Source organism: Benincasa hispida, chromosome 11 (genome assembly GCF_027475165.1).
Source record: "Benincasa hispida cultivar pf3 chromosome 11, pf3_genome.v1.1, whole genome shotgun sequence".
NCBI classification, from domain to species: domain Eukaryota; kingdom Viridiplantae; phylum Streptophyta; class Magnoliopsida; order Cucurbitales; family Cucurbitaceae; genus Benincasa; species Benincasa hispida.
In genome coordinates this window covers 71,486,105-71,558,193 of record NC_143488.1, presented here as the reverse complement: position 1 = coordinate 71,558,193, position 72,089 = coordinate 71,486,105, and the positions used below count along the sequence as shown (strand labels likewise).

Below are 72,089 nucleotides of genomic sequence, written 5' to 3'. Positions count from 1 at the left end.
TTATTTATCTTTTTAGCATATGAAATACAACTTTTAGTTAGGAAAGAGAGGTTGAAGGATATGGCTTGACTCACGCTGCGGACGATAGCACTTAGACAAAGTAAACGATAGCTCAATCAAGTAGACGATAGGTAACAAACGACAGTGGCAAGCCAAGTTTTCCTTTATGATTTCTTGTATTTGAAATGTACATAGGTGAGGTATTTATACCATATGGAATCCCTAATTTGGGAATGCAAAAATAACTCAACAAATACAAATGGTTAGAGATTTGTTTGTAACCAACCTATTCCTTTGGTAAGTCCTATTCTTTTGGTAGATAGGCAAGATTTTATGTGTTGGCATCCTTAATATCCTTAATATCCCCCCTCAAATGAGAGGGTAGTTCTACAACACCGAGTTTGGATCGAAGGTAGAAGAAATGTGAGTGTGTTAAGGGCTTGGTGAGGCAATTAGCGATTTGGTCGGAGGATGGGACATAACGAACATCAAGCTGACCACGGAGGACTTGATCACGAACAAAGTGAATCTCGATCTCAATGTGTTTGGTCCGTGCATGAAACACCGGATTGACGGCTAGAGCACCGGCGCTGAGGTTGTCACACCACAGGATTGAAGCCGACTTATGTTTGACACCAATCTCAGCCAGTAGTTGTTGCACCCAGATGATTTCTGCAGAGGCATGAGCGAGCGCTCTAGACTCTGTGCTGGACCGGGCGACAATGGATTATTTCTTGAAGGACCAGGAGACAAGATTACCTCCAAGGAAGATGCAATAAGAAACAACTAATTTTCGATCGTCTATGTTGGTTGCCCAATCGGCATCGGAGAAGGCCGAAACAGAGAGTCAGACCCATGTTGAATATAGAGGCCAAAGTGTCGAGTGCTACTGACATATCTTAGAACTCTCTTCACCGCTTGCCAGTAAACGTCTGTAGGTTGCTTTAAGTACTGGCTTAGATGATTAACTGCATATGTATGTTAGGTCTCGTGGTGGTTAAGTACTATAGGGCGTCAATTGTGCTCCGATAGATATAGGTATTGTCAAGAGGAGTGCCATCGGAGATAGAGAGTTACTTGTTTAGAACACTTGGAGAGGGTGCCAGTTTTAGATCTCTAAGGTCAAGGCAGTAAAGTAATGGAGTTGGCCAAGATCTTTTAAAGAAAACTTGGAGTCCAAGGCTGTTACAAGCTTGTTGATTGCCTGTTGAACAGTGCTGGTGATAATTACATCATCAACATATACTAGTAAGAGTATCAAGGCAGAAGTGCTCCGATATATGAAGAGAGATGTATCAGACTTAGCATTCTGAAAGCCCCAGCTATATAGTGTTGTTTTCAGTGTATTGTTCCAGGCTCTTGGCGCTTGTTTGAGGCCATATATGGCCTTGTGTAAGCGACATACATGATTTTGTAGTTGAGGATCAACAAATCCCTGCTGTTGGCACATGTAAACTTTTTCATCGAGGATGCCATTAAGGAAGGCGTTATTGAAATCTAACTGTCTCAGTTTCCACCCTTTGGATACCGCGAGGCTAATGACGATCCAGATGGTAGATGCCTTAACTACTGGACTAAACATCTCAAAGAAATCGATGCCCGAGTTTTGATGGAAGCCTTTTGCTACAAGGCGTGCCTTGTAGCGTAGAATGGAGCCATTAGAACTCTGTTTGAGTCTGAATACCCATTTATTGCCAACAATGTTCATTGTCGATGATAGAGGAACCAAAGTCTAGGTCTAATTGTTCACTAGTACTTGAAATTCATCACTCATTGTTTTGTTCCACTGCGTGGTTTTGAGCGCATCACTGACTCGAGTAGGTTCGGTTAGGGACCAGTCTTTTTGGGTTTGGGAGGACAGTATTTTGGGTTTGAAGATGCCTGCCTTTCCTCGGGTAATCATGGGATGAGTATACACGGGCATAGGGTGTAGGACAGTATCAGGTGAAGACTGGGCAGGACGATGAAAGTGAACTATCGGTGGGTTGGGCGGTAGGCGATGGTGAGTCAAGTGGTAAACAATCGGAGGGTACACGATCGGTGGGTAAGTGGGTGGTAGGTAAACGATCGTTGTGGTAAATTATCGGTAGGTGGACGATCGTTGGGTAAGCAGTCACTGGGTAAGCAACTGGTGGGTAGACGATCAGTGGGTTGGTCTCTAGACGATGAGGGTAAACGATCTTCGGGTACACAATTGGTGGGTAGACGATTAGAGAAAGAATGTGGGAAGGTTGGGCTATCTATAGAGGTATTAGTTGGTGATTGGGTGTGGGTTGTTCTGACAGTTGGTGAGAGTGAGATTGTGGACGTAGAGGGCATGGAGTCACTGTGTAGTGTGACCTGACTGAAAGGCAGCCAGGAAACTGGATGGACGACAACTGCTTGTTTGGCTTGTCTGCAAGCTGAATGAGACACTTGACAAGGAAAGTATGTTTCATCAAACACAACATGCCGAGAGATGAATAACCTGCCACTAGGGTTGAGGCATTTGTAGCCTTTGTGATTCACAGCCGGACCAAGATAGATGCACTTCTCTGTGTGATAGCTCAACTTATGTGAATTGTACGGTCTATAGCAGGGGAAACATGTACACCCAAATATTCGAAGCTCCTCAAACCTAAGTATCTTTTTTATCATCATTTCCATTGGAGACTTTCCATTTAGGATAGGGGTAGAAAGGCCATTAATCAGTAGAGTTGAGTATAAGAATGCATCCCACCAATGATGTAAGGGAAGATGTGTTTGTGCTTGTGCTAGTAGGGTTAGCTCCGTCTTCTATGTGTCTGTGCTTCCTCTCAGCCCTTCCATTTTGTGTCGGCGTATATAGATAGATGTATCTGGAAGCAATGCCAAGCTGATGACAGACTTTGTGTATCTTGACAAATTCTCCGCCATTATCTGACTGTAGGGACTTGATCAGTGTATTGAACTGAGTTTGTACCATGGTGAGAAAGTGTTGAAAAGCTGCCAGTGTGTCACTTTTTAACCTCAGATGATAGATCCATGTGTACCTATATTGATCATCAACAAAGATAGCATAATATTTGTACCCATCTCCCCTCTCACCAAAGCTTCCGAACTTGCCAAGAAGTGGCCTATTCCTACAGTTGACAAGAGAGGAGCTAGACCCGAGAAATCAGTGTGTATAAGTTCAAAGGTTGCAGATGCTCTTGAATTAGAGTTAGGGAAGGCTAAAGAATGCGATTTTCCATAGTTACAAGAATCACAAAAGTTAAGCTCTTCATTAGATAACATAGGGAGATTACAACTTTTGATAATAAACTCTAGTGTTTTTTACGAAGGATGGCCAAGCCGTCTATGCCATGTAATCTTAGACACCCTATGCTTCAAAGATATGCTAAGAGTAGACAGATCTTTATTTTTGTGCACTGGTTGCGATGGTACTCCGTTTCCTACTGACTTCGAGTTGATTTCTGCACCCTCTAACTGATACAATCCATCTTTAAGCATTCCTTTCATTACCGTTTGTCCCATACCCTTGTCCTTAACAAGACAGTAATCCGTGTGAAATTCAATAAACATGTTATTGTCTTTTGTTAGCTTAGATATACTAACCAAATGTTTTGCTATGGCAAGCACACATAACATATCATTTAGTTTCAAATTGCAGGCATCACTAGAAAAACATGCAGTTCCAACATGAGAAATTTCTAGAGTATTACCATTAGCTACAATGACTGCTTCAGTACTTGAGTATTCAGTCGGATTGCCAAGATTGTTGAAGTCTGAGGTAACATGATTGGAGGCACCACTGTCAGCATACCATTTGCATTAGTCATGTTTTCTTGTCTTGTCAAAAAGGGGTTACTCCCATAAGCAGTGGCTAGGGCTATTGGGTGAGGTTGTGTGTTTTTGGTCTGATTGTTGGGGAAGGGTTGTCCCTTGTTTTGAGGAGAATTGGGAATAAAATCGTTGTTATACCTGTTGAAGCAGTAGAATGCAAACTTGACACACAGGTTTGTTGTTGTTTCTTCCCCTACCTCGACCTCTGCCATGGCCACCACCACCTCGTTGTCCTCCCCCAGTAGACTGATTGCTGCTATTGGACTTGTTGTTTTGGTTGACATGTCTAGTGTTTGTCATATTCACTTATGCATTACTGACTTGGTTGAAGCCTACTGTCGTCTTTTGGTTTGATTGATGTTCCAATCTTCTTTCATACAGGAGAAGTTCTGACTGTATATTAAGCCACGATATGTCCGCTCTCCCTTGGATCGTGGCCACGATGGCATTGTATTCTTCATCAAGTCCTAGTAGTACCTATGAAACAAGAGCTCTTGGTTGCACAGGACTATCAACATGCTCGAGATTGTCAGCATTCATTTTCATAGTTCGAAGGTACTCCTCCATTTTCAAATTACTGTTTCTGGTTATTTGAAACACATGTCTCAGATAATCTTCTTCAGCCCTGGACTGAACACCAAAGAGTTGTTGAATGCTGGTCCATAGATCCTTTGCACATTCATATTCCAATTCTTGAATGGCAACCTTTGGTGTCATGGAGTTATACAGCCAGGCGAGGAGAAGTTAATCTACAGCCATCCACACTTCATATTGAGGATTTACCTCAAGTTCTATCGACGAGCTGGAAGCACCACTGCCGAAACTTCCTTTTGTGCTGCGTGGAGCAGCTTCTGCTCTAGTCGATCCAGTCGGTATACTCTCACCAACTGCAGGTTGCAGAAACATCGAGGGACAAACTTTTTGTCCGGTCAGGTGTCCTTCGAGTCGATAAATCCAAAGGATTGGAAGCGCTAAGTTTTTCCATAGGAGAAAATTACTGCGATCAAGTTTAATGGAGGTTATTTGATTGAGGAGTTGGTTCAAAGGTGGGCCGCTGAAGTTGGTTGTGCCGAGAGTGGCTCCCAGGTTTCCTTGATTGATGTTGGTCATTATGTGCTCTGATACCATATTAGAGAGTATGGGATTCCATCTCAAAACCAATTGGCGATGAGAGGAGTAACCCATTCTCAACATGCCTCTCAAGATGGTGCCTCTTTTGGATTTACCAATCTTAATCGGATCACAATTTCTTCTTATTGGACCGACATCACCTATTTGGGCTTTATGGGCTTTGATATCAAGTAAGGAAAGAGAGGTTGAAGGATATGGCTTGACTCACGCTGCGGACGATAGCACTTAGACAAGGTAAACGATAGCTCAATCAAGTAGACGATAGGTAGCAAACGACAATGGCAAGCCAAGTTTTCCTTTATGATTTCTTGTATTTCAAATGTATATAGGTGAGGTATTTATACAATATGGAATCCCTAATTTGGGAATGTAAAAATAACTCAACAAATACAAATGGTTAGAGATTTGTTTGTAACCAACCTATTCCTTTGGTAAGTCCTATTCTTTTGGTAGATAGGCAAGACTTTATGTGTTGGCATCCTTAATATCCTTAACACTTTTACCCTCAATATTAAATAATATATCCCCTTGTATTATCTACGTCTCTTTTGCTCTTCCCTTCCAATAACAACAAAACAAAAATTCAAAGTCATCTAAAAAACTAAAGATGCTTTAACATTTTGCTTACTTTATAAGCATGGTTGGAATGAACGAACGTATGAAATGAGTGGTCTTATAGTTAAAATAGAGTTGTATCGACAAAGATACGACAAAAATAAAACTACCGTTTGCACAAAAAAAAGTGTGTGATTGCTTACATCAGCATATGCGATCGCTCAGTTTTCGTTTTGCAATTTTGTTTTGGTCATATTGTTGTCGATACAACTCCCTTTTTACTCAATGACCATTGCTTTTCATATGTTTTTTTCGTGTTCTTTCCAACCATGCATGTAAATTGAATAAAAACTGAAATAATCATTGACTTTATTAGTCCAAAAGTAAATTTTATCTAAATTTAAATGTTATAATGTCATTTATATTCATTACTTTTTAGCATTTTGCTCAATATACAAATAATAAAAAAGAACACGAAGATTCATATAAAAACAAGTGGTCATTTAGCAAAAACGAAATTGTATCAGTGAAGATATAACCAAAACAAAATTGCAAAACGAAAATTGAGCGACCGTGTATGCTAATACAAGCGATCACTTATGCTGATTTAAGTGATCACATATGTTGATGTAAGCAATCGCCTACGCTGATGTCAGTGATCACATATGTTGATGTAAGTGATCGCCTATGCTGATGTCAATGATCGCATACTTTTTCTATGAAAACAATAACTTTGCTTTTATCGTACATTTGTCAATGCAACTCCATTTTAATTAAATGACCACTCGTTTTCATACAATTTTTCGCATTTTTTCCAATCATGCTTATGAAGTAAGCAAAATGTTAAAGCATATTTAGTTTTAAATGACTTTAAATTTTCATTTGTTGTCATTGGAAAGGAAAAGTAAAATAGACGTAAGTCATATAAGGAAAGAGGAAATTTAATATTAAGGGTATAAGTGGTATTTCACATGGCAAAGGATCAATAACAAATAAGTTTTTAGAAAGAGGTCACTCATTAAAAAAAATTAGTTTTTGGGTCACTATATACAATTTTCCTTAAAAAACTATATAGACAATGAGAGCTATATATATATTTCAATAAGGTTTAAATAGGAAGTTTTTCTCTTAAAAAAGTTAGTTTTTCTAGAGAAAAACTAATGCATCAAATTGATCTTTTCTCTGTAAAATTCTTCTCCATATCACAAAATTTTCTTTTTCTTTTTTGAAAGGAGGTTCCCACAAATCGATCATTGCCAAAAGAATAGCAGGGAAGACATTTTGATGCATCTCTCTAAGTGAGAGATTGGTTGTAGAGAAGAATGAAGACCTGTAGAAGATTTGAAGAAGTGTTCTTTGAAGCCATGTTTCTTCTTTCATCTCATTTCATGTTTAACTTACTACATATTGTTGTATGTTTCTTCTTTTTTATGTTGTAATTTTAAAACAAAATTAGAGCAAAGCAAATATTCGCTTCCACTATGAGATTCTATCCCTTCTCTCTAATCGAGAATTTTGGAAGTTTTGTTGTAACTTTGATCTTCTCTTTTCGTGGGGTTGTGCCCTCATGGATGAGTTAAACTACAAATGGGAAAAGTTATCCCTTACGATCAAAGAGGCAGAGGAATTTGATGTTGTGGATAGCGGAAGTTTTGTTCACGAAAAAGAATACATCATTGTGTGTGGTGATGAAGGTAATGTATATCAAAAGGGTAAATGTTGAAGCCTTCTAATTTGTATGGAATTTTCTTGGAGAGTTCAATTTGTTCACAGTACAGTTCAAAACCAACATGGAAAAGACAAGAATTTTGAATATGGGTCCCTGGTCTTTCAAGAAAGCTTTGATTGTGATGATTGCACCTCAGGAAAATGACCAAATTAGGGATTTGATTTTTCAGAAGGCTGATTTTTGGATCCAGATACAAAGTATCCCTTTTAATTGCATGTTAGTGGAGGACGAGGATGTCACAACCAAAAAAAAAAAAACAAACAAACAAACAAAAACCAAATGAAAATCTTCTATTGGAACGTCCGAGATGTGGGGAATCCAAGGACATCCAAAGACCTAAAAGACCTTATGTGTCCACACAATCCCTAACTGATTTTTCTAATGGAAACAAAGTGCAGTGTCAGTTTTATAGAAGATGTTAGGCAAAGGAAGATGTGAATAGCCGCTGCGAAAAGATCATGTCCCCAACTTTTATTTTATAGAACTAGAATTAATAGAGGATGGAAACTAATATACATTTACTCTAGTTAACCATGCTTTCATAAATCTGGAGAGGAAGAAGAATTAAGAATGACTTACTCTTGAAGAATGATTTCTTCACGTTTCCTCTCCAATGTACTACTCGAATGGTCTCCTTCTCCCTTGAACACTGAAACTCATGAACACAATAAGAATTACTCCAAAAATTGGACACTATCACGAAGAGATTAATTTGGTAAGGGAGAGTTTTGATTTGAGAGAAATTTTTCTGGACAGAAATCACACAATGAGATTCCAAGAACAAAATGGAGTAGATCAAAAAACAAGATTTCTCTTTAACTACTCTGTATATTTTATGTTGGTTATGAGAAGGTGGGTTGAGGGAATTAAAATAACTCCCTAATTTTAAATTTCAAAAACTCAAAAAATTCAGCATTTTAATATATATATATATATATATTAAACCATATGTTATATAACATAACCTATAGTTTATATTATATTACATATAATATAACCGACGGTTTATTAATCTCTCATATAACCTATAGAATTAATGTAAATCATATTCATATTAATTTTAACTTACAGTTTTTATATGAATCACATTCATATAATTAATACTTGAATCATATTCAAATATTTATGTTCTCTCAAATAAAACTTTATATTATAATATATCATATATATTATATTAATTATATCTCACATAATAAATTTTATAGTATAATGTATCATGCATATTATATTGATTATATCTTATATAATTAATTTCCTTCAGTTAATTTGAACAATTCAAATTAATCCAAAATTGATTCTCATTAATCCCAATTGAGCTAACGAATAGATCTTATGGACTTATAAATTGAAGCTTCAATGGTACTTGATTAATTAATTAAATTCTTTAATTAAGTTAATCAACTTCTATTAATTATTAGTCACTCCACTAAATACTGACAATTGTATTCTTCGCACTACAGATACATTTTTGTGTCCATTGGATATAACCAATCAACAGTGCGTTGATCCTTCACAAATTGCTCATACAAACAGTTGGGTCAAAATTACCATTTTGCCCCTGTAGTTACATCTAATTCCTTAAGTACCACCAATCCCTCTAATAAACAATTAGTTATAATCCAACTACAACCAAACCCCTCTTAGACCATGAGAGGGTGTATCGCCACATTGGTCAAGCCCCAAAATCAGCCCCTAAGGGAGCAGTTTCTCTACTTGCCCTAACAGTAGGGAATGAGTGAATTTCTTCTTGTGTAGCTGCATTTCCAACTCCCCAATCAGACGAATGCTCAAAATAGTAGATATATTGAAATGGCGAAACTGGCCACTCTCACCCATGTAAATCAAAGGACTGTCTTCATAGGCAAAAGTTCACAACTTACTCAGGATTCAGGTCAAGTCACCTATGGTCATCTTGGTGAAATGTGTTCGGATGGAGAATCAATGTCGTTAATTCGACTCCAATATCAAAACAAAATAAATTTATAAATACCGTACTACTCCTATTACTACAAAGACATAATAATAATGGTAAATCCGAGTCGAGCCACAGATAAGCGCGATTGGTTTCATTAAGTTAATTTTCTAATCAGAGCGATAAATGGAGGGTTTTTATGTGGAAGAGATAAATGCGTGAAATTGAAATAAAAGGGTAAATGTGATCTAGAATAAGAGTCTATCTATTTCTAGAGCAAGAGAGAGTTCCTATGCAATTTCTTTCATTAGGCATCAATTAATTACACTAAATCTGTCAACTTCTCAACCTATTAGAAATTCTAATAGCCTAATTAGTCAAATTTGGTGTTAAACCAAGTTAGACCTCTTTTAGTTTAAAATTTTTCCTTCTTAGTGACATACAAGTTAAAACTGAAAAGCATTAAGAAATGGTTTAATTGTTGAGACATACTACAAGCCAGAAAGCCATATCTTGTAGCATGATTTATTTGGAAAAGGGCATACATGCATTATGTCAGAAAAAGTTAGGCTTCACATATGTGATCCTAACATGCAACTAAATCAATCAATTTTTCACAGGCTATGACAATTTTGCAAACAATAATTTCAAAAATTAATTTGTCATAAGAATTCATTGAAACTCTATTAATATTAAAACAAATTCATCCAAAGAATTTACAAGATTATAGTTAAATTAATTAGAAAACCTTCAAGAAATTAACATAAGGCTCTTGCTCAAAGAAATTAGATAGAGATTACTTCTCAATTCCTAGATAAATCAAAATAAAAAACTAACCTATAGATATTGAAAATTGAAGGAAAAGGAAGAAGAATAAAGATTAACTTCAGCCTCCATCGATTTGGCCTCCAAAATTCGGCATGTTCTAACCTAGGGCCGAGGAGATATATTTATAGGATTCATCGCAGCGTTGCAATGCTTGGAATGGCATTGCAACGTTGGGTTACGCACGCGCTCAACTCTATGTCCATCATTCTTCGCAACGTTAGTGTTGCAATGTTGATGCTTCTACCTTCAAGTGTTGAAGTGAAGCGTTAGGATGCGTTAGGACTCTGGCGTTGATTTAGCTTGGAGCGTTGCGATGCTTGGAATAGCGTTGTGATGCTACCAGAAACTCGCTACTCGATGCTCGACCGCTTGTCACTCGGTAGCATTCTCTTGGTTACTTGATAGTCTTTACTCGATGGTACTTGATGGTGCTCGATGGTTGCCATTTTGGTCTTTTCAACTCTTTTGAAGCTCGGATGTACAAATTAACTCCAAATTGCTTCAAATTAACCTTGTTCTTCACCAAATGATTAATTCTACCTCTTGATTGCTCGATACCTACAAAATAGGAAAATAAACACGTAAAATCTAATAACAAGCCCGAATTAAGCAAGGAATATAAGCTCTTTTTGAGAGCTAACAAAATGCAAGTCTCTTCTAGCAACGATGTTATATAAAGAGAGACTATTCATTTCGTAGTCCGGTCTTATACAAACTCTTTGTATATAATGCCCCGCTCATATGTCTCCACATGAATAATCAAGATCAAATCATTTGTAGCAATTTATAACAATTATAACAACTACAAAGCGAGTCGTATTTGTAGTGTCGCCAAGATAAGCTAACCAACCTTATCCATCTACTACAAACCGTTCAAGTTATTACTTAAACATGATCTACTTGTATTTCTCCACATACATGTTTAAGTTACAACAAATAACCTTGGATTTTAGTTTATTGATTTTGGGTTAATGCAACTAAATGTCGAATAAAATACCTCTTATTTTACTAGATAAATAAATTACTTGTACAAATAAAATTAAAAACTACAAGGCCACGAAATTCAGGGCATCAACCCAACAATTAGGCGACATTTGAATGTTGAAAACTATTTGGACGTGGATAGTCAAGGTAAAAGTGCGGGTATTGCTTTATTATGAAGAAATGAGGTAGATGTGGTTGTACGACCCTACTCTTCCAACCATATTTATTGTAACATTACCTTTGAAGGGAGAATTTGGAGGTTTTCAGGATTGTAAGTGTTGGGGTTGATGCCCTAAAGTCTCGTGTCTTGTAGTTTGTAAACAGTTTGTACAAACGCTTGTGTTGTTAATATATGATATTTACTTCACATATTGTATTTTGCCCAGTTACTTGTTTTATTTGCTTTACCACAAACCAATAAATATAAAATCCCATGTTATGTGATTCAAGCATGTATGTGGTGACATACAAGTGGATCATGTCTTGAGTGATAACCAAAATGGTCTGTAGTATATGGATATATGAGGGAAACCTTATCCTCGTAACGCTACGGACGCGGCCTGCTTTGTGGAATGGTCATAAGTGTTATGACTTATCATAAATGGTCTGATCCTGATCATTCGTGTTGGAGACATGCGAACGGGGGCGTCCTATACAAAGAGTTTGTATAAGACCTGACCACGAAGTGTTAACGTCTCGTTATATAACACCGTTCATGACAGAGACTTCACTTCACTAGGATGACCATAAGTAACATGACCTCAATCCTGAGTGAGTTGGAAACTCCTGCCATTGAGGGCGGTCCTTTGATTTGTATGAGTGTGAGTGACCAGATCACCGATTCAAACCTACCATTTTTGGGATTCGTCTGATTTGGGAGCTGGGAACTCAGCTACACAAGATGGAATTCACTCCTTCCCCGAGGCAGAGGTAAGTAGATAGATAGCTCCCTTAAGGGCTGATTCGGGGTTTGAACGATGTGGCGCCACACACCTTCTCTTGGCCCGAAAGGTGTTCACATATAGTTGGACTATGTTGTATTGTTCATTAGAGGAATCGGTGGTACTTAAGGAGTGAGAAGTAACTACAGGGGCAAAACAGTAATTTCGTCCAACTATACTTACGAGCATTTGTGAAGGATCATCATACTCATGATTGGTTATATACGATGGACACAGAAATATATCTGTAGTAAGAAGAGTTCAGTTGTTGGTCTTTAGTGGAATGCTTGACAGTTAACGGATGGTGGATTTCGTGGCTAAAGAGTTTAGCCATTTATTCACGGACCATTAGAGCTTCGAGCCACAGGTCCATTAGGTCCCTTGGGTAGCTTGGATAAAGTCGAGAACTAGTGTTTGGGTTGATTTGAAATGTTCAAATTGACAAGAGAAAGTTCGATTATATATGATATAATTGGACTTGTCAATTATATATGATATAATTGGCTAAATGTATGAAATACATTATTTTGGAGGATAATAGATATAAATATAATTTATATCAAGTAGGGAAAAAAAATACTATAGTAGATGTGTGATATCAAATTATAGGATAAAAATATAATATGATTATATTTATTAATTAATTAATTGGTTAATTATATGATAATTAATCCAAAAATTCACGTTTTGACGTGGGTTTGTGGGGTAACGTCGGTTAGTGTAACTGATGAGTTAAAATGAAAATTGCTCTCAATTTTGAATCGTCTTCCAATCGCCCAAAATATTTTGCAAATGCGCGTTGGAAAAAACTAAACGATCGCTTACGTAAAACAAGAGCCTATACGATAGTCCTCTCCGCCTAAACGATCGTCTACCTCCTGCCTAAACGATCGCACACTGTCGCCTACACGATCGCATAGCTTCTCTAAACGATCGTATAGTGTGTCGATTTTACTAAACGATCGTGTACCTTTTCCTAAACAATCGTTCAGTAAATCATACACGATCGTGTAGCTTCTCCTAAACGATAAGCAGTCTACTATGCGATAGTGTCTTTTTTCCTCCCACTTGTTTATCGCCTACACGATTCATGTTTCCTCCTTCCTTTACCAAATTTACCAAAGACCACTCTTTGGGTTTTCACTCCGAGAATACCCAGGGCTCTTTAGTGGTGGTGACGTCTCAACGGCGTTCTTGTTCGTGCGTTGTTCGTGCTGCTGTTGTCGATGCTGCTGCTGTGTGTTGGTAGATTGCGTGGAGGTTTCCGCTGCGTCGGAGTTTTGAAGTGTGAAGAACGTCTTCAATTGGTATGGAACTCTTTCCCTTTTCATTTTGTTGTTCATAGCATGCCGTTAATTAAAATTTGTTTGCATAACTATGTGTTTTGAATGTATAATGTGTATTTTGGTTACGGTAAGATCAGAGCGATACGAACGTGCTCGTGGAACTCTTAGATATGAGTTTCTTCAGTAAGGATATCCAAAAAATCAAAACAAGAAGTACACTTATGAATTGTTGAGGAGACTATTTAATAATGATGAATTCCCTTGGTTGGTGGGGGGGCGATCTGAATGAATGTTTATGGGAGGAGGAAGGGGGGTTTGAAAACCCTTTCTCGAAATATAGAAATGTTCGAAGGGACGATTAATGATTTACAGCTTTGTGATTTGGGTTATTCTGGCAATAGATTTACGTGGATTGACAAGTGGAAGGGTGAGACTAGAATTTTTAAATGTCTTGGCCGTTTTTTTTAACAATGCTTCTTTTTGTGAAATGTTTAAATCATCTAAGCTTACAAACCTTCCATGGTCTTTGATCAAAAAGCAATTTATGCAGAGATTGTTGTTCCTGTGCCTACTCGGGCAACACACAAGAAATTTAGATTTCAAGAATTTTGGGCTAATGATAATGAATGTAGAGAGATTTTTGCTAATTATTGGGTTGGGTCTACTGGGACTCTCACTGATTTTTCAGAGACTATTGAAAATTGTGGAGCTCAACTAGGGAGATGGGGGAGAGTTAAAAAAACCTTATTTGTTGAAATAGCAACCAAAAGAGCTCACTTGATTCTTCATATAATCGTAGTGAGGGACCCGATTTTGTTGAAATTAATCACATTGAGAATAGTTTGGATAAAATCCCTGAGAAAGAAGAGTAGTCTTAGAAGCAATCATGAAAATTGGCTATGGTGGGGTGATAGAAACACGAAGTGGTTCCACAAGAAAGCTTCTTCTTCGTGGTTGAAGAATCATATTTCTGGCGTGAAGACGGAAGATGGTGAATGGGTTGACTCATATGTTGGGATGGAAAATGTTTTTGTATCCTACTTCAATGACATTTTTCGTTCATCCCAACCCAATGAGGATCATATCATAGATGTACTCAGTCAGGTTACGCGGAAGGTCACAAGAAAAATGGATGTACTTTTGTTAACCCCCTTTACTGAAGAGGAAGTGAAATGAGCACTGCTCTAAATGTTTCTAACAAAAGCTCTTGGTTCTGATAGGTTCTCAACCCTATTTTTTCAGAAGTTTTGGGACATCACTAAACACTCAACGATGGTGAAAAGAATCTAAAAAGTGCTTTTATTATCTTAAAATTTAGAACTACTATTGATATTTTTGTTTAGTTTGATGTGGATTATTTAGTAATTTCAGGAAACTAAGCATTAGGAGCAATTTGTGTGAAAATGGTAAAAAAAACCTGGGAAAAAACTCCCAATTTGACATTTATGAGTTAGCTATGGAATTAGGAAGAAACCAAGGATCAAAGGGCAAGAAAAGAGACAATTTTGGAAGACAATTCGGGGAAGCCAGCATTGGACGAGCGTTGTAACACTGCTCCCTAACATTTCAACCCGAGAGCACTTGGAAATAGGGCAGTGTTGCAATGCTACAACTTCTATGCACGGCTGGTATGATGCCAGTGTTGCAATGTTGAATTGCAGTGTTGCAATGCTGCGAAGGCATTATAAATACTTTGTTGCACTGCCAGGTCTGAAGAGGAAGAAATTTAGAGAGTTTTACACAAAAATTCAAGTCCGTACAATGGTAAATCAGGGCAATTTCGAACCGTTTCCACTGAAGACCCAAGATTTTGATTGAGTGTTAACCCGAGAGCATTTTTGGGTTGATTGTGATGAGAAGAATTGATTGAGAACGTGCATTTTGTAGAAGACCAATCCATAATTCGTGGCGAGAATTGAGAAGATTGTGATTGGGATTCAGTTCTATTGAGGGGAGATCGTTTTCTACGTTTATATTATTGTTTTTCCATGATGACTGATTATTTGTTGATTATTGTTGTTGAAATCATGCGTGGCTAAACTTTGGTTCTAGGGTGTTTGTGGATTTTAGGGATGTTACTTTGAGTAATTGAATTTACAATTGATTGATTTTGCATAGATTTCTAAATTGTTTGTCCTTAATGCTTTTAATTAACTTATCACTAATTGAATGAACTTAAGTTAATTAGATGTCTCGAGAGAGAATTTAATTCGTTTGACCCAATAATTTAGATTGTTATCCAAAATTGCATGAGAATGAATTTAGAATAATAAGGGGTGCGATTGAAGGATCTTAATGTTGTAGCTAATCAAGCAATAGAAGAGATTCAGGTCGATGGTTAGTTATTAAGAATGTTTGAGCTCGAGAAAGAATTTCCTGATTTTAAAACTTCTAGCCTCAATTTACTGATTTCAATCAATTGCATGTCATAACTCATTGTACTTCCTAAATGAAACCCTGGGTTAGTTTCGCTCTGAATTGTGTTTGTGTCTAATTGAATTTTTGTTCCTTGTAATCATTGATAAAAATCATCTTTTGGTTGCCTGGATAAAATTGACAAAGAACTATGATAGCTAAGCTTAGGAATAATTACTCATGCCGATCTCTGAGGACGGTACCGTATTTTGGGATTTATTACTTCGATACGTGCATTTGCGTCCACGCATCAAGTTTTTGGCGTTGTTGTCGAGGACTAACACAAAATTATTTTCCAAGATTAATATTGCTAAGAATTGAGTTTTATTTTGTAGTTGTTGAGAACTTGTTTGATGCCATGGGGGACCAAGAGGGAGCTAATAGAACCATTAGAGAGTATTTCTAATTAGTTGTCCCCACGTCCTAGACGGGCATTGCTAAGGCCTCAATTAATGCCAATAATTTTGAGCTAAAACCTGGTTTAATTAAGATGGCACAGGACCTTGCAGAGGAACTTCACATGAAGATTCGCATAAGCATATCCACTCTTTCCTGAAAATTAATGGGACGGTGAAAATAAGTGGAGTCTCTTTTGATGCTATTCGGCTGAGATTTGTCTCCTCTTTCTGTGCAAGACAAGGCGAAAGATTGGCTGGAGTCACTTACAACAGGGAGTATGACTACATGGGATGAGTTGGCCCAAGCCTTTCTGAACAAATTCTTCTCTCCTGCAAATACAAGTAGACTAAGGATAGAAATTGAGACGTTCAGGTAGAGAGAGGATGAGCAACTGTTTAAGGCATGGGGACGGTATAAGGAGTTGCTCTAAAAGTGCCCCCAACATGGATATCTTGACAGGTTGCAGATTCAGTTGTTCTACAATGGGTTGACCAGCACTACGAAATCCATCTTGAATAATGCTGCAGGTGGCTTAATTTTTGCAAAGACCCCAACCGATGCTTGGGCATTGCTAGAGGAGATGGCCACCACAAGTTATAACTAGCTATCAGAGCGAGGGACATCTAGAGTGGCAGGCTTTTATGAGCTCAATGAGATAGGGGCGTTAAAGGAACAATTGGCTGCTTTGACTAACGTAATTAGTCATTTGTTTGCAGGTACCCAACCATTGATTACATCGATAGCGGCGTACCATGAAACGCCATAATGGGAGATGCCAAATACTGAGCATGCAAATTTTGCACATCAGCACAACCAGTTTCGAGGATCACATCAGAACCTCCCCATTATCAATCAAGTTTGCGTAATTATGAAAGCTTCTCGTATGCTAACATAAAAAATGTTTTGCAGGGCCATCCAAGTTTTTCAACTTCCCCACCACCTCCTGAGCAGAAGCCCTCAATTGAGGAATTGATGAGGGAGTTTATCACAAAATCCAGAAGTTGGGCGAACTACTTCGAAAGTACCATGACCAATCATGGTAAGGCCATTCAGAATCTTGAGGCCCAGTTTAACGAGATGGCGGCTACAATGAATGCCATTCAATCAGGCAAGTTTGTCTGCTGTGTTGAGAAAAGCCATAAGGAGGAAGGCAAGGCAATGAATTTGAGAAGCAAGAGAATAATAGCTGGGACCGAATGGGTGGATGAGGACGCACAAAAGACCGATAAGCCCGTGACAAGGGACACTGACCAAGAATTTGAAGTGAATGCCGAGAGGGAGGCAACTGATGTACCCACGTCATCGAATTCAGGAAGTCTTTCTAACCCTTTACCTCCTGTTTGTAATAGCATCCCTTATCCTCAACGTTTTCAAAAGAAAAAGCTAAATTATCAATTTGCCAAATTTTTTGACATTTTTAAGAAGTTGCATATTAATATTCATTTTGTAGATGCGCTGGAACAAATGCCTAATTATGACAAGTTTATCAAGGATGTGTTTTTCAAAAAAGAAGAAATTTGAAAATTTTGATATAGTGAGTTTGACAGAGGAATGCAGTGCAATTTTGCAAAGGAAGCTGCCTCAAAAGATGAAGGATTCTGGGAGCTTCACAATCCCCTGCATCATTGGGAGCTTAACGGTAAGTAGAACTCTATGTGATTTAAAGGCCTCAATTAATCTGATGCCTTTATCTTTGTATAGGAAATTGGACATAGGAGAGGTATAGTCGACAACAATATCTTTGCAACTAGCAGATCATTCTCTTAATTACCCTTAAGGTGTAATGGAGGATGTATTAATTAAGGTCGATAAATTCATCTTTCCAGTAGTTCTAGATATGGAGGAAGATTCAGAGGTTCCCATCATCCTAGGCCGGCAATTCTTGGCTGCAAGTAGGACATTGATGTCCACGACGGTAAGCTTACACTTCGAGTGGAAAACAAGGAGGTAAAATTCAATATTTTCCGTTCTCTGAAGCATGTTAGATCGGATAGTACTTGTTATAGCATTAATATTATGGATAGACATATTGCTGAGTTTCAAGAACTGGCCTTAGCCACCGATTATTTGAGTCAAAGTTTGTTAAATTGTGAGATGGATATGATAGATGGGATAGATGAGGATATTATGTTTTACATTGAATGTTTGAATTATTTGCCTATGTGTTATGCTAAGCATGTACCTATACCTCCATTCTCTGTTAGTGAGTCTAATGTTAATATGCCACCCTTATTAGAATTGGAAGCCTTACCTGCACATTTGAGGTATACTTTTCTAGGAGAATTCTCTAAATACCCCATAGTTATTTCATCTGAATTAAACAGAGTAGAATAGGAGAAATTTTTTAGAGTCTTGCGAACCTATCAATTGGCTTTGGGGTGGTCAATTAGTGACTTGAAAGGAAACAGCCCCTCAATTATGATACATAAAATATTATGGAGGATTCCTTTAGTGTTGGGTTTTATGTCCTAAAACTCGTGGTTTGTAAACAATAAAACTTATTCTAAAAATTCAATAAGTTGTTATTGAATATATGTTTTGCTTATTAGAAATCTAGTAAACCTAAAAGACACATGACTATTACCTGAGTACTTGAATTTTATGTGTAGACATAAAAGTGGATCAGGTTCGAGTAAATAGTTAAAATGATCTATAGTATATGAATTAGGTTGGGTGCTTTATTTTGGTAACACTATTGGATGCGACCTACTCTGTAGTTGTTACAAAGAGTTATAAAGTGCTACAAACGTAGTGATCCTAATTTGTACATGTTATGACATGAGAAGTAGGGGCGTCCTATGCAAATGTGTTTGTACATGTTATGACATGAATCCCGAAGGAAACACAAAATCTAATGGGCATCTAACTAATCAGTAAGGACACTTGCAGAGTCTCAACATCATAACTATCACTATATGAATCTATGACATACATATATACCTCAACATCATGGCTTCACAACATACACATATACCTCAACATCATCAGATCAAATACAACCATATGGAATCACATACCATCTCATGCTAGCATTCAAGTGTCTATGTGCACAAATAAATCTTTCAGACCCTCAAGCAAAAACATACATTGGTTATACTAAACTATTAGTTCATCATGCTGTCATTCTACCATAACATCCATCCATCATGCTAGCATACATCCAGTGCCTGGCCCGTGGGCAGTTCTAGTAGTAAGATTACTTACCTCAAATTTGGTCCCAAATTAACCCAAGTAATTAACCTTCTTACAACTCTTGGAAGACTTTGAATCCACTCTATAACATACATTACAAATATTAATTTAGCACCCCTAGTCCAATAATAATAAATCCAAAGTTTTAAACTCATCTTTAGGGTCTAAATCTAATTAACCAAATTAAATCAAATGACCACAAATTTAACTTACCGAAGTCACGGCTTGGTTTGAGGCCAGTTCCAAAGTTCTATTTATTTGTCCAAATTGAACCTAAATCAAAACCAAAGTATAATAATTAAATTTTCAACGATTACCCTAAATAAAAAAGGGAACCAAACCAACTACTCACCCAAAACTTACCAAAATTGACGGAACTCATAATCTTGTCGGTAGCACCCAAAAGACTTTAAAATGCCTCCAAACTTTGTATGTAAAATTCAAAATCACATTAATCCAGTAATTAGGCCCATAATTGGTTGGTTATTCAAAACCTGAACCAAAAATCCTCAAATTCCCAACAAAACTCACCCAAACTAGTAGATCAAGCGAGTAGCGACGACATCTTGCTTGACGGTGGTGTCGGAGTGGAGTCGCACAACCTAGGCAGCAGCGACTCGCAACCAGAGGCGGCAAGTTACAGATTCGTGGGTCAGAGAGAGAGAGGCGGGCGTTTGAAGCTCGTCATCAAGCGACACATCGCTAGTGGGAGTCGGATCCAGCCGATTGAGAAAGGGGCGGTGCTGGGTCGCAAACGGCGAGAGGCGCTTCAGATCTGGATTTTTCGGCGGAGTCAACACGAAGGACGAGGGCAAGCGGTTGGATCTAGGACTGAGACAGCTAGGACGTGTATCTCAGGTCTATGACTCGGTGTCGACTTCAACGGCTAGGAGGAAGCGCCACCGCGACGAGTAGTGCGAAGGAGGGCAAGCGGCGCGAGAGGCTGGGTCGGCGGTGGACAGCGTGGAGAAGAAAAGTTGGGTGTGTCACTTTTGCGTGAGAAGAAGAAGGGGAAGGGAAAAAGAAAATAAAAATAATAAATAAAGAAATAAAATATTTTATTTTATTTTATTTTATTTTATTTTATTGCATTATATCTTATTTTACCTTATTTTATTCTCTTCCTTCCACTTTTAAATCCCTTGTTCCTTTAAAATTTTCAATTAAAAAAAGAATTTAACCAACCCCTCCCAAAATAAAATTAATTCCTAACATTAGTTTCAAATTAAATTTGTGTGATATAAAAAGTTCAATTTCCACAATTTCCCTCTGATTAAACAATTAAGACGAATCACCTATTTCTTTGGTATCAAATCACAATAATTACACTTAAATTTCCAAAATTCCAAAAATTCCCTTTAATACTAGAAAATACTGAAATTACATTAATAACAAAATTCGAGGTGTTACATCCTTCCCTTGAAGAACTTTCGTCCTCGAAAGTTCATTCCTGAAAATGTTATGGGTACTGCGCCCTCATCTCATCCTCTCATTCCCAAATAGCCTTCTCGAATTGGTGATTCTGCCACAAAACCTTCACGAGTGCTATTTCCCTATTGCGTGACTTCTTCACCTCTCTGGCAAAAAATCTGCCCAGGCCTCTCTTCATAACTCAAGTTTTCATTCAACTATAAAGGCTTAAAATCCACTCTATGGGAAAGATCTATCACATACTTTCTCAGCATCGAAATATGGAAGACAGCATGGACGGAAGACAAAGTTGGAGTTAATGCTAATCGATAAGCTATGGGGCCAATTTGCTCCAAGACCTCGAAAGGTTCAATGAATCTCGGACTCAACTTCCCTTTCCTGCCGAACTTTAGAATACTTTTTATAGGTGCCACCCTTAAGAAAACTTTATCACTAATCTCAAATTTCAGGTCCTTATGTCTCACATTGGCATAGCTTTTCTGTCTACTCTGAGCTGTTTGCATACGAGCTCTGATTTTCTGTATTGCCTCATTCGTGGTCTGCACTAGCTCAGGACCTAGCAACTTCCTCTCACCAACCTCACCCCGGCATACTGAAGACTTGCAACTCTTTCCATATAGGACCTCAAATGACAATGTGTCAGTGGCAGTCTGATAGCTATTATTACATGCGAATTCCATTAAATGCAGGTGAGAGTCCCAACTCCCTGAAAACTCTAGTGTACAAGCACACAACATATCTTCCAATATATGGTTCAGACGTTCTATTTGACCATCAGTCTATAGGTGAAAAATTGTACCAAAATCCAATCGAGTACCCAATGCTAACTGAAGACTCTTTAAAAAAAAAAAAAAAAAAAAAAAAAACTAGATGTAAAATGAGGGTCATCGTTTGACATAGCTGAAACTAGTACCAAAAGAGGTTTAACAACCCCTTCCATAAATAACTATGAAACTTAAGATGTTGAACATCAGCAACACTTCTACACGTCCGAGCTAAGAATTGTGAAAACGGTCATGAAGTTAAGAAAGTCTTATATACTAAAAACATATATCTAAGCCTACCATGTCACAGGGAAAACTTCATATGTGTAGTGAAGAAACTGGTCATACTATATAATGCGTCATCTGAAGATACATACCAGAAAAAAACTAGTCAACTGAAAACTGCTTCTACTCTAGAAGCGCCAACTGTGATGTCTTTTCTAAGGTCTACATGTCTGAGAATAACTCTGTCTAATTAAGTCTCACATTCATGAGAAACTCATCATGAGGTTCTATGCTGTCATGGGCTATAAAACTCGCTTGAGCCAATCCTCATATTATTCTTTAGGCTTGAAACAATCACATATCATTACTTAGACCCTGCTGCGAACGAGTCCATAATTCCCCCCCAAAAATGAGGTTTTGAAATCCCTAGATGCTAAAGCATAATTCGATTGATAACACATTTCATAACCTCGTAATAACCGTAATTGATCCTTAGAGTTAGCTTTTACGATGAAACCTCCTTGATTCATAAGTTCTAGCTTGAATTGCTTGTACTTCCTAGAGCTAGTTAACTCATTGCCCATGCAAGAGAAAATATACTATCTTGTAATGCTCCAAACCCACCTTTAGCAACTTCTTGTTATCAACTCAACTTTATTACCAAGTCTAGCTCTTATGCCAATGGTTATATTGGAAGATCCAACTTACTTACTTTTGTGCGTATACCACTTTTGTCTACCTCGAGCTAGATTATTTTCCTTTTTCAATCAACTTGATGGTCTTTCTAGTTCTTGTTTCCAACTAGCACACAAACTCAAAATCCCTTAAATCTTACTACTGCCCTCAATGATTTACCTCTTAACTAATGAAGCCTCAACATACCATGTCAATAGTTCTCGATCATCGACTGCCCCTAGTAACTCCATTTTAACTCATCCCTTCTCGACCTTCTATTTCGGCAACAGATTCTTGTGTTAAAACAAAGTTCCATACCAATCATCTACATAAGCTATCTTTCCACCTAACACATATTGTCTTAAAGTTCCACATGATAATGAGGTATTCTTCTTTTACACTAGAACAAATACCTTAAAACCTCTCGTATCAAGCCTTCAAACCATACTTAACTAATAGTTTCAAACACATTAAATTTCTTTCTCTTTCCAAAAGAGTAAACTTCCTTGGATACTTTTTCTCTCAATCACACTTATCTCTGATAAAGCCACTGAATTCAAGACACCTTCCCCTTCCCCCCCCCCCCCCCCCGCCTTTTTTTCTTTTTCTCTTTTTTTTTTTCCCCACTTTTCATGTGGAATATAGTCTCTTTACTAAATTATATTTTAAATAACTCCTCCATAAGTCTTTATCTCTCTCACTAAGAATTTCCATCTTGTAGAATTCTCCCTTGCCAATTTGCATACTTTTAAACTTCAGAAGACTTTTGTTTCTTCAAATTTGCGTAACTTGGATCTCCTCATCACAATAAGGTGCAGGGTTTAGTCTAGGTATACTAAAATAATCCTTCAACCTAAACAAATAACACCTTGCTTTAACCTCTTTAAGTCCAAGGTCATGTCCAATTATTTTAGCTTCCTTTAATGACATCTACTTCGCCAGATATTCCAAAAGAATCCTTCATATTATTACACATACTTTACCTAGTTCATCAAGTCGTAGTATTACCCAAATGATTATGATTTATGAATCCTTTCTAAAATTCTTCTCAAAATATTGGGTTTTTAATACCTCAAAATCTTCAATAAATTTATAGACTCTTTTTCTTTTCCTTCTTATTTATAAAACAACTTTTAACCTTATACTTGAGTACTGGCCTGTATATTTATACTACCATAGATTGCACTATCCAACACAAAAAACATAACACTAGTCCTTGATCAATTCTTGTCTCGATAATTTTATTCATTGGCTTAAACATGTAAATACCTTCATTCCTAAATTGTCATATCTCTACATAGTTTCATCAATCTTTAGCATCTCTGAACTGAGGCATATATTTGTTCGTTCCTAACATAATTTCCATGAGATAAACTAGTACCAAGTGACCTCATAATTTTCTCTATTTTACTTTTCTTCTTTTGTAGTGTCGTACCTAATAATCCTCTTATAATAACTTCTAACGAGTCACTGACCTAGCATTAGAACAAAACTGGTGCATTTAAGCTAAATAAATATTTTAATGCACAACTATCATAAAACTTGTAATTGATAAGACGTACCTGGTGATGACGAGGAATCCGTTCATAGGCCACAAGGACAATCTAGGCTTACATAGTAAGTCAGTCTACAAAACCCAAAACATGGGCTCTGATATCAACTGTAACGACCCGACTCCCTAGGACTTAAGTTAGGCAGTTACTAAAATACATGGAACTTAAAACGACATTCTTTTATGATGAAATAAATGCTTAGATAAAAGGAGTTCAAAAGTCTTTTATTAAATGTAAATATTAAAAACAATAATAGGGTGCCCATAAATCATAAAGGTTAATAAATAAGTATGAAAAAAAATTCTTAATAATAAGTTTCAAACATCAAAACTTAAAATTTAGCAAAATCATGAAGGAAATCTAAGTCTTATGAGCGAAAGCATAAAATCTGGTCCCAGTGGCTCGATCACGGATTTCGCTTGTCATTCGTCGGCGCGTCTCTACTCTTACCTGAAACAACAACATGAGAAAGAATGAGTATAAAATACTCAGTAAGTAACCCCACTACTGGGGTTTGGCTGGACATCTATGTCCTCTAGATACCTACCTCTGATGAAACATATAAATTGCTCTATTCCTCGTGGGACACATATACACATGAAACAAAAAGGAGACTGAGTTCTATCCTACTTTAGTTAAGTATGCCCACTACCTCTAGTGAATCCCGAAAGATACATAATCTGGTGAATCCCGAAGGAGACACAAACTGGTGAATCCCGAAAGAAATACAAACTGGTGAATCCCAAAGGAAACAAAAACTGGTGAATCCCGAAGGAAACACAAACTGGTGAATCCTGAAGGAAACACAAAATCTAATGGGCATCTAACTAATCAGTAAGGACACTTGCAGAGTCTCAACATCATAATTATCACTATATGAATCTATGACATACATATATACCTCAACATCATGGCTTCATAATATACACATATACCTCAACATCATCAGATCAAATACAACTATATGGAATCACATACCATCTTATGCTAGCATTCAAGTGTCTATGTTCACAAACAAATCTTTCAGACCCTCAAGCAAGAACATACATCGATTATACTAAACTATCAGTTCATCATACTGTCATTCTATCATAACATTCATCCATCATGCTAGCATACATCTAGTGTTGGCCCGTGGGCAGTTCCAGTAGTAAGATTACTTACCTCAAATTTGGTCCCAAATTAATCCAAGTAATTAACCTTCTTACAACTCTTGGAATACTTTGAATCCACCCTATAACATACATTAAAAATATTAATTTAGCACCCCTAGTCCAAAATAATAAATCCAAAGTTTTAAACTCATCTTTGGGGTCTAAATTCAATTAACCAAATTATTTGTCCAAACTGGCCCCAAATTTAACTTATCGAAATCGTGGCTTGGTTCAAGGTCAGTTCCAAAGTTCTATTTATTTGTCCAAACTGAACCTAAATCAAAACCAAAGTATAATAACTAAATTTTCAACGATTACCCTTAATAAAAAAGGGAACCAAACCAATTACTCGGCCAAAACTTACCAAAATTGACGGAACTCATAATCTTGTCGGTAGCACCCAAAAGACTTTAAAATCCCTCCAAACTTTGAATCTAAAATCCAAAATCACAATTAATCCAGTAATTAGGCCCATAATTGTTCGGTTATTTAAACCTTGAAAAAAAAATCCTCAAATTCCCAACAAAACTCACCCAAACTAGTAGATCCAACGAGTGGCGACGGCATCCTACTTGATGGTGGTGTCGGAGTGGAGTCGCACAACCTAGGCAGCAGCAACTTGCAACCAGAGGCGGCAAGCTATAGATTCGTGGTCAGAGAGAGAGAGAGGCGGGTGTTTGAAGCTCGCCGTCGAGCGGCGCGCCGCTTGTTGGAGTCGGATCCAGTCGACTGAGGGAGGGGTGGTGTCGGGTCACGAATGGCGAGGCAGCGCTTCAGTCTGGATTTTTTGGCGGAGTCGACACGGAGGATGAGGGCGAGCGGCTGGATTTGCAACTGAGACAACTAGGACTTGCATCTCAGATCTGTGACTTGGCGTCGACTTTCAGTGGCTGGGAGGAAGCGCCGGCGCGACGAGCAGTGCGAAGGAGGGCGAGTGGCTAGGTCGGCGGTGGACAGCGCGGAGAAGAAAAGTTGGGTGGGTCACCTTTGCGTGAGAAGAAGAAGGGGAAGGGAAAAAGAAAAGAAAAATAATAAATAAAGAAATAAAATAAAATTTTTTATTTTATTTTATTTTATTTTATTTCATTATATTTTATTTTACCTTATTTTATTCTCTTCCTTCCACTTTTAAATCCATTGTTCCTTTAAAATTTTCAATTAAAAAAAGAATTTAACCAACCCCCTCCCAGTTTCAAATTAAATTTGTGACATAAAAAGTTCAATTTCTACCATTTCCCTCTGATTAAACAATTAAGACGAATCACCTCTTTCTTTGCAATCAAATCACAATAATTATACTTAAATTTCCAAAATTCCAGAAATTTCCCTTTAATACTAGAAAATACTGAAATTACATTAATAACAAAATTCGAGGTGTTACAATATGAGATGTAATTATACGTTTAATTATAAGAATTAAACGAAATAGGAGAATTAATATTTAAATATGATTTGAATATATGAAGGTGGATTTGTGTAAAATTAATTTAATATATGATATTGAATTAATTAGAATTAATTAAATTATTTAATTAATTATTATTAATTTTATTAGAAAAAATAATTATTTAATTAATTTTGTAAAATTAATAAAGATTTCATTTTTGAAAAGAAAATTAATTTTGGAAATTAATTTTGAAAAAGAATAGAAAATGGAAAATCCTAAAAAGTGGTATTTTCATGGTTGTTCATGGTTCCACAATGAATTTGAGTCTATCTTCCAAACATGAGCTGCAATACATGCAGCAATGGTATTTTCATGATAGTCATGCAATAAATTAAGAAAATTGGGTTGAGAATCGGGAATGCCATTGATAGTTTTTTTTTACTGAAAAAGCTTGAGGTTGAAAAAGGTCTTCAACCATGGTGATGCAGTAACCTAATCTCCAAATTCCCTTAATCCAAGCTTATTTTAAGTCCCACAACTCAAAAGCTCCAAGTAAATAGTGGGAAAGATCTTGAGGTGGTCTACAGCAAGATTTGGAGAAGTTTGAAGCTGAGAATCTCAAGAAGTTCTATAAAGGTATGGCTTGAAACCCTTTTGTTATTGTATGAGCATGTTTTAGTTACTGCCAAAATTAATGAATTAGAGTGCTTATTGATCATTGTTGCTTCCACTGCTTGCTGATTTACTCCTACATTTAGTCCCTCGATTGAACCCCAAAGGAGGATGAATCCTGCAATGAGAGAAGTTGTAAGGTCTGAAAGTCATCCCAAAAATCCTTAACAATTCTAGTTCTTTTGCTTCTTCTAGGTTATGGATGTTGAGATGTATGCCCTAAAGCCTCGTAGTTTATGTTAGTTAAATCAATGGTTGATTAATTTTATATTACTTGTGCAATAATTCATTAACCTAAGATCCAAGGTTATCTGATGTAATTTAAACATGTATGCGGAGACATATAGGTGGATCATGTTTAAGGGATAACCTAAATGGTTGTTAGCTCTCAAAAAGAGCTAATTTTATAGTCTTAATTTCCTATATTTGGATAATTCTTGGATTCTATTGTCTCATTTTAGGAGAATTAATCCCAGGGAGCCGACACGTGGAAATGACAAAGAATCGAGCCAAAAGAGTGGAAAAACTGGAGTCTAAAACGCACTAACTCAAGTTGAGTTGAAAAATGAAGATTTTGCCCTGCGTCAGCGTCACAACGCGCATCCCAAACCTTAGTCCAATGCTCATTCGACGATGAAAAGAAGTAGCTCTAGGAACAGGGCAACGTCACAACACTGCCCAGAGCATCACGACGCTTCGAATTTGAATCATCGCCACCGTTGCAATGCCCTCTGATGCTGAAGCCCGACGCTAAAAGATAGTAATGCAGCATCACAACGCTCCCCTAGAGCGTCACAACACATCGAACTTTGACGAAAGACCTAGGGCCCGCGCGGCGCAACGCAGCGTTGCAACACTTAACCCTAGTGTCGCGACGCTGCGAGGAATTTATAAAAAGGACCTTCAGGGTCAACTTTGAATTATCATCAACACAGCCCACCACACAATCGAGCTTAAGATCGAAGTAAGAAGAGTTGAGAGTTTTTGTTCAATTTTTAAGTAATTGAGTCAATCTGCTGACGACTAATTGGTATAGTTAGCCCCGATTTTCTACTTTTTCTATTCGTTGTAGTTTGAATTATGTCATTTAGAGGCTAAATTGTTTTCTTGGGATATTTTGTATGCTTTAATTCTTGAAGGTCATCTAGTTTATTTTATTCAATTGTTGTGAACTCTTTGCGGGATTTGTTTTATTTTTAATTGAATTCAATGAATTTTTCTGACAAATTGATTTGTTGAATCTCATGTTTGCAAAATCTTTCTAGCCTATGCATTGTTGATCGACTAAGTTGCAAATATTAGGATCGCATGGTTGAGGTCTAGACTTTTTCTGGCCAAGTTCATGTGGGTTCTAATATAATCTTTCCCAAATAAATCATTCAACAAGATATGGCTTTCCGACTTGATAAATATCTCAACAATTGAACCCTTTCTTAATGCTTTTCAGTTTTAACTTTGGGCATCGCTAAGAAAGAAAAGTTTTAAACTGAATTAGGGCCGATTTAGGGTTTCATCAAAAATTGGCTATTTGGACTATTGGAATTTCTAATAGGTCGAGGGGTTTACATAATTGGAAAAAATAACTAGTACCTAAGAATATAAAATAAAAGGCATACAAACTAATCCCAAGATTTTCCCCTGAAATTGTCTCAAAACCTTATTTTTTTTTTTGCACTTGCTCTTGTTTCCATTTATTCAATTTTGCTTGTTAAAACCAAAATAACTAAAATCTTTCTTTTGGAATTCATAAATTGTCTTAGATTGATTCAACAGTCTCCCTGTGGATTCGACCCCGATCTTGCCGCTTTGCTACGTTTGTGGTATAAGCCTTAGATCAGTGAAAATTAAATTAAACTTTTGTTCGAATTTGGGTTTAAGTAACGACATCGATTCCAGAGTCCGAACAATGGTATGTAGTATATGGATAATGTTGGATGTCTTATCATGGTAACACTACTGATACGACCCACTTTGTAGTTGTTACAATTGTTGTAAAGTACTACAAATGATCTGATCCTGATCATTCTTGTGGAGACTGTGAACGGGAGTATCTTATATAAAAGAGTTTTTATAAAAATCGGACCACGAAATGTTAAGTCTCTCTTTATAACGTCGTTGCTAGAAGAGACTTACTGTTCACCAAGATGACCATAGGTGACTTGATCTTAATCCTAAGTGAGTTATGAACTCCTACCTATGAGAGCGATTATTTGATTTGTATGGGTGAGAATGGTCAGATTCGCCAACTCAATAAGCCTACCATTTTGGGAAATCGTCTGATTAGGAAGCTGGGAACACAGTTACACAAGAAGGAATTCACTACTTCCATATAGTTAGGGTAAGAAGATAAATTGCTCCCTTAAAGGTTGATTCTAGGGCTTGAACAATGAGGCGTTTCACCCTCTCATGGCCGAGAGGGGTCCGATCATAGTTGGACTATGACTAATTGTTCATTAGAGGGATCAGTGGTATTTAAAGAGTTAGATGTAACTACAAGGGTAAAACAGTAATTTTATCAATCTGTACTTACGAGCAATTTGTGAAGGGTCAATGCATTATTGATTTGTTATATCCAATGGACACAGAAATATATATATATAGTACGAAAAGTTCAGATGTCGGTCTTTAGTGGAGTGACCAATAGTTAATGAATGTTGATTAATTTGATTAAAAGAGTTTAATAAATTAATCTCGTATCATTGGAGCTTCAATCTATAGATCCATAAGATCTCCTCATTAGCTCAATGAGGACTTATGAGAATCAAATTAATTTTGATTTAATTTAAATTGTTCAAATTAATTAAAGGAAATTAATTATATAAGATACAGTTAAATAATGTATATTGATACATTATATAATATAATGGATGTTGATACATTATATAATTTTATGAGATAAATAAACATTTGAACATGATTCGAATATTAATTTTATGAATATGATTCATATAAAAACTATATGTTATATTTTAATGTGAATAGGATTCATATTAAATTTATGTATAGTTTTATGAGAGAAATATAAATATTTGAATATGATTCAAATATTAATTATGTGGATGTGATTCATATAGAAACTATATGTTAAAATTAATATGAATATTATTCATATTAAATTTATATAGTTTGATGAGAGGAATTGTTATTTGAATGTGATTCAATTATTTATATGAATGTGATTCATATAAAAACTATAGGTTAACATTTAATATGAATATGATTCATATTAATACCTTAATTTATTTGAGAGAATAATAAACTATTGTTTATGTTATATGTGATATAACATATAGTTTGTATATATATATATTAAGTAGTTAATATACATACATACATACATACATACATACATACATATATATATATATTAAATTCAAAAATTTTAATTTGAATTTAATTTAATTAAAATTAAAGGGGATAGAGTTATAACTCTCTCACCCATTATTTTCTTAATGGCTCTCACGTAACAAAAACTGAAAAAAAAGGGAGGAGAGAATCATGTTCTCTCTTTCATTCTCTCTTTGTCCTCTCTTGCTCTTTGGGTAATGCAAATGAGTTTACAGAGAAGAAAAACCTTTCATACTCCTCCCTACGCCAAGATTGAGTGCAAGTCCACACCTCTGCACGGTTCTCGTCCCTGAGAATAACAGAGAAGACCCCTTGGTGGTGTTTGTTCCTGCTCATTGAGTTCGTGGATGCCAAGTTCGTGAGATAGGGAAAAGATGACTCAAATTGAAGAGGAACATGAAAAATTAGTCTTCAACGAGTATGTAATTTCTTAATCTCTTCCTCTTTAATTGCACAATAGATAGCATGCTTAATAGGTTTTGTTTACCCCGTGTTTCTATCCTCTAGTTATTATTCTTTAAAATCAAAATTGGGACACGATCTTTTCCACTGCAATTATTTACCTACTCCGTCACTAAGTCATCTTGCTCTGTAGAGGTAGGATTTCTAACTAGGGTTAGACTACTGGATCCCGAGCCCCCACTATTTCTCAATTTAAAAGGAAATCTATCCTCAAAGAAGTTAGCGTCATTTGATTCAATGATCACTTAGTTTACTAGGTCATAGAACCTATAGGGTTTACTATTTATGGCATAACCTATAAAGACACACTTATAGGCTCTACTAGCAAGCTTTCTTCTTTTAGGGTCTAGAATTTTTCAAAGGCTAAACACCCCCAAGTTCTAAAATATGACAAGTTTGGTTCTTATTCTTGAGGACTTCATAAGGTGAAGTTATGTTTTTAGATTTTGGTATCCTATTTAGGACATAACACATGGTAAGGATGATTTCATCCCACCAATAAGACGTCTACTAGCTCAGCTAAAGTTCTATTTTTCCTTTCAGCTTTTTCGTTCATTTCAAAAGAGTAAGGTACCATCTTTTCGTGTATGATTTTATGTGAGTTAAAGAACTCATTAAATTTGTCTAAGTCATACTCAGTTTTCCTATATTACGAAGTCTTTTAACCTTTCTGTTTAACTGGTTTTCTACTTCACTTATAAACAATTTAAAAGCATTAAACACATCACTTTTGCATTTTAGTAAGTATATAAAGGTGAAATCAGAGCAATTATCAATAAAAGTAATAAAATATATTTTACTATTCCTAGTCAAGATGTCATCAAATTCACATAAGTCAAAATGAATTAAATCTAGTGGCTCAGACTCTCTAAGTATAGATTTATGCAGAGTTTTAGTTATTTTAGCCTGACTACGGTACTCGCATTTATCAAATTCATTCATGGATAACTTAGGTATCATTTTTAGCCTAATCATGTTACTAATTAATCTCTTATTAACATGACAAATTTTAGCATGCTAAACATTTAAAGAACACAACACATATATAAAAGATTTCATTTTATTTATGTCAAGGTTTAATTTGAACATGCCCTCAGTTGCATAACCCTTCCCTACAAATACATTATTCTTAGTAAGGATATATAAATTTTCCTCTATTGTTTGGGTAAATCCGGCCTTGTTGAGGAGATAGTTTGAGATCAAGTTCTTTCTTATCTCCAAAGTGTGTAAGACATCCTTCAAGGTGAGAGTCTTCTCAGATGTAAACTTTAGCTCCGCCTCATCGGTTCCAGAAACTTTCGTTGAGTGGTGATTCCCCAATAGAATGTTCTTATCTTTAGTTTCAGTATAAGTTTTAAAGAGAGTAAGGTCATAACAGACATGGCACGTAGCGCCAATGTCTATCCACCACCCTTTAGAACCACTGATCACATTTACTTCTATGATCATGACAACTAACGGTTCTTCTGCCAGGTTCACCTGACCAGCAGGACGACACCTGTTCCTATAGTTCCTAGCATGGGTTCAGGTTGATTACAGTTGAAGCAAAGGAATTGTACCATTTCTCCTTATGGGGGTTTTTGTTTCTTTTGATTGTTCTGGTTGTTGGAACCACGATTCTGACCTTGCCTCTTGGTTCCCTTGGACTTTTGGTTAGGCTTTATCACGGCAGAGACGAATTTCCCAGGAAAAATGTTCACCTCCTCCCTCTAGTCCTGCTTCCAGGCTTCTTCCTCAATCCTCAGCTGAGTGATCAGACTTTCAAAATAAAACTCTTTGGTCTTATGCCTCAAGGTGTTCTTGTAATCATTCCACAAATGAGGCAATTTATCAAGAATAACGGCAACTTGGAATTGTTCGTCTATAGGCATATCTTCACTTATTATTTCATGGGCTATCTTCTACAGTTCATAGGACTAGGTCTCCACAGATTTGTCATCCGTCATCTAGAACTTAAGGTAACGGCTGACAACATACTTTTTTGACCCGGCCTCCTCGATATTGTACTTCTTCTACAGGGCATCCCAAACTTCTTTTGTTGTCTTCATTGTGTAGTAATCATACAAATCATTAGTCAAACCATCTAATATTAAATTTTTATACAAAAAATATTTTTCTTCCCAATTAACAGTATTTGTTGTTCAGTCGGATCTTCTTTCGGGACAGTTGGCTTCTCCATAGTACAAACGTCAACAACCTTCTTGACTATGAAGAAAAACAATATCTTCTGCTTCCACCGTTTGAAATTCGCTCCTTCAAACCGGAATGGACGGTTGAGGTCGAATATCGTAATGTCGTTCTGATTTGAAAGGGTCATCGTAGTAGTGGCAGATGAAAATCATCTTAAAATTATTGAAACAGTTACCTTCCGATGGACAAAAAATGACGGCAACGAACAGTCACGAACGGCAGTAGTTAGAAAATGGCACCTGCAAAACAGAAACTTGTTATAGGTTGAGTCGCGGATCTCGCTCTCTTTAAGATGTTTCGCGGCTCTGCCCAAGTGTGTAAGCAATTCTGCGGAATTTTCATGTCGTCCCCAGGATAAAACAACCCAGAATATATAAAACTGTCTCAATCGGAGTTGCATTGTACCCGACCAAAAAAACTCACACCCTTCAATATGTAAATTGCTCGGAAATGTAAAAGTAAAGGAAATAATAGATGGAAGTAAGCAAAGAAAAGAGGAGAAATTTTTTGTGTTTCAGAATGAAAGAATTTGCTGAATTTATAGGCCTTGAAGGCCAATGGTTGCGCAAAACCGATGGGGAGAGGGACATGCACAACCACAGAACATGCATGAAGACCACGCATAAGACGCGGGAAGTTCCAAAGACCACGTAAAAAGCGAACTGCGGAAAGACTTTTTTTTATTTATAAAAAATAAAATTAAAAATTAAAACAATAATTATTTTTAATAAAAAAATAATCACACTCAACTCACCCAACCAGACAGCGGCACACGTTCGGGATGTCCACCATACCCACATTTATGGGTCTCCTCACTCCCTCTAAAATATGAGTATCCCCTGAAGCTCAAATCCACAACTCAAGGTGGGAATATAAAAAGGAGATTCCACTTCCTATAGGATCAAACAAACTTTTCCTTTTTTTTTTCTTTTCTTTTAAAAATTAAAATTTTCACCAACAGTTGGCTTATTGGGCTTGAGAAAATGATGGGCATGGAGTGTGGGTTGACAATATACCCTCTTAGTCATCTTATTTTATCTCTTTTGATGCTATTTTGAATAAACTAATAAGAGACATTCAAAAAATCTGACAATCCGAACAATCAGACTATCCAACCCAAACTATAAGAGTTTGTTAGCTTTTTGGCCCTTAATCTCAAATTAATTAATTAATGTTTTGATGATACCAAACGTGCTCCTATTGACTAATCATTTGCAGTGTTTATTACCTAGAGCTTGGAATAACGATTCCATACATTTTGAATCACTTAAATCGGAGCTCAAACGAAGAAAATATGGTCTAAACAAGTTTAACGAAAAAATTTCGAGTTGATGACGTGGCAAATTTTTCATCCAAGTGGACCAATTGAAAGGTGCCACTTGGAGCCGTTGAGGAGTGACACATGGTGGCCTTTTGATTTTGGATTGGTTTTAAAAAGAAAATGAATTTAATATATTTTATGTCTGTATCTAACTACCAGTTTTGGACACGTGGGTTTTTGTTTTTTGTTGGCATTTAAAAGAAATTATTTTTTTTAATGATATATATATTATTATTATTATTAGTTTGTATCTAACGGTTTGTAGAGTTTAAATCTCAAGCATTCAATTTTCTTTTACCAATCTCTAATGGCTCAAATTGAATTTGATTTTCACCTACCCTATCTCTTTTTAAACTCACTCCAAATGTTTAGAACAATTTTTATAATTTTCAATCCCCTCCAAAAATATAAAGCTTCCATTGTTGCTCTCTCCAAACTTTAATTTTTCTTCTTTTCATCATCTTCTTGAAAGAAATATTTGATGACGCGAGAATTGATTTGTTGAGTGTTACACCTGTGAATCCACTCTATTAAGAGAGTTGTAGTTGTGCCCTTTTATTTTTTCATACTTTTGATAGGGTTGCTCTTAATCCCAGGAAAAGAGTGGTTGTTATGGTTTGATCGTTATCCGTGGAAATGATTGAGTTTGCTTTTGAACTCGCAAAAAGAACGTTATGACTGTTCGACTCTAAGCCGTGGAAAGAGAAAAACTTTTAATGAAGTATCTAAGAGGAGCTTGGAAAGTGGATATAGGCTGGATTGTGTCGAACCACTATAAAATTACCCGTGTCAATTTCTCTATCCCTATACTACTTTGATTTTACAATTAATTTTTTATTATATTTCATTGCTTGAAATTAATTACAATGTTGTTCTCAAAATGAATTGCTCATTTTTTGTTTTATTTTGATTGGTAGCTCTTAACTTTATATATTCATTACCAATCTTGTTATTAGAATCTAATTGAGTGCTTTAAAATAGTATTATTAACTTCTTGGTTATTTTGGGTTTAATTTATTTGCATTAATTTATTGTTTAAATTACTTACTAGCAAAAAAATTTATTAATTTGTTTATGTGGGCCCACTTAGACAAAAAGTTTCATTAGTTGAAATAAACCTTACCCTATTGATCCAATAATTGGTATGTTTACTCGCTTGTTTGTGATAAAAAAATTTTAATAAATCATTTTAGATTGACACCCATTGTTTTAGTTCTCACTCCTACAATTGGTATCAAAGAGGGGTCGCTCTTATTTTTAATCAAATTTTTTTATCAAAAGCTATTTCATTTATACTTATTGGTTGAGTTATTTACTCCAACAATTGGTATTAGAGAGGTTGCTCTTTTGATAAAATTATTTTTCAAGTATTATTTTGGTACTTAAAGTATTTTATTAATATTTTGAAAATTTTACTAGAAAAACTTAATTTCTAGAGCTATGGTAACACTAGAAAATCATTGTGTTGATAGACCCCATTCTTTGACGGAAATGGAAATTATGATGTTTGGAAAAATAAAATGGAAACATTTATGCTTGCTATGAATTTCAATATTTTGCATGTTTGTGAGCATGATTTGGCAAATTTGGAATTAAATAGTAAGTTGCTTACGTTTAATACCAAAGCTATGAACATCATATATTGTGCACTGGATGGACAAATATGTGACAAAATTTTACATTTTGATTATGCATATGACATTTGAAACTTTCTTGATAATATGTATAGTGTAGAAAATTCTCCTTGTAGTACTAACGATTTATTTAATGCGAAGAAGTATTATAATTCTCAAAATCAAGAAAAATTTGTGAAAAAGAAAAAATGTGATCAAACCTCATTATGCTTATGGCTCATTCGGATAATGATTCCGAAGATGTAATTGACAAAAATGAGGTAAATCATAAATCTCTTACTTATGACGAACTATATGATGCTTTTGAAGATATGCAAAATGATTCAGAAAAAATGAACTTTAAATATCTAAACCTATCAAAGGAGTTTAAAGTATTGTCTATAGAAAATAAATCTTTGATCGATGAAAATTCTTGTTTGAAAAATGGAGCTAATGATATTTTGTTGCATAATAATGTTATTTTTGTTGTGATGAAAAAAATGCCTTGAATGATAGAATTCTTTTTCTTGAAAAAGATAATGATGAGCTCAAATCCTTATCATGTGAATTGAAAATTGAAATGAATCATTTGAGAGATAAAAATGAGAAAATTGGAACTACTTCTTTGAAATTGAAAGAAATTGCAAGTTTGAAAGATAGGATTACTGAGTTGGAAACTAACAATTCTTCTTTAGAAAAAGATAAATTTTCTCTTATTGACAAAATTAAATTTCTTGAATGTAATAGTGATGAGAAAAATAATCTTTTGCATATGCTTAAAGAGAGGATTGTTTACTACTAAAGAGCTTGAACTTGTAAAAGAGTCTCTTAAGAAATTAATTATAGGTTCACGAAATTAGATGAAGGTAAACCTTTTAATGTAAAAAGTGATTAGGCTATGTGAATGAAAAATGTGCATCTACTTCTAAGAGTACTACTTTTGTTAAAGTCACCCCTTCTATGTCCCAATGAGCTTTACCTAATGTGCCTAAAGTTGAATTTAAATATGTGTTAAAGCATGAAAAATCTAGAAAATATTCTCGAAAGCAAAGTTTATGCCTAAACATTACCTTGCTAAAACTAATTCCATGAATAGTGAGAAATTTGTGTCTAGTCATGTAAATGTTAGAGATATTCATGTTAAATCAAAATTTGTGCCAACATGTCATTTTTGGGAGTTAAATGTCATATTAAACCAAATTGTTTTAAATTGAAAAATGCTCCAAGAAATCATTTCTTTGAGAAAAAGATTGTGCAAAATCAATTAGTTTAAAAAAATTATTGCCTCATGTTGTATGTTATTCTTGTGACAAAGTTGGTCATAAAGTAAATACTTGGTTTTTGCCAAAAATAAATCCGGTTGTAACTAATTTTAAAAGGATTTCAAAATCTTTGTTCATTAACAATGAAGGACCCAAAAAATGGGTACCAAAATCATTTGGTTGAGCTTTCTTTTTAGGTATGATTCAAGAAGCAATTGTTGCTTGGGCTTCAAATGAAGAATTAATGCAAATTGGAGCAATTAGTATGGCTAGTTTCAATCTATGAAAGACATATTTGGTAACTTTTATTATTATAAGTATTTCATTTGGTATCTTTTATGGTATATCTCTTGAATGGTCTTGAATGATTAAAATTTGAGATCTTTGAAATACTTTGATTATTAGATTTAATTCCATGAGAGCGATTGTATATCTATCTATTTAGCATTTGTTTTTTGGGCTTATTATTTGGTTTTTTGGCCAAGTAGATAATTGCTCTATTCTTGTTATTTTTTGAAAGTTTTGAGAAAAAGGAGATTGAATCTAGCAAAAGATTATCATTGTTTTGATGACTAAAATATGTTGTTTATGCTCTTGAATGAAATTGATAAGAATTCTATTAAATTCTTTTTGAGCATGAGTTATGCATATTATATGGCCTAACTGTTGACGAGCAATCACTTTGAGCATATTGTTTATCCTATTTTGAAAAGTATGTGTTTTGAGCATGTTGTTTGGAAGGGTTGTTAAATTCCTTTTCATAAGGGGAGTATTTGAATTGGTTTACTTTCTTGATCCCCATTAGCATTTTGTTCAAGATTAGTATAAATATATTTGTCATCCTCATGCTTATATTTGACTGATAATATTCTCTCTTTAGGTGACATTGAATTTGCTAATGTTGTTTTGCAATTATCTGGTATCATTACTTGGCTTTCAACTATTAATATTTATTTTATAATATTTGATATTTTGGTAATTCAGTTACATGAATTTTACTGAAATGATTTTAACTCCTTGATATTTATTGATTTTTCTTAATAGATGGAGAATGCTTTATTTTAGGGGGAGTTGTTCTCTTTCATATATGAATGAAATTGATTCCCGCATGTTGGTTTATTGATGTATGCATATATGCCCCCTCTTATGCATATTGTTTATCCTTTTATAGGAAATAATTGCCTTTGAGGTAAAGAGGTACTTTGAAATTTTTATTTAATATTTATACCCTCAAGTTGATATGTACTAAACGTTTTTTTTTTACCCTTATTAAGGAGGAGTATTCGATTGATTTCAAAAAGGAGAGAAATTTATAAAATTGGTCAAAATAGAATTAGTTTGAGCTTGGTTGATTCTTTATGATACCTCTTGAATTTCTAGTGTTGTTACTTTTAGAATGCATGTAAATATAAGAAATGCAAAATTACGTGTTCATGTTTTTAGAGGAAGCTTTCATGTGTCTTTGTTTATTTTTTCTTAATTGCCCTTCTGATTCTAGAAGGGGAAGAGGTAATAAAAAAAAAAAATGAAAGCATGTCAATATTGAATATCTTTGTTGTTATTCAATTGAAAATTGTTATTATTGAAATATTCATTGTTTTCAATAGAATTGAAATTATGTATGTGTGTTGATTGTTCATCAAGTAAATTTCATATTACACACTACCTTGAATTTCATTTTTCTTGTGTTGTTTGTCATCATCAAAAAGGGAAGATTGTTGACTTTTTTGCCCTTAATCTCAAATTAATTAATTAATATTTTAATGATAACAAAGCTGCTCTTATTGACTAATAATTTGAGTGTTTTGCAGCATTTATTGCATAGAGCTCGGAATAACGATTCCAACACACTTTGAATCACTTAAATCGGAGCTCAAACAAAGAAAACATGATTGAAACAAGCTTAACCAAAAGTCCCAAGTTGATGACATAGCAAATTTTTTCATCAAAATGAACCAATTGGAAGGTGTCACTTGAAGCAATGGAAGAGTGACACATGGTGAATCTTTTATTTTGGATTGGTCTTAAAAAGAAAATGAACTTAATATATTTTATGTTTGTATTTAAACTAGTTTTGGACACTTGATTTTTTTTTTTTTTTTTTTTTGGCATTTAAAAGAAATGATTTTTTTAAAAAATGATATATATTATTATATTATTTTTGTTTGCATCTAATGGTTAATAGAATTTAAATCTCAACCATTCGATTTTCTTCTATCAATATCCAATGGCCCAAATTGAATTTGTTTTTCACCACCAAATCTCTTTTTAAACTATCTTCTTCTATCTTCTTCTCCAAATGTTTAGAACAATTTTCATGATCTTCAGTTCTCTCTAAAAATACAAAGCTTTCATTGTTGCTCTCTCCAAGTTTTAATTTTTCTTCTTTTCATCTTTTTTTTAAATGAGATATTTTATGTTGTGAGGATTGATTTTATCTTTTATTAGGGTTGCTCTTGATCCCAGGGAAAAAAAAAATTATCCGTGAAACCGATTGAGTTTAAATTAATGTTGTAAAGGTTTGACTCTAAATCGTGGAAAAAATCAGAGACGTCTAGTGAAGTACCTAAGAGGAGTTTGGGAAGTAGAGGTAGGTCGGGTTGTGCCCAACTACTATAAAATTACCCGTGTCAATTTCTCTATCCCTATACAACTTTGATTTTGCAATTAATTTATTATTATATTTTATTACTTTAAATTAATTGCAATTTTTGTTCTTGAATTTAATTGCTCATTTTGGTTTTATTTTGATTGGTAATTCTTAATTTTATACATTCAACACTAATCTTGTCGTTAGAATCAAATTGATGCTTTAAAGTAGTATTATTAACTTCTTGATTATTTTAAGTTTAATTTATTTGCATGAATTTATTGTTTAATTACTTGTTAGAAAAAAAAATGTATCAATTTGTGTATTTAGGCCCATTTAATAAAAAGTTTTCATTAGTTGAAATAAACCCTATTCACCCCTCGATCCAAGATGGGTTGGATTGAACTTTTTCTATTTTTTAAAATTCAAGTTGACCCAACCCAACACAAATTACATAAATAAATAAATCTTTATTTAAAATTTGACTACTTTGGGTTAATGAATTTATGATACTTTTCTTTTAAAATTGATATGATGTTTGTATTTGTTTAAAGTTTGTAAAAAATATCATAGATATTCGGTTTTTAGCATTTGAATTATATGAGATTTTAGTTATTATCCATGTGTTAGTAGATAATTTTACATATTTTAAATTAATAGGAAAAAATAAGTTATAACCCAACCTAATTCGAATTGGGTTGGGTTGAGTTGGAGATTTTGTTCGGATTTTTTGAGTTGTCAACCCAAATTTTCGAGTTGGTCCAAAAAACACTCTCAACCCCACCCCTAAAACTGATTGAGAAAATTTCATTCACAGAATATAGGATTGGGATTCAAGCAATGGCACATTCAGAAATTTTGAAAAATAAATATTATGAGTGGAGCTTGACCCAGGATATATAGAGAGGTTGGTAGCATATTTAATATTGGACTAACTGATGATTTTGATATTATATCAGTTTTATATATATTATATAAGGAGCATGAAGTTGAGGAGAGCCCTTGGCCATACTAAATCCGCCCCTGGATTCAAGAACCAACTGTAGAAGTTTTTAGTCATCTCCAGAGGTATCCTATCTCATGTGTATGAACAATGAAGCACTTCTAAGAAAACTATCCAGCAAAAAGGTTAGGTACTTAGGGGTAGTTAAAAGATAACTTTTCATGGAAAGAACGAAAATCTTGGTTAATTTTGTTCGAGTGCTACATTTATAGGTTAGTGATCCATCTCGTATTCCTTAACATGGAACAAATTATCTCGAGGAAACAACTATTAGTTAGATGGGGACTAGATTTATAATCATTTTCTTTCTACCAATCTTATAACAAAACCCCACTGACCATTCGTATATGTTCAAGGGAGAGCTTTCAATCAAACAATTAATTGTGTTCTAAACAACAAGAGAATAAACTGACCTTCGACAAGGTAGAAGCAACAAATTACCAATAGTCTCTGCATGAACAAACCCCTTCCTTGAAGTGGTGAAAACGGTTGGCGTCGCGTAGTATGATCGTTCTCTGTTCAACAGATGATACAAACTTGCAAAATGTATGGCAGTCACCACAAACTCTAAGATTCTTTGTAATCCTTATAGGATAGTTTTGAGGTATGGCTAATAAACCAAATGTGATTGCCAACTTTTCACTGTGTGCATAAAGAAGTCCTTGCTTTACTTCCTCATCAACATCATGCAGCACACATTTTGTGTCTGGGACGTAGCCAGCCAACTCAATCTTCTCGCCTAATCGTTTCAGCAACTTGTAGATCTCACTTGACCTGGGATGTGTTTTATCTCCAACACTGAATTGATAGAGTTTTTCATCCACCTCAATCCATGTCCATCCAGGAATCTTCTTTAGTCCACCCTTGGTCATCAGATCTCTTGTTTTTGCCATATTCTCCCACTTACCAGCATTTGCATATATGTTTGAAAGCAATACATAATGCCCTGGGTTCTGTGGCTCCAGCTCGAGAAGAGATCTAGCTACTCTTTCGGCCAAATCTAAATGCTGGTGAATCCGACATGCCCCCAGCAATGCTCCCCATAGTCCCTCATCTTTCTCCACTGCCATGCTTTCTATCAATCCCAAGGCCTCATCCAACCTCCCTGCTCGACCCAAGAGATCAACCATGCACGTATAGTGTTTAACATCCGGTCTTACACCATAATCGTTCCACATTGAGAAAAAAAATCTCTGGCCCTCTTCAATAAGACCGGCATGACTACAAGCATACAACAACGAGACAAAGGTGATCCTATTTGGCAATATTCCGCTGCTTAACATCATGGGGAGTAACTCGAGCGCTTTCTCACCTTGTCCATGATATCCATAGGCTGCAATCATGGCACTCCATGTAATCACATTCCTCACTTGCATCTGATCAAAAATCTCCCTTGCGGAATCAACACTCCCACATTTCGCATACATATCGATCATTGCTGTTCCTAAAATTACATCCAAAGAAAATCTGGTTCCATTAATATAGTTATGGATTGCCCTGGCCTTGTTCATGGCCCCCAACTTTGCACAAGCATAAACAACAGTTACCAACGCCACCTTATCAGGTACAATACCTTCATCCCTCATCCTATCAAACAAAGCCAATGACTCAACAGCACTTTTGCATTCAGCCAAGGCACCAATCATCACTGTCCATGTCACAAGGTCTCTCTTCTGCATTTTATCAAACACTTGGCGGGCATCCTCTATCACTTTACATCTAGCATACATATCAACAAGGGACGCACAAACAAAGTGATCATAATCCAACCCACATTTCAAAGTGACACAGTGAATAAGCCTACCAAATTGCAGGCCCTTCGAATTCCTGCAAGCCCTTATAACAATCGGCGCGGTATAGTTATCTAACGGCATCCCATAACGAAGCAGCTCCCTAAACATCCAAAAACAAGAAGAAAAATCCCCAACTTTAGCATACCCACCAACTATTACACTCCAGCTATAAGGATCTCTCTCAGTCATTTCATCGAACAGTACATGAGCATCCTCCAAGGCTCCATGTTGGGCATACATAAAAAGAAGTTTATTGGCAACGGCGAGGTTTCTGAATGCGCCGTTGGAAGCAATCTGGGCATGAACTTGCCTAACCTGGAAGAGATTTCTGCAACTCAAAAATAAAGTTATAAAGCGTTTGGGGTCAAAATGGAGAACGTAAGAAGATTCAGATTCTTGAGTAGACGAGTTTGGTTCATTGGAATTGCAATTCGCGTCAGATTCCGAGGAAAGAAAAGTTTCTCTCGCTGTTGTTGTTGCAGAAGCCGAGGAAAATCGAAGCTTTCCATGGTTGATGAAAATGTTGGAGCATTTGGATTTGAGCATGTGAATTATGGCGTTAATTGCAAAATTTGTAGCGGCTAACTAATTTCAAAAACACATCGCTGTCTCGGGCACAAAATATACCATTTTTTCTTTTCTTTTAGGTTTTTTTTTAAATAATTCTTTTATCTTAGTTCAACCTCATATCTCATATAGGGGCACATTACATGGGTGAAGATTGAATTTGAAAATATACATTACTATAATGCTTCTATAAATTTTGGTGGAAAATTTTTCTATTGAACAAGTAGTCTGTTCTAATAAAGAGGAGTTGACTTGAAAAAGAATTGGACAAAAAAAATTACCAACAAGAATTTGGTTTGAGGCCTGAGGGGGAAATTTGTTAAAAATGCAATCAAATCTCACATAAACAACAATGAAAAGAGCATGAATACTAGTAAAAACAATATCTTCATTAGTACAAAACAATTTATAATGAGGATTAAACCTAAAATAAATTATACCATACTATTGTGAAATATGTGAGCTAGGACAAAATCATTTAGAGGACGTTTGACGTACAAAATTGAGTTGAGTTAGTAATTATTATAAGGAAGTAATTGAAAAAATTGATACAAATAACGAGATGAAAAATGTAAGTTAGTGAACGAGGTAATATACCTCTTTAATAATTGGTGAACTAAACAAATAGGTTTTTTTATCCAACCCAACTTAGGGGCCAAACACCCACTTAAATTAGACAAAAACACAACTCAGATGACTAGTTAAATCCATAATTCCTTTCTTAACTCATCACTTCAATACACAACAAAAATAAGGATATAGGCACACAACAGTAGGCAAAAAAAAAAAAAGGCAACACTATTTTCTTTTTAATCAAGAATCTTCCCTTCACTAAACAACAATCTTGTATTTCTGAAAATAAAGATTTAAATGGTGGATATTTCTGCTTAATATACATTCATTCCAATGACAAAACCCAATTACCTTAGTAAATCTCAAGAAGAGATTTATTCATTCTTAACCCTCTCTTCCCCCTTCCCAACCAAACATTTTTGCTGTATATCTTTCTCCTCCCCACCTTTCTTTCTGCAACATTAAACTTTCTACTAGTAACAACAATAACAGTTTACAATACACAGATACAAATACTCAACTTCCCACCAGATTTTGATTCTTCTGTTAAACCACATTGCCAATCAGTTTCGCTCCAAAAGCGGTGCTCGCGGTATAAGTGATGGTTTCAATTCCTTGCCATTACTCAATAATTCACATGAATTGTTTTCCCGGAATTCCTCGACAAGGGCTTCCATTGGCATGGCACGCAGCGATTCAATCGTACTCTTGCTCGGGACGTCAGGTTCACATCTGGTTGGGGTGCTGCCAGTTGGCTCATAGTCCTAAAAATATTCAAGAGGGTAATTGTATTAGAGTTAAGAGCACAGATTCAAAGGAGAACTTCGCTACTCCCTCAATCAAAATCTAGTTATAATAAGCAAGAAAAATACGCATTCTTTCATGACAACAATGTCTACAGCTCATCTACAGTGGAAGGTTAGAGGAAAGATCATAAAGACTTGTATGGATTCACTTTTCAAGTGCTTAAAAATACTTTTAGTTAGAAATACTTTTTGAAATACTTAAGAAGTCAATCCAAACATGTCCTAAATTTTTGTCGATGAGAACAGAAAAAGAGAGACTGGCTGCAGCATGTTCATTCAACTTCTCACTGAATCAACCATATACATTTCAATGTGTAGTAACTTACGGTATATTGCTGCCGAAATGTTTCTTTCGCCTTGTCTTCAATGGCAGAAACTTGGCAAGAGTGATCGTTCCGGAAAGCTTCTATTGTTTCTGTATGAGTTTTGACAGCGTCTAATATACCAGAGATAGAACCACGTTCTTGTTTAGAAATGTCTGCAATAACATCAACAAACATGACATTATTTATTATTACAAGAAATATAGCATTGAACTTAAAGAATCAGTCAAATTAAATCAATTATAGGATTTATACAGTTGGATTATTATCAGTAGGGAAGACGATAATATCAAATTTAGGCTTCAATATTGTAATACATCAACTCAAATGAGTATCACAATTTCATATAAAATGACTTCGGTAGATAATTGACTCACTATCAACGTGTCGAAGAGTATCTTCGATATTAGTCATCATATCCTGTTCAGCTGCAGAACGCTCAGAAGTAAACTCGGTATCGTGCTGCTCATTACTATCACAAGCACCTCTGTTCGAAATGAAATGAAGCATTATCTCACAGATAGAAGTCAAAATCTTTAAAAGCATGAGAACTATAGTTGTTGTCTAACCTCACAGCTGACACCACATCTGAAACATGCTTACTACCCATCTCATTCAAAGACTCTTGTGTTCTGTTCCACTGCTTGAGAGCTGATTCAGTAGTACACACACTACAGGAGAATAAAGTGGAGAACATCAAATTAGAACAGGCCAAGAATAATCCAAAGTCATATCAAAGACTAAAAACTTGCCATTGCTGCAGAAGCGCCTCCATTCGACAATGTTTAGCAGCAGAGAAGTCAGCACTATCTCTCGTCTCACTTTCAGTTTGCGTTGCAAACACCTGCCATTTGCGCTTTGCATCTGTAGCCATACCATCCATGGAGGTAATATATCCATCCAAAAACGTCTTGTTTGCACTGGCAGTCTCTTGAAGACCAATGAGCCTTGCGTCTACCTGTTGCATAAACCATTGGGTCAAAATCTATATCCCAACTGGAAAATATTACAATATAAGTAGGCCTCCTGCATATAACTAACTTACCAGTTCCTTTTGGCGACGGATGTGACAAGATACCAAATTGGTCATATCTGCTATGAGTTTCTCCGTATCAGATCTTGATTGCTCCTGTAAGGAAAAACAAAACATTAGATAAATTTCAACCAAGACCTGTTGAGGTCATCAAATGTATGCCTCACCTCATAGACTTTTTGAAATTCTGCAATGCTTTTCATCTGGATCTCTTCTGCCTCTGCTGCATGATTTCCCAATCTCTTTGATTCATCAGCCAGCTTAGAGAGGAATTCTTCAATATATTCCGAAATACCCTTGGTTTGATCAATAGTAACATGAAATCTCTGTTGGATTTGAAATTCACAAAAAAAAAAAAAAAAAAAAAAAAAAAAAAAAAATTATATTAAATAAACTGTGACACTAAATAAATATGATTAAAACTATGTAAAAAATTCCACAACAGCTAATAAAATAATAAATAGTCAGCCAGCAATTAAGAGAAGGAAGAACCTGTCGCAATTCCCTTGCAAACAGAGCCATTTCTTTTGATTGAGTTGAAAGAGTACTTTGAAGATTGTCGAGTATCGTAGATGCTTCACGAGCCTCTGTTGTCAGAAACTGAATTGCAAGAGATATTAACTTCAGTGCAAGTTACTTCACTGTAACTTTTGATATAAAAAGAATAACTATAAACTACATTACAATATACCGATCACGTAAGAGACTAACTGAATAAAAATGAATAAATAATAGTTTTCTTTATACGTACTTCTTCAATGGAGTTTGCACTAGAAGATGCCAAAGAGGAAATGTCTTCCAAAGTGGCATTTGAGCTGGCTTTGTGCAAACGAACAACATTTTGCAATGCTTCAATATGAGAGATATATAATGTTCTCGATGATGATAATTTTTTCTTCATGTCCATGATTGCCTAAAGACAACAAAACACAATAAGAAATGTCAAGATAACAAGTTCAACACAAAAAGAAAAACGTCGATTACCATTTGTAAAACATATTTTACAGGGCAGACACTTCCTTGTAATACCTTTTCATGTTTGTCTAAAAAGGAATGGCATATCTTTTCAACACATTGAAGATGTTCATTCTGTCTAGACAAGGACGTTGAGATAATATTGCAAACAGAGCCAATTTGTTGCGTAAGCTCTATCTGATAATTATCAACCACTGCTCGATTCTCCGTATTCAGTTTATCTTCTCTACCTATATTTTATAATATTGGTAAAATAAATTAGCCAATTTCAGATAAGTAGTAAAGATATCACAATTTGTAGACGGTATCTCAAACTTACCGATTTTCATAAATAATGAAGCATTATCCTGAAGAGCTTTCTCCAGATCCGACCGTAGAACGCATGCTTGATGAGCCAGAGCGTTCTCTGTTTAGAATGTTCAAATTGAAGCTTCATGCTGGAATAAGAATCAAAATGGACGAAGAAGAAATTAATACGCACCTGCTTTTCTTTGTTCAGAAATAACGAAATCCTTTTCCTTCAGGAAATAATGACATTTCTTCAACTCTTCCTCGGTGCTTGATAGCAACTTTTGAGTTTGACAGAGAGTTTTCTGTATTGTTCAAGTGACTAATTTAGATCCTTGAAGAGCTAACATCAAATTTCACAGCTAATAGGTAAAGCTCACCTCTGTAGAATCAAGTTTCTTGCTCAAATCAGAGCACTGTACTGCTTGAATATTATATTTATCCTGTAATTCCTCCAGTTGCTGTTCGAAACATTGGCCATTAGAAACAAAGGCAAAAACGATAATGAGAATATTAATCTCAGGTAAAATGGGTCACCTTCTGATAAGTCTCAATTGTTATTCCCATTTGCTCAATTTGATCTGCCATTGCCTAGGAGAAAGAAAATATAATGGTTAAGAAGACTTCTGAAGATTCTCATGATAAACGAAAAATATAAGATCCCAAAAATGCTGAAGAAGAGCGTTCAGAAACACCAAAAGATGATTAAAAATGTTAAAAGAAGTAAAGACATGACCAACCTTTCTTTCACACTCCTCTTGTTGGTATCGTTCCTTTGGGATATAGACACCATTCTTTTCACGAGCGGCATAAACCTCTGGGGTGAAGATTGACAGTGTTTCACTCACTCCGTTACCAGTTATTGGGTAATATAAAATCCAACTCCTTGATAATAATTAAAATACATTAAGAAACAAATCCAAACCATCTCACCTGCCTTCAAACGGTCAATTTCACCATAGAGATCCTTGATCAGGGTAGATTTCATCATTTTTTGATTGACCTAATACAATGACAGGAAAAAGAAGCATAAGTTTAAAAATTGCACAAAACGAATCAACCTAAACTCTTCAAATCCAAGTAATGCCCAATGTTCAAAGCTAACAATTTTCAACAAAATTCAGAACAAGAATTTTCCTGGATAAGCATTTAACGATCCTTCACAGTTCGCACACTTAACTTGTGATGAAAACAAAGACAAAATCAAAAGACCACAAAGTACTCCATGAATGATTTAGTGAAATGAAGAACGAACCTCTGGCTTATTCTTAATATTTTTGGCCCTGTGTGCATAATCTAGCGTACTCAGGGTTTCCTCAAGACAGTGAACAGCAGGAGAAACTGTGGCAATGATGCATGTTTTGGTCCTTCCCCCAAGCGAATCACGGAGTAACCGTGTAAGCTTGCTATCCCTGAAATTCATTCAAGTAGGCAATTATTATAATGTGGAATTAGACTAGAAATCATAAGAATATAACAAAACACCAATATTAAGCAGCTAACCTATACGGGATGTGCCCAAGATGTTCCACTAGGGCGTTGATCACTCGCCCCAGTGTCAACAAACTTTTATTGATCTCCCCAGCTTCTCGTGCACGACCCTGTATTATCATAACTAAGAATAAGGAGCACAGTGGATGCCATTTTAAGTTCTACAACAAAGAAAATGATTGAAACTTCCGCTACCTCTCGGGCACCAGAACGAGATATGTTTTCTGATCCAGCCAGATCAACCAAATTTAGCTTCCCACATTTGATCAGTTCTTCACCTTCTGGTGTTGCTTCCTTGATGTGTATTGTTATGGAAAAGAGAGAATGTGACCGACTGAAACACAGAAGAACATTATCATTTTAAAACTGTTAACATATCTATGGAAACCGACAAAAACAAAGGCGATGTCAAGACAATAGAAAACTTAAAAGCCCATATGCATCCAATGATAATACCTTGATTGTTTATTTAACAATGTCTCTGCAGTGCGACGTTTCGCTGATCCTCTTTCGAGTAAGCTAAAAATCTCACTGGCACTAGTAACAATTTCCTCCTCGAGACCTCTCACAAGAACACCTCCTTTGCCGTCCTCCATTAAGGGCAATTGCTTTTTCTGCTTATCTTCCAAAGCAACTTTCGTAATCTCCTCTGGAGCAAGTAAATCCGTAATCTCCTCATTGTAAAGCTCCAAGAAAGTCACCTTCACGCTGTACTCAGCATTCTGACCCTCTAGAGTGTCAAAAATCTGCTGAACGGTTCTGGGTATAACTCCTGCTTCTGGAGGCAACTCTCCATTTGGACCACTCTGGTAGATTACGAAGTCAAATTAACAAATCAAATCAACAAAAAATGAGCATAAAAAACCACTAATATCAGATGACTGAACAAAATACCTTTGATCGTTTGCATTCCCCTTCCATTGTGTACGTTTTCCCTGTACCAGTTTGTCCATAAGCAAAAATTGTACAATTAAAACCTTCCAAAACTTCATTAACTATGGGAACTACTGCTTGGTCGTAAAGGTCTTTCTGCTTTGCTGAAGGCCCGAAAACCTGAAGCAACCAATAAACAAGAACCATTAATTGATTTAAGATTCGTACCACCTAAGTGCTAAATCAAATAAATGAATAAACAGCACTGAACACAAGATTTGAAAAAAGATTTGAAAAACGATACATTCAACTACAAAATTTTCTCTCTTGGTGGATTGAAGGTTAAAAACAATCAAAGCAAAATATCAACAGTTTCGAAATGAGTACCTTATCGAAAGTGAAAACTCTGTCAAAATGTTTTCCAGCAATATTCTGAGACACAGTCACCTCCCTAGAATAATCGTTACAAGTAACAACTTGCGGTGCATTACTTCGCAACTCTTCCTCACTAAAAGGCCTGCAACAAACAAGAAATGGGGAGCCAACAAGATCAATATGATATTCTCAAAAGCTATTCAACTAAATCATCAGAGAAGACAAGAAACATCGGGAAAAAAAAAGGAATCGAAGCCAGAATCATTTCTGATACCTGCAACGAAGAAGGACTTGAACATTGACACCCTTCTCCTTCTCGTGACGGCCGGACATCGTTCAATCGGAAGAGATAATCAAGCAAAAAGCGAACAAATCCAGAGGAGTTTCTTCACTTTAAAAACCAGATCTGTTCTGATTCCACCTCAGTTGTCTCTCCCTAATGGCGTCTTTTCGCTCTCTCTCTCTCTGTGACGCTCCGAAATAAGAACAGGCGGGATTGAGAAGATGAATTTGAATTTTGGAGAGCCGCTTGCTATGTGTCTACCGTCTAATAGATCGACGGATAAACGTTGCGGAATGTTGATCCGACGGTCCAGATCACGTTCGATCTACTCTGTATTATTCGAGTTTAATGCCTGTTTTGCCCCCGAACTTTTGTAGAAATGACGAATTCAGGACTGGGCCTTGAGGTTCGGAAGCCCATGTTCTGAAACATAGCCCAATAACTGAGATGATGGGCTTGGCTCAATTCAGCCGGCTTTAGTCCGTGAAGTTTGATGGGCTATTCGGCCTAGATTGAACCATTTCTAAAAATCGAACCAAATCAAATCGAAAATTCAATAAAACCAAAAAATGTGGTTCGTTCCAGTTTGAAGAAATTTTGAAACCGAATTAATTTAGTTCGGTTCAATTTTAATTTCGAAAATCGAATTTGAAACCAAACCGAACCGTTTTTAACTAATATATATATATTTTAAAAAATAGTAAATCATATTTAAAATCGAACCACTTTTAATTTAAATAATAAAATCGAATTTAAAATCGGACCAAACCGAATGTTTTTTAATTAAAAAAATATAACATAAATTTTTAAAAAATATCAAAACCAAATGCAATCCGGTTCGGTTTAAACCAATTAATCAGTTCGATTCGATTTCACATATTAAAAAATTCAGTTCGGTTCGATTTGACCACCAAACCGAACCGTTTTTACCCCTAATTCGGCCAGAATAATCTAATTAATATTTTGGTTAAATTACAACTCTACTCCGTGAACTTTGTATCTATTTTTACCTCTAATTTTTTTAAAAATATATTTTAAGGTTGTTTTCAAATATAATAAAATGAATCAATTTATTTACCAATATAGTAAAATGTTACTAATGTCTATCAATATTTATCACTATGTATCACTAATAAACAGTGATATTTTGTTATATTTAAAAGTAACTCCAGCAGTTTCATTCAAAATAATTACTCAATATTTTAATTGGTCATTCAATTTTTTTAATTTTGTATCCAATAAACTAATCAACTATCAATTTGGGCATATTTTATTTTTTTTAATATTTATTGACCAATTATATATAAATTTAAATTTTGTATGTCAAGCCTTTAATTTTGATTTTTGCATTTAATAAATTTGTGAATTAAAAAAATCAAAATTCAAATACTAAGATTTCGTTTAATAACCATTTTATTTTTAGTTATTGTTTTTTTAAAATCAAGCCTATGGACACTACTTCCACGTCAAAAAAAATTGTTATCTACTTTTCATAATGGTTTAAAACATAAGCCAAATTTTGAGAACTAAAAAAAATAGCTTTTAAAAAGTTATTTGTGTTTTTAGAATTTGACTAAGAATTCAACAATTATACTTTAGAAATATGCAAATTATTATAAAAAAAAAAAATGTGAATGAAATAGGCTTAATTTTCAAAAAAAAAAACACACAAACAAAACAAAAAGTCAAATGGTCAGGACCTAAATTTTAAATTTTAAAAGTTCATGGACTAAATAAATTAACTTTAAATGTAGGGACTTAGGATGTGTTTGTTTTAACTTTTCAAGTGTTTGTCTTTGGGAAAGGAAAAAAAGACATTTAAAAAAAAAAAAAAAGTTTGATTATTTGGCAATTATAGGTGCTAAAAAAATCCACTGACACAAAAAAAACCGATCAACCTATCTCAAACTCAATCCATATAATTTAGGTCATGTTATAAACTTGTTTGATATAGATTGTAGTTCATGTGTTCATCTAAAATTAATTTTGGTTGAAAGTAACTCACCTAAATACTAAAAGTATTTCATTTACTTATTTATGCATATATTTAGAATTCTTTTAGATTATTTGTTCTTGAACAATTTTAAAATATTTTATGTCTTTGGAATCTAATTTTTTATTATATAAATTAAAATTAGGTAACTAATAATAACTCTATGTTTGAAAGTAAATAAATAGATTTTTAAAAAATAATAATATTTTATAGTTGGGATTGAGTTGAGTTTGTTTTATAAAAATTGTCCCAAGTGAAAAAATTTACAATTCAAACAATTAAATTAGGTCTAAAAGGTACCACATCTCAATTCAACTCAACACGAAATACCTTTATGGTAACTACTCAAAATAACATTTGAAAAAACATTCTCATGAAATAAGTGTATTTTAGAGAAACGTCTTAAACAAACTAAAAAATAAAAATAAACAAATAAGTAACTTTACCCAATTAACGCACTCTTTAATTTATATTTAGATTTATCAAGTTAATTTTAACTTTTGATGTTTCTTTCTTTCTTATTGTTTTTTAAATGTGAATCATGTGAAATTCAAACATACGACATTACATTCGTATTTAAATGTTGTATGTTTAAAATAAATGTCAAAATGAGGTTAATTCAATGATAAGTGTCATGTGTTCTCTCATTCGAAGTAGAAGTTTTGTTTTCTTTAGTTTTTTTCTTTTTTTAATAATATGTGGGGTGAAGGGAATCAAACCTTCAATTTTAATATTGATAGTACAATTATTATGTCAATTGAGTTTGGCTCGTGGTGATATCCATCGAATCTTTAATTAATCTTCCATTTCTTATCATTGTTGTATTAAAAAAATACATGTTAAAATAAATAGAGATGTCTCGGCATTATATGTCCTTCCAAATAATCAAATGTAAAAGATATATATGTTATGGATAAATATGAGAATTGTTATGATTGGACGAGATTATTCTCGTGGGTAGTGATTTGTTGGGTTCAATAAATGCAAAAGTGGGGGCTAAATCTTTGATAATATTAGAGATAGTGGACTTATTTGATGGGAAATCTGGAAGCAAAAATAAGAAATTTAATAAAAATATAGTTGTATTTCATGTTTTTATATATGTATTTGGTAGTAGATACAAAAACTAAAATTCAATTTAAATAACTGTTTCAAATGTGATTGGTATTATATTTATAAATCATAAACTTATTGTGTAATTACCCACCAAATATTAGTTAACAATAAACCATTATTAATTTATTTATGAATTTGTTTTTATATTAATCCTTTTATAATTATTGTTTTGTAACATTATATAATTTAAAATACATTACATAATACATATTTTATTTTTCAAAAAATGAATTTAGTTTATAACATGGCATACTGAGTTTCTAAGTATTTTTATATTTATTTAATATAATTCCGTAATTTAAAATTCAAAATTTCAAAATCTGGATACAATGAAAATATAAAAAAAGTTGTTATCAGAATTTGCATTATTTGAATCATAGAATTCGAAAACAGTTTTTAGAAACAAAGTCTGAATTGTTTGTCAAATACGTATTTGTTGAATTCATGAATCTAAAAACATAAAACAGAATATGGATGATATATCAAACGGACCCTAAGTTATCTTAAACATTCAACATATTTAGACCCGTTATTCATTTATAGGCTTTTTTTTTTTGTTAAACAAATATGAGTTTATACATCTAAAATTTGGGTTATATCAATTAAAATCTTGAATTAATAATTATATCAATATAGACTTGAACTTTTGTTAGTGAATCAATATCAATAGAAACTTATAATTTGAGTCAATTAAACTCCTAAATTATATAAGCCAATCAATTTAGATTCTTCATTATAATCACATTTGAAAATCATTCATGCATTAATTCTCGAACATATATAAACTCCTTCAAATGTTAGTTAAACAAAATGGACAATATATAGCAAATGCATGGATGATTTTTAAAGGAAAATTTGTTCAAGAGTATAAATTTGATTCATTTATGAAAGTGTAAGGGTTTAATTGATACGATTATAAGTTTCACTTGAGATTCCCCAAACGACATGTAATTGAAGGTGCAAATTGATACATTAAAAAAAAAGTTAATGGTTTAAATTGACATAATCATTAGTTCATGATTTAAATCGATACAACTCCTAAAGTTTTGAGGTATAAATTGATATTTGACTTTTTTCGATGCAATAGAGACGAAGAGATTCAAATCACAAACCTCTAGGCTGTGAACACATTTTGTAATTGAATGTTTAACATGTATTTACTCACTTGATTTTGTGACTAGATCTAGCCTTTCATGGTTGGATTTAGGGGTATTCAAAAAATCCGAATGATCCGAAAAAACCAATCAACCCAACCCAACCCATGCGGTTTGGGTTGGGTTGAGTTCAAATAAATAAAAATTTTATGGGTTGGGTTGGTTCATGGATTCACCTAGTATAACCCAAACCAACCCGAATTTATTATTAACTTTAAAATATTTTTTTATTACCTATAACACAATTATTTATACATATATTGATTTTAATTTTATTTAATTCCAATATTTTTTTAGTAGATTATTTTTCAACAACTCTTAAAAGTAGTTTCTTTGCACCCTAGAAAGAAAATCTTCACTATATAAATTGAAATTGAGTTGTTAATCTTATTCAATATATGAAAATAATTAAATAAAATTTTTATATATTTACGTTATGCTTCTTTTTAGAACAAAATTTTAAACAAATGACCCGATTAACCCGAACCAGCCCGACCCAAATATTTCATGGCTGGATTGGATTGGGTTCATTTTTTAATAAGGGTTATTTGGGTTGAAGAAATTTACAATCCGAACAATTGGGTTGAGTCTAAAAAGTCTTTCAACCCAACCCAACCCATGAACACCCCTAGTATGATTTTGCCTTTTTTTTCTATCAATAATTTCTTCTTTTTTTTTTTTTTTCTCTCACACAACAAAGGTTTAAAATGTTGATCTCTATGCAAATATCAAATGTCTTTATTTTACGAAAATGTCGATGCTGGCGGATATTTCTAGAATTATTATAAAAACAAAATTTTAAAATATATTTAAATTAGTGAATAAATATCTCAAAATTTTTAAACAAGTTAATTGACATGTTTATTATTTATATGAAATTTACATTAGTGCCAGTTTGTTACTTATTTCATTTTGTTTGGTAAATTTTCTATGATATTACCAGAAATGTCAATTCATCCATCGTGTCAACGTCAAGTTCATGGAAATGTATAATTATCGAGATGTCAACAAAAATTTAATGTATGCACACAACATTTTAATTAAAAATAGTTTTTTTTTACAAAATAAATTTAAATTGTGAAATTTTGAGCTTCTAACTTCAATGAAAATAGTAGATATCACATGGAATCATGCTAGCATTATCAAATTCATTTATTGGACTCGGTAAGTATGATTTGTATTAGGTCATGTTAGCTACCATCATCAAAATGGTCCATTCTCCTCCATATGTTTTTTTTTTTTTTTTTTTTTTTTTAAAAAAAAACAATAACTATTCCTAATCCAGCTCTTTAAATTATGACATAGTTATTTTAATTTGATAACTTCACAGCTTTTTATTGTTAATTTTTAACTTTTATAAAACGAGTCTATTTGATATCTAATTGAGTTTTCCATTTTTTCAATTTTAAAAAACATTTTTAAAAGCGTTAAGAAATTTTAAAAATAGAATAAAAAAGCATTTTTGAAATATACTTCTATTTTTTAAAACCAAAAGTGTTCTTGCTTTCGTAGTTAAGATGTCTATTCTCGACTTTTTATTATTGAGTTTGAACCATAAAATGTGTATTTTTCTTTTTTTACTTTCAATATTTTACTAATTTTCTTTTTTGGTATAATAACGACGGGATAAGAGATTAAACCTTCAATTTTTAGGCATGAAAGTCATCTCAATACGACTTAATCAAGCTAATTTTGATATATTTTACTACTTTTTAATAACTGTTCATTATATATATACACACACACACATGCATGCATGTGTTGTGGTCTAATGATCAACCATTTTGCTTACTACATGAGAATCTGTGTTCAAATTTCACAACATGCAATATTGAATAAAACTAATGATGTTAAACATGTGACTGACTTATTCTTTAAGAATGTGGTTAAATTGCATGGCATTCCTAGAAGCATTGTTAGTGATGGAGATGTGAAATTTTAAAGTCATTGTTGGAAAGTACCTTGGGGAAAACTTGGTACTAAGTTAGTTTACTCCATTACATGTCATCCTCAGACTGATGGACAAACTGAAGTAGTCAATAGGACAATGGTGACTATGCTTAGAGCTATAATAGATAGAAACACCAAAACTTGGGAAGATTTTCTACCATTTATTAAATTTGCATATAACAGGGTTGTTCATAGTGTCAATAAATGTACACCCTTTAAGATTGTGTACAGATTTAACTGTTTATCATCTATTGATTTGTTGTTTTTACCTTCAAACAAGGTTGTGAATTTTCCAGCTGATGAGAAGGTCACCGCCATTCAAGTGCTATATAACGAGGTTAAAGAAAGAATTGAAAAACAAAATGTCAAGGTAGCGGAGAGGGTTAATCAACATCAAAAGCCTATGATATATAAAGAGGGAGATTAGGTTTGGGTCCACCATTGGAAGGAAAGATTTCCACATCAACGAGATTCTAAGTTAAACCCAAAGGGAGATGTACCTTTTCAAGTGATGAAAAAAATCAATGACAATGCCTACCAGATTGATCTTGAAAGTAAATATGGTGTGAGTTTTACTTTCAATGTTTCTGACTTAACTCTTTTTGATGCAGATAATGAACTTGATTCAAGAACGTATCCTTCGAAAGGGGGAGAAGATGATATGAACTAGGATGCCTTTGTGTTACCTCTGGGACTAATCACATGCTCAAGTACCAAGAAGCTACAATTAGCTTTGAATTCTCATATTCAAGTGGAGATGAACTCAATTGAGGGGACTCAAGCAGCAACTACTGGGATTGATGCCCTAAATCTCGTTGGGTTCTATAGTTTGCAATTGTGTTGTACAGACATTTTATTTATTTGATAAAATATGAGATGTTTTATTTGACATTTAGTAGTATTAAGCCCACAAACCAATAAACTATCATCCAAGGTTATCATCTATAGCTTTAACATGTATGTAAAGACATACAAGTGGATCATATTTAAATGATAACCTAAATGGTCTGTAGTAGATGGATAAGACTAGATACCTTATCCTGGTGACACTATGAATACGGCCTACCTTGTAGATGTTACAATTGTTGTAAGGTGCTATAAATGATATGATCATGATCATTCATGTGGAGACATGGGAGCGGGGGCGTTCTATGCAAAGAAGTTCGTGTTGGGGTTTGTGCCCTAAAGCCTCGTGTCCTGTAGTTTGTAAACAACTTTGTAAAAACGCTTGTGATGTATAATATATATGATATTTACTTCATTTATTGACTTTGCATATTTAGATATTTTTATTTTACCACAAACCAATAAACTTAATATCCCTAGTTGTCTTTATGTAACTTAAGCATGTATGTAGTGACATATAAGTGGATCATGTCTTAAGTGACAACCAAAATGGTCTGTAGTATATGAATATAGGAGGGAAACCTTATCCTGGTAATACTATGGATGCGGCCCGCTTTGTGGAATTGTTACAAGTGTTGTGACTTGTCACGGATGGTTTGATCCTGATCATTCGTGTAGAGGACGTGCGAGTGTGGGCTTCCTATACAAAGAGTTTATATAAGACTTGACCTCGAAGTGTTAACGTCTAGTCATATAACTCCGTTCATGATTGAGACTTCACTTCACTAGGATGACCATAGGTAACATGACCTCAATCCTGAGTGAGTTGGGAACTTTTGCCATCGAAGGCGGTCATTTGATTTGCATGGGTACGAGTGGCCAGAGCGCCGACTCAAACCTACCACTTTGGGGATTCGTCTGATTTGGGAGCTGGGAACTCAGCTTCACAAGATGAAGTTCACTCATTCTCCGAAACAGGGGTAAGTAGATAGATTGTTCTCTTAAGGGCTGATCCGGGGGCTTGAACGATGTGGCACCACACATCTTCTCATGGCCTGAGAGGTGTTCACACATAGTAGGACTATGTTGTATTGTTCATTAGAGGGATCAGTGGTACTTAAGGAGTAAAATAATTACATGGGCAAAACGGTAAATTGGCTTACTGTAATTACGAGCATCTGTGAAAGGTCATCGTACTGATGACTGGTTATATCCAATGGACATAGAAATATATCTATGGCAAGAAGAGTTCAACTATCGATCTTTAGTGAAATGTCTGACAGTTAATGATGGTGGATATTGTGACTAAAGAGTTTAGTTAGCTATTCACGTACCGTTGGAGCTTCAAGCCATAGGTCTATAAGGTCCCCTTGGTAGCTTGGATACAAGTTGAGAGTCAGTTTTTGGGTCAGTTTGAAATGTTAAAATTTACAAGAGAGAGTTCAATTGATATAATTATTGATATAATTGAACTAGTTAATTATATATGATATAATTAACTTTATGTATGAGATACATTAATTTGGAGGAAATTGGATATAAATATGATTTATATCTAATGGAGTAAAAATACTATGATTAATATATAATATTAATTCATAAGTTATGAATATGATGTGATCATATTCATTGTCTATTAATTGGACAATTAAAAGGGTAATGGGACGGTGTCTCTTCTGTTTTAATAACAGATGAGTAAATTGAAAGATCACTTTGAGACGCATAAATAGCTCATGGTGTGTTAAGCATGGTATGCGCGGACATTGTGTTGAAGTGTGTCATCGCTTAGAAAATCTATGCCTATACGATAGTGTTAAGCGATCGCTTAACGATTACACCCGCGCACGTTATTTACTAAACGATCGTTTACCTTTTCCTAAGCGATCGTTTAACGCCCGATATTTACTAAACGATCGTATAGACGATCGTTTAGTTTTTCTACACGATCATTTAGACGATCGTTTACCTTTTTCTACATGATCATTTAAACGATCGCTTACCTTTTTTCTACACGATCATATACTTCACCTAAACGATCCAACATTTTGTCTATACGATAGATGAGCCTATCTTCCACTTGCTTGATCGTTGTATACGATCTCTCTTCCTTCTTTCCTCTACCAAATCCAAACAAAGCCTACCCTTTAGATTCTCACTTCAAGAATACTGAGAGCTCTGAGTGGTGGTGTCATCTCCATTTCCTTCTATTCGAGTGGAGACTGTTCGAGGTAGACGATTGGGTTTTGCTGAGCAATAGCTTACCGTCTCAGCAAAAGCGAGATTTGCTGTGAAGAAGAAGTCTTCAACTGGTATGATCTCTCAATCTCTTATTTACTGTTCTTTTGAACATGTCAATATTTTAGCATTATGAATGCATTTTTAGTATGTTTGAATGTATATGTGGAAATTCTGTCACAATGAATTGGAAAGATCCGCTTTCACTCGTAGGTACTCTTGAATAAGAGTTCCTTCAATTGGTATCAGAGCCTTCGGTTTCTGATATTCCAATTCATTGCTGCAAAAGAAATGCATTTACATTCATGGTGGGTGCACCATGTCTACTCTCTATTTTAATTGTTAATTCATTTGTGGATGTATGGATTAATGGAGTTTTCGGGGATGTAACCTCGGTTTGTTGAATTCTCAAGTTAATTGTAAAGGTCCCTGCGTTTTTGGGCACAGTTAATTGCTATTGAGTCTGTAAATTCAAAATTAGTTTGAATCTTGAGTCATTTGTGATGAAGTTCGGAGTAAGGGTTGTTGTTCTTCGGGGAAGAAGACGATCAAGTGTTGGTCGTGTCGTGTAGACGATGAGGTAGACGATCACTGCGTATCGGATGCTCGACTGTCGTTTAATGCACGCGCGCACTAGACGATCATATAGCTCAGCAAGCCTCATCGCTTAGTTACTGACTATATAATCGCAGAGTAATAGCATGGTAAATCATTTACCTTTCGCGTGACAATCGTCTAGACGATCAGGCTTTGCGGCCTCATTGTTGTCTATACGATCGTTTAACTTTTTGCGCTATCGTCTAGTGTGCGCTACACGATCATTTACCTGGAGGTGTTTACTAAACGATGGGAGTTTCGCCCGACGGTTCAAGATCTGGTTCGCTTGTGAATCGGTTTGCTCGGCAGAATAATGTAATAGATAGTTTTTTCATTCCTATTTTGTATTGGTTCATCCCAATTCATTAATCCATGGTTTTATACATGTGATGTATGTTTTTTTTATGTCATACGGTATGCACATATAGATAAATCCCACCTTAGGTTATGCATTGGTCATGCATATTCTCTTTATTATAAGTGTTATGATTTAGTGAAGCATGATTTAATTAACGTAAGTGCATGCTCATGCATCATATAATATAAAGGTTATATTTATGTATACATTATTTATTTAGCGTAAAATTTATAAGCGTTATAAATACTTCGTTATGTGGCATGTGTGTTTTAGTTGTTTATTTTATAAATGGTTATAAAATGAAATTAGAACTAAAATCATTAGTAAAAGGTTAATATGTAGCAAATCTATCTATAAGGGACCTTTTTTCTAAGGTGGTTTTTGTCTAGGCTGGGGTATTTAAGGTGACGGCAATGGAACACCCCTACTTGGGAACCTACCTGGAAAAGTGAATTAGATAGATTTGATGCATGCTTGCAAGTTAAGGACAGTCCATTAAAGAGTTTGATGTGACTACTTGGACTTGTTTTATTTCAAAGACAAAAGTTGTTTTTGAGCAAACTAAATAAATGACTTAGATTATAATCAGTAGCCAAATTGTTTAGGTTAATAAACCCTTAGGTAAAACATTCAGTGGGAGGTACTTGGGGCATTTGATGCTTTATTTACATCTCTCGTGTTTCTCCCTCATAGTCTACACCGTGAGATCTATCCTCGGCCTCGTGACACCCTGGGAGTGTCCCCCTAAATGATGGTGTTTGGGTAGGTCAATATCAAGGTGGATGGAAAGAATATTCATAGTAAGTGGGAGCAGGAAGTGCGACAACATATCCCACGATCTCTCTTGTTAGATTAAATAAAGTTTCTGCGCATTGCCTCGAGTCACCTTGGGTGTGTCCCCCTATAGGATGGTTGTTTTGTGCGTTTCTTTATTTGATCTCCTGTAAGAGGATAAGGTTACTTAGTCTCTTGTCCTAATCAGCTTTTCCTCTACGGTGGGCGCATTAGGGTGGGACTCTAGGGCAAAAAACGAGGGGTTACACCTACGTGAAATTAGTAAGGGTTAACAGTTTTGAACCGAACAAATGGTGGCTATTAGATTTAGTTTCAAGAGTCGGTCCTGCCTAATGGTTGAGAATGTCTCATCCTAATGAAGGGACATTGGATCACCCCCACAGGTGACGTTTGTCCTGCCTCGTTGGGTCATCATTGCAAAATAGAAGTCTTATCACTTAAGATACTTAGAATCTGTTGTGCCAAAACTAATTGGTTAAAAAATGTGGTTTTTTCAAAGTCTTATAAAAGGTTATTCGTTTTTTTCAGCAACGATTTTAAATGGCTACAACCACTATCAGTTTACTTAGTGCCGAAAAACTGAATGACCAAAACTATTCAAGTTGGAAACATATGCTCACGATGATACTCATCATCGAGGATCTGAAGTTTGTCCTTGCGGAGGAATGTCCTCCTATTCCACCTCAGGATGCTACTTGAAATGTTTGGGTGGCGTACGAGCGTTGGACACAGGAAAACGAGAAGGTCCGAGCCTATATCTTGGCCAGTCTTAGTGACGTGTTGGTTAAAAACCATGAGTACATAGTCTTAGCACGTGAGATCATGGAGTCCCTACGGGGAATGTTCGGACAATCTTCTGGATAGCTCAAGCATGAGGTTCTGAAACACATCTTCAGCTCCAAAATGGAGGAAGGCACTTCTGTTCGTGAACACGTGCTGAATATGATGGTCCACTTTCACGTGGCGGAGATGAATGGGTCTAAAATCGATGAAGGCAGTTAGGTTAGCATTATCCTGCATTCATTTCCGGAGAGCTTCCTCTACTTTATTAGCAATGTAATTCTTAACAAAGTGGACTATACCCTTACCACTCTCCTCAACGAGTTGCAGACTTACCAATCCTTGCTGAAAAGTAAAGAGAAAAAGAGAGGCGAGGCAAATGTTCTCTCGTCTTCTAAAAGGTTCCATCGAGGTTCGACCTTAGGAACAAAGTCTGCACCTTCAACTTCTAACTCTAGAAAGGGGAAGAAGAATAAGGGTGGTAAAGGGAAAGGGAATGCGCCTGCTAACCCACCACCTGTCGCCCAGAAGAAGCGTCCACCGCCGGTTGAAAAAGGAAAATATTTCCACTGTAACCAGAACTGACACCGAAAGAGGAATTGTCTTCGTTATCTGAAGGAAAAGAAGACAGTCAAGGTTAAGGCCTGTAGACAAAGGTAAATATGATTTACTTGTGTTAGAAAATTGTTTAGTGGAGAATGATGATTCTGCTTCGATAATTGATTCGGGCACCACTAATCATGTTTATTCTTCTTTTCAGGGGATTAGAACCTAGCGACAGTTGGAGGCTGGTGAGATGACGTTTCGAGTAGGCACCGGACACGTCGTATCAGTTGTGACAGTGGGAGACATCTAATTAACTTTATAGAATAGGTTTTTTATATTAAAAGATGTCTTTGTAGTTCCTGAACTAAAAAGGAATCTTATTTCTGTAAAGTGTCTGTTACAATGTAATTACACTTTTTCTTTTAAATTGAATAAAGTATTTATTCATAAGGATGGTGTTGAAATTTGTACAGCTAAACTGGAAAATAACTTGTATGTGCTAAGACCGTTAGCCTTAAGTTCCCTCCATAACATGGAGATGTTTAAATCCACTGTAACTCAATCAAACGCTAACGAGTTTATCCAAAAGAAAATGCCTAACTTTTGCACCTTCGATTAGGGCACAACAATCTCAATAGGATTAAGAGATTGGCGAAGAATGGACTTCTAAGTAAGTTAGAAGAAAATTCTTTACCGGTGTGCGAATTTTGCCTTGAGAGTAAGATGAATAAAAGACCTTTTACTAGAAAAGGTTATCGAGCCAAAGAGCCTCTAGAATTAGACATTTTGACCTTTTTGGTTCTATGAATGTGCGAGCTCGAGGAGGCTATAAGTACTTTATCAGTTTTACTGATGATTACTCGAGATTTGGGTATGTCTATCTTATGCAACAAAAGTCTAAATCTTTTGAAAAGTTCAAATTATTTAAGGCAGAAGTTTAGAATGCTTTGGATAGACGAATTAAAATACTTCGATCAGATCGAGATGGACACTTTTTGGATTTTGAGTTCCAGGACTATTTAATAGAGCATGGAGCACCCGATATTTACTAAATGATCGTGTAGACAATCACTTAGTTTTTCTACATGATCGTTTAGACGATCGCTTACCTTTTTCCTACACGATCGTATACTTCACCTAAAAGATCAAGCATTTTGTCTATACAATTGACAAGCCTATCTCCCACTTGCTCGATCGTTGTATACGATCTCTTTTCCTTCTTCCCTCTACCAAATCCGAACAAAGCGCACCATTTGGATTCTCACTCCAAGAATACTAAGGGATCTGAGTGGTGGTATCATCTTCATTTCCTTCTGTTCGAGTGGAGACTGTTCGAGGTAGACGATTGGATTTTGCTGAGCAATAGCTTACTATCTCACCAAAAGCGAGACTCGTTGTGAAGAAGAAGTCTTCAATTAGTATGATCTCTCGATCTCTTATTTACTGTTCTTTTGAGCATGTTAATATTTTAACATTGTGAATGCATTTTAGTATGTTTGAATGTATATGAGAAAATTCTATCACAATGAATTGGAAAGATCCGCTTTCACTCGTAGGTACTCTTGAATAAGAGTTCCTTCAGTTTGTATAAGACCGAACCACGAAATGACTAGTCTCATTATATAATGTCGTTCATAATAGAGACTTACATTTCACCAAGATGACCATAGGTGACATGACCTGAATTCTGAGTGAGTTGTGAACTCCTACCTATGAAGGTAGTCATTTGATTTGTATGGGCGAGAGTGGCCAGACCGTCGACTCGATAAGCCTACCATTTTGGAGATTCGTCTGATTGAGGAGCTGGGAACACAGCTACACAAGACAGAATTCACTCATTCACCAATGTTGAGGTAAGTAGATAAATTGCTCTCTTAAGGGCTGATTCTGGGGCTTGAACAATGTGGTGCCACACTCTTTCCTGGCCCGAGAGGGGTTTGGTCATAGTTGAACTATGACTTATTGTTCGTTAGAGGGATCAGTGGTACTTAAGGAGTTAGATGTAACTATAGAGGCAAAATGGTAATTTTGACCTTGCTGTACTTACGAGCAATTTGTGAAGGGTCATCACGCTATTGACTGGTTATATCTAATGAACATAGAAATATATCTGTAGTGCGAAGAGTGTAGCTATCGGTCTTTACTAGAGTGCCCGATAGTTAATGGATGTTGAATAATTTAAACAAAGGAGTTTAATTAATTATTCAAGTACCATTGGAGCTTCAATCTATATGTCCATGAGGTCCCCTCTGTAGCTCAACAGGGATTAAATGAGAATCAATTTTAGATTAGTTTGAATTGTTTAAATTAATTTAGAGAATTAATTATATGTGAGATAATTAATTTAATTTAATTATATATGATATAATTAATATAATGTATTTGATACACTATAATATAAATTTTATTTGAGAGGAAATAAATATTTGAATATGATTCAAATATTAATTATGTGAATTGAATTCATATAATTAAATTTAGTATAAATGAGATTTATATTAAATACCATTGATGAGAGAATTAAAACTATAAGTTATATTGTATATGATACAATATTAAACCATAGGTTATATATTATATATGATATAACATATAGTTATATATATATATATATATATATTAAAATTAGTTTAATTAATATTAATTATTTTTATTTTTATTTTTTAATTTTAAAGGGAGGGAAATAACTTCTCTCCCCTTAATTCTCTCTTGACCCCTCGATCTTAATGGACGGTTGTGAAGTGGATACAATTCCTCTTCTTCTTCTTGAGTTTTACAGAAAATAGAGAAAGGTTCTTCGAGATTTTTTTTCCTGTATCTCACTCTCTCCTCCCCTCTCAAACTTTCCCTCTCTCCCAAGATTTCAAGAGCCCATAACTCCTTGAATTCTCATCCCAGAGAATACAAGAGGCTCCACCTGATGGTGGCCATTTGTATCGATCGTTTTTTTTTTTTTTGTTCGTGACATTTTGGAAGAGGGAATTCAGGAAGAAAGGTACTTCAAAGGTAAGGTTTCTCAAATCCTAATTCCTATTTTATTTTCTATGTAAGCATACTGTGAATTTTACTATTTACTACATAATTTTATTATGTAATTTTTCATTATGTGAAATATTAAAAATTGGGACGATCCACGTTTCCGCTCAGGTCCTTCACAGGTTCCTTCAGTAGCATCTGATCAGAAGCTTTATAATTGGTTTCAGTTGATTCTACAAGATGAAACCAATTGAACTTTGTTAATTTATTTTAATTTGAAAACATACCTTAATTTTTGGGTATTTTCATTATTGGACTTATATATATATATATATATATATATATATATATATTAGTTCTTTTTAGGTAGGGGTAGAATGAACTTTTTAAGTCTCTTTAGTTAAGAAGGATGAGTTTAAAGGAGGGAAGAAAAATACAGTACGTTAGTTTTAGGGTTTTCTTTGAATAAAATTTCTCTAGTAGATGACAGAGTTTCATCGTCAATTTTGTAATTATTGATTCAGGTTGTATGCCAAGAACATTTAGGTAAGTATGATCATCTTATATGTGTAGTGTTCGAAATTGGAGTAAGGAACTAGTTCTCTTTATCTCTTGGTCTTCGATCAAAAGGTAATCCAAATCTAATCCTTCCCTTTAGGATCGTTGTCAAATTGATTGGGGGTTTTAAATTTTGATATTTGGGGTTCAACATTTGGATTCTTAATTTTCAAATTTTAAGGCTTTCATATCACCACTCTCATCTATACAAATCAAAGAACAACCCTTATGAGCAAGAGTTTAAAACTCACTCATGATTGATATCAAATAACATGACTATTGTTTGAAATATAAAACTCTTCAATTAACGTGTTACAAGGAGAGTTTATATTTCATGGTCCGGTCTTATACAAACTCACTGTATAGGATAACTCCACTTACATATCATCACATGAACGATTTAGATCAAATCGTTTGTAACACTTATAATTATTGTAACATTTGCAAAGTGGGTTGTATCTATAGCGTTACCAGGATAAGGTACCCAACCTTATCCATATACTATAGACCTTTCAGGTTATTTTTTGAACACGATCCAATTATATGTCAATTATACACTATTTAAGATACATTATATAAGCTTGGATCTTAGTTTATTGAATTTTAAATTAGGCAAGTAAGAGAATACTTTATTCATTAAATAAATACTTTATTTATTTATTAATAATTTGTTTACAAACTATGAGATTTATGACATAAATCCTAACAAGCATTATTGTTTGACCCTAAAGATAATGGCAGCGGTAACAATAGTAACAGTAAATGTGATAGATTCATAATTCTCATACTATAACAGTAATAGTATCTATAACAATGACGATAATGATAATGGTAAATAAACACTTTATTTATTTATTAATAATTTCTTCTTATTATCTTTTCCTTCATCTTCCTGACTCTCATTTTCTTTTTCCTTCATTCATGACTTCTTCAAATTATAGAATCATATCCCCCTCCTTTGAAATTGACGAGAAAATGAGATTGCAAAGCTAGTCAAAATTGGTAACGAACAAACGAAGCCAAATTTGAGGCTGCAAAGATCCACGAACGGACGTACACGATGGATATGGGTTGATCGACACCAAATCTTGGCTAGGCGACACTTGAACTGGTGGACGATGCCAAATCTGAGGTTGGAGAGCTTCATAAATAGACAAAAAATCTGGGAAGAGCACGATAAAGCCAGATCTGAAGTTGTAGATGGATGAAGTTGAGATGAGTGTCCACGATGGAATCTTAATATGGATGCTGGATATATATGGGTTTATTTCAGATGATCCGTATATATATGGATTTATTTCAAATAATCCACACATTCAGTTGGTTTGGTCAACAGATCTGAAGTTGCAGATGGATGGACGATGGATTTGGGTGTATTTGTGCACTTGGTTTTCAATTTTAAATATATATAGGTTTATTGCGGCTGTAGTACCATCTACTGCTGACTGTTGTTTAAACATAGTTAGTCTCTAACATTCGTTAAATAAATACTATTGTTTAAATATAGTTAGTTTGTGATATTCATTTGTATATTGTATATTCATATGGTTTTCTCCTACATTATATATCAAATATACAATCAAATATTTGTATTGTAAAAGGAAAAAAGATTACTAATACATTTTAGAGCATTAGCTTAAGAATTTGAAGTTTACGAATTTAGTTTGTTTTTAAAATAATTTGATGACATCATCTATCTTATTTTATGATCTAATTTGTAGCATATAATATGAGGTACATATTTGCATTTGAAATAACTCTATATATATTTGAAGTATCATTGTATATATTTAAAATAAACGTTGTATGTGAACCTAAAAAGCGAAAAAATGAATATTTGAAATCATAATGATAAAATTGAATGAAGAAGATGAATCAACACTCCTATAATTAAGGACAACAAAATCTCGTTAATCAAGGGACGAAGAAGAAGAAAAAACAATCCTATAATTAATGGGAAAAAAATCTCATTAATCATATATTAAATTCATTAAAATGGAGTAGATATTTATAAAAAAAAAAAAAAAAAAAAGGAAAAACGCATTAGTGACCAAAAGAAAAAGCAGCTCATTAGTTACAGAAAATAATTAATAAATTTAAAAAATGGATAAAAGGATAAAATTGTTCAAAATTAACCATAAAAGACTTCAATCACAAAATTTAAATTTAAGAAAATTTATGAAAAATCTCTATTATGAAATCTTTGGATCAAATAAAAATTATATATATATACATATATACATATATATATATAAGGATAAAAAGTGTGTTTTTTTTCCTTTTTCTTATCTAATATTTAATAATTTATTAACTATGAATAATTGATCGTCCTTTCAGAGGTCATTGTCATGATGCCTTATGCAACTTTATTAGTAAATGTGTAGATTGGTCTATGATATCTTATAATTTCACCGGTATTTTTTCACCAAATCAAAAGGTGAGATATCAGTAGGTGAGTTTTTCAACTATTTTTTCCTTTTATTAATTTCTAATATCAAAATCTCCTTGATTTATATATTTTTTATTTACTTTTCTTGAGTAAAATTTGAATAAATAATGTTTTAAATGGATCTTTTTAAATTTTTAAAAAATTAAATCAAAATGAATAATGTATTAGAAAAAAAACTGTTTATTTTATTTTACTTTAAAATTAATCAAGATTTGGAAAAAAAAAAAAAACTTTCTGAAAATTAAATCGGTTATATTTGGAAGCGACAAAAACAAAAAGCACTACATGTGCGACGTGTCAAAGGAATTAATGGTTTTGTTCCAATAATTAAGTAAGTAAATAAATAAAAGTGGGTGTGACATTTTTTTTCCTCCTTTTTTTTAATGTAGAGAGATGTGACTCATAAGTAAGTAGGAGAATCAAATTTCTAATTTCGAGATTAATCGATATTATAAATATTTTTGCTCTACTTCAAAGCCATAAAATATGTATAAAATATTTAAGAAAAAAGGTTCCAAAAACTAAATTAAACATCGAAACGAACAACTACTAAATGCTTTCAACAACTTTAGTTTTTAAAACTCTGACCTCCAATTGTAACAAATATGCTTTTACTATCTTATAATTGGCTTCTCAAGACGGTCTCTCATGATACATCTCATACCCCCCACATGAAAGAACTTCGATCAAGTAGCATCAACGTTAGGTAGCCTACCAGCTACATTCTATAAGTCGAAAAATTTGAGGATTGAAAGGTAAGAGGGAAACCTCCCAAAAAAGACTACTAGCGTGGATTTCATAGCAAGGAGAATGCAACTCTTTTCATCGGATGACTACTCTTGAAACATATTACATTCCTTTGATTTCAAATACTCCAAAGCAAGGTTGGGTATTTTTCTCCAATCGTTCTTTAAGGATTAGCCTCCTTTAAGCACTCCCAATAATCACTTGTGGACAAAGTTCTCCGATCAACCAAAAACAACGCTTAACATGAGGAGAGAAAAAAGTATTCCTCCTAAATTATATTGAGTTGTTATCAAATCTTCAAACTTTTCGTTTGACCCATTACCTCACAGAATTTTACAATCGAGTCTCGTAAGTATTACAAAACCGCAAACCATTCTTGAATTATAAGAATCCCAATCTTAAAATTCTATAACATTGTAAGACTATAATAATATTGACTAGTAAAAAAATTAGGTTTCTAATTAATGTTGAGCTATCATCTCGATTTAAGGAAAAAAAAATAATTATTAGAATTTGATATTGACTTTTGTAACAAGATTTAATTGAAACAACACTTTATTCTTCTTTTTATGAAAGAAAGATGTTGCTAGTGTCGAGCTGTAATAAACCCATTGATAGTTTATATTTGATGTTAGAAAATAAAATATATGAGTAAAAAAGTCAAGTTATTTCATTTATCATCCATTCACGAGATTTCATATAGGTCAAATTATTCATTAAACATTCCATGTGAGCTACTGGTCATCTTCAATGTTTATAAACTTCAATTTTATCTATCATTTTTCTATATCCTTAGAGGGAGAAAATTGAACCTCCGACCTCGAAATTGATTGCATAAAATTTTATGTCAATTAATTTATGCTCTTGCTCATATTGATCACCTGCATATGTTTCTTTCTCCTATATATATATATATATAAAATAATGTAGTTAGAATATAATTTTAACAACGTAGTTAGAATTGAATTACAACACAATATACTTTTAAGTTACATATAAATATTGTTACAAGATATATCCCCTGCCTTATTCAATCTTTTTTTTTATTTAAAAAAAGTCTTCTAATAAAATATCAAGTCATTAAAATTTCAGAAGTTCCAATGTTCCCTATCGACCTTATAGTTGAATTTAATAAAAATGAAAGTTAGGTCAAATAACGTTTTGCTTTTGCTAGGAAAAATAATGAAACATAGGGTTTGACATTTTCAAGAATGTGCAAGTATCTTCAAGCTTTAATTATCAAAATATAACTTTGTTCTCTTAGTCAAATCAAGTATATCTCAATTGACATTCGAGTATGTTAAGAAATTATGAGATTCGCAGTTCGAATTCTATTATCTTCAATTGGACTAAAAAAAAAAAAAAACTTTGTTCTCTAAATTCCTTTCTCCTAACTTAGTTAAATTTAATACATAAACATTTGAATATCTGATCTTTTACTCTATAACATAATGTATTCTTAACGAGCTAAACTATATGCTCTTAGATTGATACTTAATTTTTAACAATAGTTCACAATATGTATGCATGGTCAGAAATCATATGAACACAACTTATCTTCGTGCAATAATCTGACTTTTGACAGAAGAGATGGGGTGAACTTATCTTCAATTAAGACGACCGTATATTGATGGAGATTCAAGCATTCATACAAAGTGATTTCAATTTATAATAGATTTCAAAACAAATCACATCAACACAGGCTAGTTGAAACCTCGGAACCTCATGATTCCGACGGATTTCAATTTATAATAGATTTTAAATGAATTCTATTATTTGGTACAATACAAAATAGAATGATTTTAGAATCCAAAGTGATTTCAAATCCCGTTATACTTAAAAAAAAAAACTTTCTTAACTAAAATGCTTGGATTTTGTAGGATTTCATAGGATTTGAATATAAATTACTTAATTAACCTTGTCAAATTCTAATTTTTAATTAACACATCATAATTAAAAGTTTATATTAATAAATTATTTACTTTCTTTCTTTTTTTGATTGCTATCTAAATACAAAATTTTAAGTACATTCATTTCAAATCTTATTTATTTCAAACAAATGAATTAATTTAAAATTATTTTTTAAATTTGAAATCGCATGATTTAAAATAATTTATTAAACTTTTCTAAATCCAAACCGAAGGTTAAGAGATACACAACCCATCAAGTTTTTAATAGTAACGTCATAAGTTATAAATTTAGTCTGAAACTAAAAAAGTTTCAAGTTTAACATTGTTACTATATCTAGTGCTAAAAATTTAATGATGTTGGCTAATTTTATTATTATTATTTTAAAATTAATGGTTAGATAGAAAGAATTTTTAACCCAAAAAAACTTTTTTGAAAAATATTTTCTAGAATTGGTTGAACTTATTATAAAGTTATTCACGTGCCTTATATTTATTCATGTTTGGTTTCCATGTAAGACCACATTCTACTTGTCACTTTACCCATAAATAGTAGCATTTGGATGATCTTAAAATTACACACATGGTTGAGAAATCCACTTCAAATTTTCATATTAAATTTTCATAATTTTAGTTATTTTATTTTATTATTATATTTATATATTTTATTATAATATATTTTTTCTATATCATTCATGTTCCTTAATTTCACAACACGTTATCAGCACGAGCTCATGTTGCTTCCATCGCTGAAGACAGGTTCTAAAGGTAGGTTGTCTTTTTTCCTCTTTATTATAATTAATAAATTAAATGTTATTTTGCTTATTTAGTACATATTAAATTTCTAATACAAATACAATATTTTTGTGATAGTGT

At 34.2% G+C, this 72,089-nt stretch overlaps 1 protein-coding gene and 1 pseudogene across 2 annotated transcripts; both read right to left on the bottom strand.

The window, feature by feature from the left end:
• Positions 1–41,081: 41,081 nt before the first annotated feature.
• Positions 41,082–43,394, bottom strand: LOC120089985 (pentatricopeptide repeat-containing protein CRR2, chloroplastic pseudogene; annotated as a pseudogene). The gene has a single exon (XR_016524306.1). The product of XR_016524306.1 is annotated as a pentatricopeptide repeat-containing protein CRR2, chloroplastic pseudogene (transcript).
• Positions 43,395–44,013: 619 nt separating this feature from the next.
• LOC120090122 (P-loop containing nucleoside triphosphate hydrolases superfamily protein) lies at positions 44,014–50,446 on the bottom strand. Its single transcript, XM_039047635.2, has 23 exons — positions 50,198–50,446; positions 49,936–50,065; positions 49,570–49,728; positions 49,132–49,481; positions 48,871–49,009; positions 48,688–48,785; positions 48,440–48,596; positions 48,118–48,187; positions 47,925–48,001; positions 47,722–47,775; positions 47,565–47,645; positions 47,378–47,489; positions 47,216–47,302; positions 46,951–47,126; positions 46,673–46,834; positions 46,414–46,521; positions 46,089–46,247; positions 45,934–46,017; positions 45,641–45,846; positions 45,458–45,559; positions 45,266–45,375; positions 44,892–45,043; positions 44,014–44,523 (listed from the first exon to the last, which is right to left on the bottom strand). Exons 1-23 carry the CDS (start codon positions 50,254–50,256, stop codon positions 44,323–44,325), a joined length of 3,033 nt encoding a protein of 1,010 aa, XP_038903563.1. The 5' UTR covers positions 50,257–50,446; the 3' UTR covers positions 44,014–44,322.
• Between the last annotated feature and the right edge of the window lie 21,643 nt (positions 50,447–72,089).

Bases quoted from the DNA above. Each gene is read 5' to 3' on its own strand.
- LOC120090122 (XM_039047635.2), bottom strand. From the start codon at position 50,256: ATGTCCGGCCGTCACGAGAAGGAGAAGGGTGTCAATGTTCAAGTCCTT. The intron at 45,847-45,933 runs GTAAGTTAGTTA...TTTATGCAACAG, and splicing joins TCCGTCGCCAAAAGGAACTG to GTAGACGCAAGGCTCATTGG. The intron at 45,044-45,265 runs GTGAGTCAATTA...ATGTTATTGCAG, and splicing joins TACTCTTCGACACGTTGATA to ACATTTCTAAACAAGAACGT.